General features: G+C 49.3%; 1 long non-coding RNA gene across 1 annotated transcript; it reads left to right on the top strand.

Moving 5' to 3' along the window:
- Positions 1–38943: 38943 nt before the first annotated feature.
- On the top strand, positions 38944–57177 carry LOC120099968 (uncharacterized). Its single transcript, XR_005499545.2, has 3 exons — positions 38944–42187; positions 48427–48646; positions 55070–57177. It is a non-coding gene; the product is annotated as an uncharacterized LOC120099968 (long non-coding RNA).
- Positions 57178–72089: the final 14912 nt, after the last annotated feature.

Here is a 72089-nt window from a genome sequence, read left to right as displayed (position 1 = left end):
AAACCTATAACCTGGTACCACTGAGCAGCTGGGGACCTCAGGGGCCCCTCACTTGCAGCCTCCATTTATTTATCTGTGAAATGGGAGTAGCAAGCTTCTTTCCCTGTCCATTGCTGCTAAAGGCACTTAAGAGGCAAGAGTGTGCTTGAAACAGGGAATCAAGTCTGTCATTGTCCCGTTATTACTTGTTAGTTTCTTAATTAACAGACTTGTCTGAGAGCTGGGGCACAATGATGGTCTCTGCCCCCAGAGGTGGGCACGGAGGAGGTGTGACTCTGCCAGGGGTGTAAAGAGGCCCCTTCTAGAGACCAAAGTGCTGGGTTGGTGGAGGTGGCAGAGTAGAGGGCTCGGTTTGGGCGTGGATACAGAGAGTGCAACTTGGCTGTTACTAGCTTCCTATTCTTGCGTCTCTGAGCCTCAGTTTCCCCAAGTAGTGTGGAAGTGAGTGAGGCTTGTTGTGACATCTGGTGAGTGTTGACACAGTGGCTAGCGAATGAGTCCTGGGTGAGCATTAAACACAGCTGCACCTCCACCTCCCAGCTGACTTCACCGCCTACCCGCAAAGCCAACATGGAGTTGTGGCAGGCCTTGGCAGGAAAGAATGGCACCTAAGAAGTGCTTCAGTGCTCCCGAGAGGAAAGAACCTCTATGATGGCTGAGTCTGCAGAGGAACCAGCTTCCTGCCACCTACGTCCCCACCACCATCCCTTTATCTTTCCGGGTTGCACTGTCCCAGGGGAGCCGGCCAGGGAAATCTGAGCTGCAGGGAGGAGATGTGGGCTGTGTGTCTGCCTGGACCATCACCTGGGGAGTGAGTCCCAGGTGTGACCATTGTTCCTGAGCACAGGTGAGGGTAATGTGGCCTGACAGCCTGAGGAAGGGCCCCTGGAGGACTCATGGGCACTGGAGTAACCAACATTCTGTGGACATCCCTACAGCCCCAGCTTCTTCATGTGCTTCTAGGACCAGTGGTTTGGATTCATCTGGGCAGCCCATTCTTTGAGTGCCTTGGCAAAGATCTCCACTGGGAAGGACAGAGTATGTATTGTCGGGGATGCAAGCCCAGCCTTTGTGTCCCACTGCCACTCCTGACCACAAGAATTCCTTTTGCACACTACTTGACAGCAGGAGGATCTCACCCACCCCCACCCCACCCCCCTGCAACCAAGCCTGCACCTGTGGGGACAGCTTCCTCTGTTCCCCATTTCCCTCCTGTCACTTCCTTGGGGCTGGAGGAAGGTGGAGCCCTAGCCAAACATACCTCACCCACCATTTTTTCCAAAACCTAATTATGATGGGCACCGACCCAGGCCCAGGCCTGCCAAGATGCTCCCCGTGTGAATACCTGCACAGGGCCCTCCTGTGGGAACCAGGAATCACCCGAGCCTGGCATCTGTCCCCAGCCTGCCTTGTGACATTAGGCAGATCAAAGCCCCATTGTAAATAGTCGTGTTCACTCTGTTTGTCTGCTTGAAGCTCGTGTCCCAGGAGGGCCCTTCCCTAGGACAGATTTGGGGAAAGGGATCTGACCGCCAACACAGGACTCCAGCCCCAGCCAAAAAGTGAAATCACCTATCCTGGGTCTGAGGCTGGGCACACCCTGAGACAAAACGAGCTCACGTGGGGCAGCCTGCCCACTCCAGCATCGACCCAGGAACAAGTTTCTACTCAATTCTACTAAACTACTAAGAGGGAACTTAACCTCCCAGAACCATGGAGGCAGAGTGGATGGGGGACAAAGCAGCTGAGAAAATGGAGGGACCACTCCCATACCACAGCACCTACAAGGCCAGAAAGTGAGAATACATCAGATAGATAGTAATGTCTGTGTCATTTGATGGGAAAATTCAGATGGCTTAAGTTCCTTGGTGACAGTGACCTAGAAGGGTCCTAACCATCGTATACTCCACACATCCCTTGGTATTGGCTACCTCAAACACAGTGCTGAGATGGATTAGTAATGTCTATCTGAATGCTTGTCTCACAGAGGGTGCTGATGTCATCTCTGGTGTATTAGTCAGACAAGCCAGGATTTACTAAGTAAGCCCAGTATCTCAATAGCTTAACGCTATGCATGTTTGTTTTCCTCTCACCTGAAGACTACAATGAAGGGATGTGTCTGGTGGCCCAGGGATCCATGTCTGCATCTCATGCTGCTGCTGGAGAGGTCATTGGAACTTCTCATGGTTGCTATGATCTGAACTGTCCCCACTCCCTTGTCCCCCAAATCCACACACTGAGGTCCTGGTCCTCAGTCCCCTACAATGTCACTATGTTTGGAAAGAGAACCATTGATGAAGTGAGGTCAGAGTTAGGTCTTTGTGGCAGGTCAGAGAAATTAGTCTCTAAGAACAGGATCCAGGTGTGTACAGAAGACAACCGTAGGACACAAGGAGAAGATGCTCTACACACGCCAAGAATACCTGCCTCAGGAGGCCCCATCCCTGCAGTGCCTTGATCTTGGATGTCCTGTTTCCAGATGTGAGACTCACAACCTCTGTTAAGCTTCCTGGCTATGTCAGCTGCATATGTCTAGAGTCTTCTGGTTTGAACTTGGGCTGTTGTCTTGGTGATGCTATTTCAAGAAGTTCTAAAAATTTGGGAGATGGGATCTACTTAGAAGAAGGTCACAGGGGCCGGGTCCATGGGAAACCCGATTCATGGCCCCTTCTTACTGTGTTTCCCGTCTACCATTATGCAAACTGCCTCGTCCTTCATGTGCTTTTTTTACTGCCACAATGTTCTGCCCAAGCACACGGACCAAGCAACCACGCATAGAGTCCCCTGAAACTATGAGCCAAAACACATTGCTCTCATCCCCCGTGAGAACGTTCTCTCAGACAATTTGGTCAAAGCAACCCCAAAGTAACCAATGCAAAGAAATGACACCGAGAAATGATGCAGCTTTTGTGACCAAACCTGGCCGTATTGTGTATCAGCCTTTGTAACTAATTTGCTAGATCAATCTAAAAGAGGTTAGAGCTGAGATCCTAGGGAGCCCAGAGTACTGCAAAGTTCTCGTGAGAGTTCAGAGGACCAGAAGCTGACAGGAATGGAGAGAGCTGAGACTCAGGAGGTTTTAGATGGGAACAGGAGTCCCTGGGATTGGACTAGCTGCCCTTCATATAATATGGAGGGATTTTTCCTCACTAAATCGTGAGATGTTGAGTGAGGTTGCATTTTATTTAAACACTAGTTCAGAGGAAGGACTTTCAAAGGCAGTGTGGTGTGTGACTGGCACAGATCTTACATACTATGTTTAGCCAGGTTTACACTGAAAAAAAAATATCAAAAAGAGCTGGAAATGGGGGCGGGTTTAAAAACTCGAGCATTTGTCCAGAAAAATAGAACATTGAAAGTTTTTATACAAGCAGGGTGCGGTTGTTAAAGAGATTAGCATCTTTAAAAAGAAGTCAAGTACTTTGAATCAGGACAATAGCAAAGATGTCTTAAGGGCGTCTCAGGGATTAGCTGGACTCCACCCATCCCGGTTTTTCCTTGAGAAGAGTGCATCTAGGAGGCACCTTGCGCGCACACACACAGCTGCCTAGGAAGTTGTTTCCTATGATTCATTTCACCCTGCTAAGAGCCACAGGTACTCAGAGGCTGCTGCACTTGTGGTCTACCGGGGTCAGCCTGCGACGGAGCTGGTGGCAGACACTGGCTTTGCAGAATGCAAGGGTGAAGGGAGAATGGGGGGTTCGTACGCAAGTTTCAAAGGAAGACTTGGGAGTAGCCGGGGGAGGATCCCTGTGAGCAGCCCCTTCTCCCTGAAAGAGAGTCTATAGAGCTATAGGAGGAAGCCTAAGTATGGCAGAGACCCTAGGAATACAGATCATCTGGCCGGCAAGGGAAGCAGCAGTCAGTGAGTGGAGCTCGTCCAAGAGTGAGGCACAGGGTTTGTAAATAGCAAGATGGTAGCAGAGAGTTTCCAAGTCCACGGGAGCTCACTAAGACATCATATTCCCCGATAGGCCTATCCCACTCAGTGTCTGTTGTGGTGAGCCTGTGAAAGCCAAAGCTAAGTTTCACGTTTTAATCACCTGTGAAACAAAAATTTAATTACGTGATCCATGAAACAAAAATGCCTCTCACTAGTAAGCCCCACCCCCAAGAACAGAGGCCTCCTGAAATGCTGGGGGCTAATGTTTATGGAACATAACAAGTCACATGTTTTCATCCCCCGAAAAAAAATGTGTTTGACCCAACTGCCCTGGATGTGCTTCATCACATGTAGGCTGGGGACACACAGGTAGGAAATACACCAGGATGTGTGCTTGCCCCTGATTGGACTTGATGCAAAATTCTGTGGCCTTATCAGGTCGCCATTTTCTGGGAACCCAGAAAAGGACCTGGCCAGAGTCCTGGCCAATAATTAATTAAAGCTTGCTTCAAATTTGCCTCAAAATTACAGTTCTGGTCTTACTATTGCCTGGTGGGATTAGCACTCCACCTTCCCCTTCCCCTTTGGAATAGGAGTGTCTGCTATTGTGTATTGGTTGGAGATTAACTTGCTTTTTAGAATTTTTTCTGGGGTATACAGCTGAGAGTTGCCTTCAGTCTTAGAGATTTAGAACTTGCTGGGATTTGTTTGTTTGTTAGCAATGTTGCGGGCCAAAGAGATGACTCATCCATGAAGAGTGCTTACTGCTTTGTCTTGAGGACCATTGTTCGATCCCAGCACCAGAGCACTCATAAATGAAAGTAACTCCAGTTTGGGGGGGATCTGACGACCCCTTGTGGCCTCTGTGGGTACCTGTATACACAGAAGCATATATACTCACACTCATGCACACATAAAAATAAATAATTTTCTTAAAGAGTAGAAAGTTCTAGCTAATATAAATAAATGGGTGGGATTAGTGTTGAACACTGTTGGCAGCGTTAAGACTACGGGGGATGTCAATCCTGAGATTTGCTGGAAGAAAACCAGTTCCACCATTTTGGGCCAAATTTAAAGCAAGCTTTACTAAATATTAAATACTGATCAAGAGTGGACTTTGGTCAGGACCACTCCCTGGACTTTCCTAGTTGAGAATAGCCCCAAACCACATGCACTTTAGTTTCCCATGAGGCCTTGTTAATTTTTTTTAAGAACTACATTTCCCAGCATTCCAGGAAGTTACCTGGTCCCTGAGTGGGTCAGGCTTACAGGTTAATTTTGGGTCATTACAGGGACTCTTGGGGATACATTTATTTTGTAAGACAGCCATGGATGAGGAGCAAGGGGTAGAATGTTGAATACAAAACATGTTCCATGAGTTCCTGTGCTGGGGGGCTTAGTGCCCAGTTGAGGTTCTGTAAACTTTAGATGGTGGGGCACCTGGTGAAGTCAGCCCCTGGGGAGGAGTCTGTGGGAGCTATCTCTTGCTATCTCTATCTCTTGCTCTGTTCCTGTCTACCACAACACGAACAGCTCTCTTCCTGCATGAGTTTGCTGCTCTGATGTTCCTTTCAAGTGCACAGGACCAAGCTTCCACGAACTGAGCCCTCTAAGATTATGACCCCAAACAGGCCCTTCCTCTCTTCCTTGTTCCTGCTGGGTATTTGGTCAGGGTGCTGAGAAAAGAGGAGGACTCTGTGCAAAGGTCAAAGGTGAATGCTGGGGACACAAGTGTCCTGCACCTGCTAATGCCGTTGAATGCCAATACAGGATGCTGACTGGAGGATTGGGGACAAAGCCATCTTAGGTCCAGGTTACAGCAAATTCAAAGGCAGTTCCTGCTGTGATCTGCATGACTTCTGTCAAATCTGACTGCAGTACCACAAAGATGCCTGAGGTCTGTCTATTTCACCTGTAAAGCGGCCATGGATCTCAGGAAAGGAAACTGAGCTTGGCTGAGTGGTCCGTTTGCTCCAGCCTTGCACCAAGTCAGTCTTGCTGCCTCCCGCCCTCTCTGCTGCCTAGGCCGGGTTACCGGCCTGGGGCTCAACAGTGAGAGCAGACACTCCAATACCTCTGAGGTGGCCCAACCTGCAGCTATTCCTCTTCCTGGAAAGCCTGCCCCCTCCTTGCGAAGGCCCTCATTTTCTTCCTCAAGGAAGAAAGTAATCTAGGCTGTCATGTGTACCACAGCGCCATGTCCTAGGAACATTCCGTCTCCGTGGGCTTAGCTGTGGAAGCTGATTTTCTGAGGTTTCCTGAGAAAATATTTCTTTGAGGGAGAAGCCCTAAAAGGTGAACGGTTCACCAGGTGAACTGAGGAATCCGATACTCCAAGGAAAATCCATTTCCGCAAGGGGCTGGCGTCCTCAGATCCCACACACCTGGCCTCCCAACAATTCCTGTTTACTTTCTAGAGATTAAAAAAAAACATTTAAAGCTGCTATTTGCATGCAAATCTCAGGAGAACCTGACCTCTGTGATTTGCATGTGGGCAAGGGTTTCTGTCCTGGTTCTTGTGGGCAGGGTCCAGTGGTCTCCCTCATAGCTAGTTTCTCAACTGGACCAAGCTTTGAAGGCTGGATCGTGCCTCTTAAAATGAAGCTGGGTCCACAGTGGCCAGGCAACAAGAGTTAGGCTCAGAAAACAGCGAGGCTGGCAAGTAACTCAGTGGGTCAAGTGCAGGTATGAATGCCTGCCACCCATCCCCAGAACCTGTGTGAAAACCTGGGCATGGTAGTGTGCACTTAGAACCCCAGCACGGAGGAGGCGCTGGGACATGGGCATCTCTAGGACTCACTGGGCAGCCAGCCCAGCCCGATTGATGAGATCCAGACCAGTGTCCAAAAGCCAAGGAGCACCCAGCACTTAGGAGGCAGAAGCAGACAGATAGATCTCTGTGAGTTTGAGCCCAGTGAGGCTCTATCTCAAAAAGCCACACAAACCAACAGACAAAGCAAGGTGGATGGCTCACAAAGTACACTATGAGCTTATGCATGTACACACTACACACACACACACACACACACAGAGAGAGAGAGAGAGAGACAGAGAGACAGAGAGACAGAGAGACAGAGAGACAGAGAGACAGAGAGACAGAGAGACAGAGACAGAGACACAGAGAGAAACAGAGAGACGGAGGGAGGGAGGGAAGAAGGAAGGAAGGAAGGAAGGAAGGAAGGAAGGAAGGAAGGAAGGATAGGTGGCTTGGGATTGCAGAATCAGGAAATTCAAGAGAGCCCATGTTTCCAGATGCAAGCAACCCACAGTCATAGGGCCCCCCTGGTCTCCACAATTTCATCTTCAGATTCAACCCAGTCCTGATGGGAACCCAGAGAGTTGGTTTGTGGATGCTGAGATCCTGTTTGTAAAGTCATGTGGTGACACATAGGTGAGGTGAGGCGGCCAAGTTAGAGACATTGAGGATGTGATTGGTCCTCCAGGGGCCTGTGCTACACAACAGTATGGGAAAGAGAGGAAGGTCTGAGGCAGGGGGTTGGCTGGGGAGGAGGCTGCATCAGAGGTTTCTCTACTCACTATTCCAGCTCTCTTCAGTTTTTACTACCTCCTTTTTCCTTTGGATTTATTTATGTGTGTGCATATGTATGCATGTGTATACATGTATGTGCATTGTATGAAAAAAATAAAAAGGAAAGAAAAGAACATGACTGCTCCTAGGTGTGGTGGACGAGAAGGTTTATTGTAGTTGGAGGGGAGAGCATAACCAAAGGCAGAGACATCTGGGAGAGTCCAGAGTGAACATGACCCTGAGCCATGGGAGGAGGGGGAGGCGAGGGGGGAGCAGGTACCCGAAATGGTGGGATTATATAGGGAAGAGCAGTCCCACTGCCACCCCACGCCTGACTGGAGAATCCAGGGTAAGGGATGGGGAATGCCAGCACGGAGGGCCCTGTAACCTCTGGGGCTGAGGGATGCTGGGAGAACCTGGCCACCAAGTCTACTTTGATGTGTTAAACAGGCACCTCAGCTATTGTCCTAGGGGTTGAGACTTAACAGGTACCATAGTGCACTCTTAGATAGAGGTCAGAGGTCAACTCTGTGGGGCTTATTCTATTCCGCCATCTTTAAATGAATCTGAATCTGACGATTGGACTCCAATCCCCAGGTTTGATGTGTGGGCAAGTACCCCTCCCCCAAGCCTTCTCACCAGCCACACCTCCCATACCTGAGTATTCTGGGGCCCTGAGAGTTTGATACACGTGCTCAGAGCTCAGTGGCTGAGAAAGGCTGGCTTGCACGTCCAGCTCTGCGCACGTCTGTAATCCAAATCAGCTACAGAAATGGCAATTTTTGTCTTGAACCTGGACATCTCGGTGTTGGGATGTAGGATCCTTAATTCCTCACCTCTCCTCATTAAATGCCGGGGATACAGGCTCACACACTGTGCCCGAGCTTTCTCTGAGTACCAGTGATTTGAACTCAGGTCCCCCCATTCATACAGAGCAGACACTGGTGCCCACTGAGCCAGACCTTGGATGCACATTTTTCTCTGGAATATTTTTAATTGTATTTTAGGATTAGCCATCCGAGGGACCATTATATCCTAAGGACCAAAGTTGCCCTGTCCTTTTCTGAAATCACATTTTGTTAATAGTTCAGACTCTGCAGGATCTGTGTCTGCTGTCTGACCCCTCGGTTCACCACAGCCTGCTAACAGGAGCCTGCTTCGTCCTCCTCCCATACACTCTCCTTAAGCACTTAGCATCCTCCCACCCTGAGCACCACAGTAACTTTTTGTGTGTGTAGCCTGGGATGGGGATGGTGCTCAGCCCAAGCCGGCTAAATCAGAGAGGAGGATAGGAATGTGTGTGCCCAAGTTGGCACTCAGATCAAGGTTGCCCAGCCTGGGGAGAGGAGCACGCAGAGAGAGTCGGGTCAAGGCACAGTGAGAGGAGAGTCAGGGATTGGGAGGAGCTGGCCCCAGCTCAGAGGCCTCAGTTGTGCTGAGGATGAAGACACTAAGCAGATCGTGTCTTTGAGGGGAAGACTCAGCATGAGTCAATAGAAGAGAGTCGTAGGAGGATCCAGGGAGCTTCAGGAAGACTGAAAGATTCTTGTGGGTGGGGGATCAGGAGACAGAGTGGGAAGATGGTGATCCCACCCCCACCCTACCCCCAGGCCTGCTGTTGTCCATTCAGTTACCCTGAGCCTCTTGAGTGTGCTCCACCTTGGGGTACAGGCCTCTGGGGTTCTTGGGGTCTTGCCGTAGGACTGATGTCAGAGGGCAAGAGGCAGGAGATTCAACTGTTCCTCCAAAGAACCACCATAGGGCAAGCTTTCTGGCCAGGCAATACGCCGTATGCTGACTTCAGGGAAGGGAAGGTACCGTTTTATCTCTACAAGTCTCTGGAAGGGCCATTTGGTACCACATGGGCTCAGGGAAGCAGTGACGGGCAGTGAGAGGCCCTCCCTCCATCCATCACTGAGTTGGGATATAGCTGCTCCTTGGTGCTGTTTGAGCATCCCTCTCTGTCCCCATCTTTGTGGTAGACTGAGCTGCTGAATAGGCACGGGGCACTTCAAAGCTCCGGAGATGGGCTGTGTCTCTCAAAGAAGGTTCCAGGGAATTCCAATCCCATAATATGTAACAGGCAAAGGACCCAGGGGCTGATGTTAATTTAAAGAATGTCATTTGCTCTCTGCCCTTACATGGGTATCATGGGGGTTCTATTAAAGATTCTTATGCTGGAACCAACCTAACTTCTCTCATTCTAGTAATGTCCTGAAGGATCTAGAACCTGCTCTTGGAAGCAATGATTACGCTGCCCACTCTGGGCAAGCGCCCGGTGCTGAGCAGGCGCATAGGCTGACAGGTGCCCACGCTGAGCAGGCGCCGGCGCTGCGCTAATGCTGAGCAGGCGCACACGCTGAGAGGCGCCCACAACGAGCAGGCGCCCACTCTGAGCAGGCACACACGCTGAGAGGCACCCACGATGAACAGGCAACCATGTATTCCTCAGCCCAGCATCCCTCTACCTGCCATCTAATGCTCCGTGTGCCAAGCTGCTCATTCTCCCGTCCTCCCTCACATCTTTCTCTCAATTGGTATCTGTCCACACTCATGGACACATCGGCTATATGTGGGGAGACCCTTTACTAGAAGCTGTTTATTGGGCATAGAGCTGAGTGACGTCGTTTGGGTTGTGTTTGCTACTGCATTTTGGAGTTGAAGACACGGGGAGATAAAAGGGAAGCCTGGCTATCGGAAATAACCACCAATCCTTCCTTCCTTCCTTCCTTCCTTCCTTCCTTCCTTCCGATTTATTTTACATATGAGAATTTTGCTTACCTGTCTGTATGTTTACCACATGGATGCCTAGCACTTACAGAGGCCAAAAGAGGGCATCAGATGCCCTGGAACTGGAGTTAGGACGGTTGTGAGTCACTGTTTGGGTGCTCAGAATTGAACTCAGGACCTCTGGAAGAACAGCCTGTGCTCTTAACCACTGAGCCATCTCTCCAGCCCCAGTCATGGGTTCTTAATGAGCATGATGCCCTGAGGGCTGGACTGTTGCAAGGAGACCTGAGCCAAGGCTTGTTCCGCTTTGCCTTCCTGCTGTGACTCCTGGCTTTGTAAGAGACCACATGTCTCTCCTGTTCCCTAACGGTAGGGCAGTCTCAGGGACCATTAGATCCTGCTCCAGACAGCCTTCCATGGCTTGCAAGGAGTCTATGCCGTAGCCAGGGTTGGTGAGTACAATTGTGCTGTGCTCCTGGGCCAGGCCCAGGCTGCCAGGACATAGCCCCCCCCGCCCCCGCCCTCCACCCCCACACCCCCAGGCACAGGATGTGTGTGCCCTTCCAAGGAAAGAGAAACCAGATCCTGAGGCCTCTGAGCTCATCTCTCCCCGCCCATCAGCTGCCGCCCCTTTCCCACAGTGGGCAAATACAGGGCTTTATTTACATGGCAACCCCGGGTGGCCAGCGGTGACAGGTAAGTGGCTTATGTAATGGTGGTGTGGCTCTTGGCAGCCTTGTTGTTCCAGGAGAAGGAGTCATGACAGGACTTGAGGCGAGCAACTCACCTCTGAGGTGACATCTGGTTGGATGTGCAAGTCCAGAAGCCTCAGGCAGCCAGGAAGCCAGGCACAATTTCTGCCTGTTGCCTGTCAGCAGGTGACCCCTCAGGAAGGACACATAGTCACTTGGCGTCGTGAGCGGCCGCTGTGAGTAGCCACTGTGTGGACAGCTTGTGAGCAGCTTCAAGTGGCACCAACCGTCTCCCCAGCCCCGCCCACACCTTACAGGCAGTGCTTGTTCCAACCGGCACAGAGAAGTCTGCGCTGCTGCTGTGGGTGTCCAGCACTGAATGCTCTGCTCTGACCCTTTCCAGGTCCCCAGGACCTCTGAGTCTGACGGCTCCAGGTCTGTTCCCTCCCCGGCAGCTGAAAGTGCCCCTCAGCTTCCTGCAGAGTACCTGTGTGCCCAACAAAGCCAGTGTGGAGTTATGATGCCCTCCATGACCCCAGTCTCAGGAGTATAGGGGATTCAGAGCCCAGCTCTGTAGACACCATCCCTCTGCCACAGGCCAGGAAGCACCAAACTCTTGGAGGCCGAAGGGGAGAGCAGGCGGATGCTATGCCATGTTCTGAACAAGGCTTCCACACTTGGGGGGACTTTACTCCATAGGACAGGGCAGGAGGACGAGTCCTTGTCCTACCCACCTTGTAAGGACCATGGCAATTGGGGTTCACCTCTGTTTGGTCCCTTTCCTGATACCCACAGGGTACTGGGAGGGTATGTGCTGTGTGAACCACAAGATAAATAAAATGGAAGGAAGGGAGGGAGGGAGGGAGGGAGGAGGGATGAGAAGAGAGAGGCAAGAGAGGAGGAAGAAAGGAAGGAGGAAGGAAGGTAAGTGGGAGGGGGGAGGAAGGATAGAGAAGGATGTGGGGGGAGGAGTGTGGGAAAGGGGAGGGAGAGTGGTGAGTGCTGTCTGCCCAACCCCTACACTCTGGAGCCAGCCCAGAGACCTGTCCCAGTTCTCCTGACAATGCCTGCAGGTGCTGGACCCATGGCTGCACCTCTCTGGGTGTCTTTTTCACTTTATCATGAATAGTAGAGGTACAACTGTTCCAGCTCACCCAGTACACATCACAAAGATCCATCCAGGCTCACAGAGAAGGGGAAGAGGACTTTGTCCAGGCCTCTGGGACTGGGAGAAGAGCAAAGACAGATTTGTCCTCCCACCCTAGAGGCAGCTGCTCCTGTCCTGGGCCTACAGCCCCCACCTCTCATAGCCCCCCACCCCTGCTGCCTCCCTTTGTCTGCTTCTCTCAGTGTCTGCTGAAGTGGTCCCCCCACTCCCTGCCCCTGCAGCCTCTCCCAGGTAAGCTGGCTTCTGCTGAGTGCTGAGCAGTTCAGGAACCAGCCACAGGCTGTAAGCAGGGTGTTTACTCTTTGGCCTGAGAGAGTCCCATTCAGAACTTGCTCTGCCTTCCCATGGGAAAGCTGCCTCAGGGAGGAGCTGTGCAGCGACCCAGCAGAAGAGGAGGAGGGGAGGGAGGGAGGAAGCCAGCCCTCCCACTGCCCCGGGCTTCCTTGAAATGGTTTGCCAAAGGCTTTATCTCTTTGAAAACAAAAACCTCAAAGAATATTTTTTTTGCATGACCTGATTTTCTGATATGCTCGGAAAATGGTTATGAGACAGGTGGATGGTTATCTCACCCACTTCCCTGTCCACGGCCTTCTGCCTCACTTCTTACCGTGTTTCCTTGCTTGTTCATTCATGCATGCACACACCCTTTCATCCATTCATACTCTGTCCACCACCCATTCATTCATCAGTTCTTCTTTACCTACTTGTTCACCCATACCTCTACTGTTCACTCATCATTCTGTCTACCCCCACCCTCCCACCCACTCACCCACCCGCCTACCTATCCACCCGCCCACCCACCCACTCATTCATCTGCATACTCACTTACCCACCATACATACATACATACATACATACATACATACATACATACATACATACGTACGTACATACATACATAGCCATTTGTTTATCATTGCACCCACCCTCTCATCTGTCAATCATCTAACCTTTACTGAAGCAGTGATGGGAAAGGTCCTGGGCTTGCTGTCCTGAGGCCTAGCCCTGCTCTCAGTAAAGCCACTGTGCTAAGCAAAGTCTGGGCATGACGCCTGCCCATGGTGGACTTCAGATCTTGCTACTTCCTACTTCTGTCCTTCGACAAACCTTGCCCCTCTTTGAACCTTAGTGTCTTCATGTGGAAAACGGGCCAATCACAGTACCTGCCTTCCCATGCAGGGTACAATGAGAAAATGTACACGGGAGTTCCTGGAGTCATGTGAGGAAGTGCCAAGATGGCTGAGTAATAGCCTTCGGCGTTGGCTTTCTGCACTGTGGAGCAAAGGAAGTTGGCTAACTGTGCTGGGGTCTGTGCTGGTGGGGGCATGGACACTGAGACAGTGGGAAGCCAGGATGACACGGCCTGGGAAAGGGTCTCTTACTGGCCGTGGCGGGACAGGGATTCAGTGTTTCTGACAGAGAATGGCTGGCACGGCCTTGCAGACGGCCTTCTCTGGCTGTGGAGTAAAGTCATGAGACTGAAGGACGTGACCATGACACTGAACCTCACTGATACTTTTCCTCCTAAATGCTAAAACTCTGAAGGCCCCAGAACCGTTAGATCTGACGAGATCCCCTGGTCTTTCAGTAACACAACTTTCAGGCCTCACTTTCCCATCCTCTAACCCGGAAAGACATTACTAATCAATTACCATTCTCTTCCCTTAGGGTTTAAAGCCATTCGGCTGCATACACCAACCTCTAGCTTTGTGTGTGTGTGTGTGTGTGTGTGTGTGTGTGTGTGTGTGTGTGTGTGTGTGTGTTACACACATATACCATGCTTGTAGGCGCGCACGCGCACGCACACACACGGGGTCACAGGTCAATTTAGATGTCTTCTTTCTCCTCTTCACTCATTTACTTTGAGGCACAGTCTCTCTGAACTTGGAGTTTATCAGGAGGCTAGACTGCCTGGCCATAAAACTCTAGGGATCTTCCTGCCTTGACTCCCCTAGCCCTGGAGTTAGTGATGGCTGCTGCTGCAGCACCCAGCATTATTTTTCTCAAGACAGGGTTTCTCTTTGTGTAGCCCTGGCTGTCCTGGAACTCATTCACCTGCCTCTGCCTCCCAAGTGCTGGGATTAAAGGTATGCACCACCAATGACCCAGGTGACACCTAGTATTCTACATAGGCACTGGGGATTTAAACTCAAGTCCTCATTGGCTGCTTGGAACACATTTTGCATACTGAGCTGTCCTCTCAGCCCCCAACTTCAAGTGCTTGAAGCTCCATGTGGTTAGTGGGTGCTGGCTGGACAGGTCAGCTCAATCATCCTGTGTGGTGTAGACCAGGGTGCCCGGCCAGCTTCTGGAAATTATTGACACTGAACGGAGCTCACTCAGCACTGAGGCCCGACACACCAAATGTTACCAAGAGTGGGACTTGTGGGAGACCAGATTTGATCCTAAGGTGGACTAGGGGAGCCTGCTGTGACCTCTTCCTTGATGTCACCCTTCTGGTCTGTCCTTCTTGAGTTCATTTTCTTTTTGTCCTTGAAAAGGAAAACAAAAGCCAAAGAGGCCAGACGTGAGTGGTGGCCGTGCCCCACCTCCCTTTCTGCAGCAGCTTTGAGCTATTTTTAGTTTCTAGGTGACTGTCATTGCTGCCGGAGGCTGACATTCCATACCCTGGGAACCCTGACCGGCAGCCTTTCTGCTGTGAGCTGAACCCACTTTGTTCATGCCCCAGAAGGAAAGAACAACATTCATTAATGACCGGCACCTTTTGGAATATCGGAAATGGGTCCTCCATGACCTTAATGACCCTTAACTCTTGGCTGTGCAAGACTGCTGCATGAATGGTTGTCTCTGGAAGGTTCAAAAGCTGCCAGCCTCATGACTGGAGAGATTAAGGCTAAATGAGAAAAAAACTGGCAGTGTTTCCAAATGGGTAGAGGCCTGAGGCCCACCTCCAGGCACCTTCCCAGGGGGTTGTGCAGGTAGGAGTATGACTGAACATGGCATGGAACACCAGTATCCCATGAGAAGGAAGGGGCCCCAGCCAGTTGCTGGCTCTAGAGGTAGGGGCAGAACTGGACAGTCCCCTTGGCACAGGTGACCTGCAACTCCTTTGGTGTGTGTGGGGGGAGGGGGGTGTAGAGGAGGATGGCTACGGCTGCCTGGCCTTTGGGAAGAAGGGCCTGCTCTGTCTCAGGCCCTAGAACCTTTGACTAGAAAAGCAAAGGTCACGGGAACAATCCCTCCCTTTCACGCTGGGTGACCTGGCAGGAGCACACTGGAGCTGACAGAGGGTGCAGCCCCTCCCCAGCCGCCCAAGACAAACACAGCACTAGGAAGTTCCCACGCTCTTGTGCTGGAGGCTGGGCAGTGGGGAGGGCAGGGCCTTAGAAGCTACAGGTGAGTATGGAGACCCTGCTTGTGGTCCACCTGCAGCACCCACCTGCAGAGTCTACCTGCAACACCCACCTGCAGGGTCCGCCTGCAGAGTCCACCTGTAACACCCACCTGCAGGATCCACCGCAGGGCCCGCTTTTGGCAGATGCTGCTTGTGGAGTCTGTACAGTGAGCCCACCTAGTTCATCCCACCACCTTCCCTGCAGAACAGGAACCTGAAACCCAGAAAGGTTAAGTGACTTGCCCCCAGTCACACAGCTGTGGGAAGAAGTTAGGTGTAGAGTTGAAGTTCAGTGGTTCTTTAGAGTGGGGTGCTCTGTGCAGACATAGTCAGGTTGATGTCCAGTGAGACTTTCAAGGATCCCAAACAGTGATGACCTAGGGTTCCCCTCTGTAGAGTGGGTGTGTGAGTGCCTGACTGGCCTCTGGGTAATGTCTGGCTATGGAGCAAATGGGCCGAAGAAACACATATTTTCAGCTCCATGAACTTTGCTTGGTGTTACTTTTGGCGTTCTTTGGTCTGGGGTGATTTAGAGTTGGGGTGGAGGTCTTGGTTTACTTAAAGTCAGAGTAACCAAAAGCAAGCTAGCTCTCCTCTCCATGAGAGAGTGTCCATCCCTTCAAAGAGGCAGATGGATGGACACAGTGTCCCAAGCCCTCCAGTGGGACCACTTGCCTTGAGTTTGCTGACAAGTGTGCCCTAGCTGGGAGCACCTGGTTGCCTGGATCATTCCTTCCCTCCAGCATACACCTACTGGGCACCAGCTGTATACAGGCTTGGGTTCCTAAGGCTGCAGGTGACATTTTTTCATTCTTGGCACCTTGGTGCTCCTGGCTGCTGCATTGTTCTTCGACTGTTGATGCCTGTCTCCATGGACAGGACCCTGAGGCCCTGGGAGGGGGTCGAGGGATGTGGTCTGAGGACACTAGGAATTCTGATCCTAAGAGACTACTCAGTAATACTCACAACTTCATAGAGGCCCCATCATTGTCAGGCTCCCCAAGGGCATCATGGCCATTGCAAGGTTTCCTTGATGCCTGTGTTCCTTTCCATCAGCCTCTGTCCAGACCACTGCTGAGGCCAGGTCAAGGGTGGCTCAGCCCAGGTTAGAGCTGGGACAAAAGTCAGTCATTGCAGACCAAATGAAGTACTGAGCCTGGAGACAAGGGGGAGAAGCCCAGGGAGGCCCCAACTTTATGACTCTTATCTCTTTCTGGGACTCTTAATAAAACCAGGTTGACTTTTGTATCCTACATGCCCCCCCCCAACCACACAGGCACACGAACACAGGCATGCACACACACACGTGCATGTACACACACATGCGTGTGCACATGTATGCACAGGCTCTAGGTTTCAAGACAATAAGCATTTGAGAAAGACCTGTCCACTCAGTGTGGTGTCTGACCAAGTCCTGACTCAGACAATGTCCCAGGCTTTCTACTTGTGGCTGGGAAGGCTACCGTCAGACTGAGACTGAGGGCTAACTTCTTGTGCTCTGAGCATGGGATAGTCTAGCCTACCTGATACTATCAATCATCAACTTAATGGGATCTAGAATCACAGGCCTCTGGGCATGCCTGTGGGACATTGTCTTGATTAGGTTGAGGTGGGACATCTTCCTACCACGGAGTGGCACCATTTTCTGTGCTGGGATCTGGTATTGAGCACAAGCATCCATCACTCTCCTCTTCTTGACTGTGGATGCAATGCCTCAAGCTTCCTCTGCTTTGAATTCTCTGCAGTGATGGACTGTAGTCCCTCACTATGGGCCAAAATAAGCCCTTTCTCTCTTCATTTGCTTTTATCAGGGCATTTTATCATAGCAACGGGAAAAGTAGCAACAGAAAAATTGCCCACCAATTGACCCTTCTGACTCATTTATCAACTTACTTAAAATCATCCACCTGCCCCTCACACTGTTCACAACACAAGGCTTCTTCATTAACCTAAATTTGCCTATCCATCCATCTGACTCGCTCTGGATCAGCTGCCCATGCCTGAATCATCCATCCATCCATCCATCCACCCATCCATCCTTCCATCCATCCACCTACCCATCTATCCATCTATCCTTCCTTCCTTCCTTCCTTCCTTCCTTCCTTCCTTCCTTCCTTCTTCCTTCCTTCCATCCATCCTTCCATCCATCCAGCCATCCAGCCAGCCCAGACTTATCTATCAACTCACCCTCCATGTATGCACACACACACACTGATTCATGCAACTGATCCATTAACCGCATATATCATCTACCATAAATCCAAGCAGATTCTTCCATTCCTGCATCCATTCACACAGTCACACAGCCATCCCACTATTCACCAGTTATTCATGTATGCTTGTTCCAACACTCATCATCCATGGGTGATCTCCTAACCATCTCCCCATCCACCTATCCGCCAACCTCCTACTCATCCATCTATTTATCATCCACGCACTCTCGACTGTCCATCATCCATCCATCCATCCCAAATGTCATCCATTCAGCCACACATTCACACATTATCCACAAGTTATCTACATATGCCTCTTCCATTATCTATCCATCCACCCGCCAATCCTCCATTCATCTATTATCTATCCACCCATCCGTCCATTCATCTATCCCTCCTTGCCTGTTATGATTTGAATATGAAATGTCCCCACATAGGCTCATGTCCCAACACTAATTTCTTAGCTGGTGACTTCGTAGGCTGCAGAATCTTTAGGAGGTGGGGCAAGATGAAGGGAATGAGACATTGTGTGGCAAGTCCAGATTAAAGCACAGACTCTGCTCCTAGAAATGATTTCTGCGTCTTGATCTTCGAGATGGGAGCCAGTGCCTCCGGGGAGCCTCCTGCACCATATCTTCTCTGCCATGATAATCTGCAACCCTTAAACTGCACGGAGCCATATTGGATTTGGGCCTAGCCGCTTTTTGACTGCATGGTTCAAAGTGACTCTGGGCTGTTTGGCCACAGAGACTCACCCCGAAGATGACTGCCATAAATCTTAAGATTGTTGGATAAAGCCTCTCCCATGAATTTACGGCACAGGAGTATAACATTCAAGGGATGCCTCAGCTCGAGCAGATACCAGTTATCTCCTCAGTCAACACCCAGTGTCTCCACCACCTGACCTCATCGCCTGACTTCTTTGCCTCCAGCTATCACTGCCTATACCCTCATCTCCCCCTCCTTCATACTTCACAAAGGTCACTCCCCCTACCTGAAAGCCTTAAAAGCTGCAATGTTCATCCCAATAAACGAGACCTTGACAACAGAACTTTTGCTTGGTCTCCTTCTTCTCTTCACCCCCATTTTGGCCCACAGGTAGAAAGCCTCTTCGGGACCCTGAATAACTGGGTCCCCGCTGGCAGGGCCAAGTGGCGCCCGAACACAGGGACCCCGAAGCAAGGCCGACTACAGGACGATGGAGATAAGAGAGCTGCAGCGGGAATCAAGGACTCTTCAGGCCGCATCGCTCGTGTGTCCCTGGAGAGGGAGGTAAGGACCGGTCGAATAATTGTCGTCTAATTGCCATGGGGAAGGTATGGATTTAGGAGGCTTGTTTCATAGGAGAGATCAAGCGCTCACTCAGGGAGAGAGGATTAAGAGTTAAGAAAAAGGATTTAATCAAGTTTTTTTGTTTTATTGATGAAAGGTGTCCCTGGTTAATTTTAAGCAGTGTGGGGCTAGCTTAAGTAAAACTTGTAATAAAAAAGGGACAAGGTAATGGTAAAGTGTTTTTGCATATGCGTTCTTTTAGAGTTATATTTTAGTCTTTGGACCCTGACTAGAGATAGTTTACACCCTAGACATGAGAGAGAATGGGTTTGGGAAAAACAGTCCTCCCGGACTCTCCGCAGATGCTTTGGAGAAAGAGAAAAACCTTTTCAGAGCTCTCTTAGGAATAGAGGGAAAGCAGGAGACGTCCTGCCTCTCTGCTGGCTCCTATTGGAGAAATGCTTATTTCTAGATCTGGGTTCCATAGGTAGGATATGTGGGTCCCTATCGTGGGACACCATTTAGTTTTTTCCCTCTATGTCTATTGTGTGTCCTTGGTGCACCAAGCTATCCATGTCTGTCAGTTTATGTCTGTGGTCTTTGTTTCTCGTTGTTTAAATGTTTTATGTTTCGTGTTCAAAAGAAAAAATGATAAAAACTTTATCTGCCAGTCGTTCACACCTTGACTTGGTTTTAACTCGTTTCAAGAAGGGAACAATGCATAAAAAACAGTTTCAATTGGCTTTTGGAGCCTACATCTGTAGCTAGAAGCCTAAGTCTGCTGGACAAGCTCCCCAGGGGCTGGCTAAATGTTTATACTAGCTGATCCTAAAGACACCAGGAGCTTCACAGCTTAAAAGGTGTAACATTGGTAACAGAAAGTTGGCTTAAAACTGTAATTTGGATATGATCCAACCTAGGGAAACAGGTCCAAATTGAGGTAATATTTTTATGGAATTCTTATTCTAGAAACCAGGCTTCTAAAAGATTTTAGGGCAGTGTCTCTTTGTTGAGGTATTGGAGACCGCACCATCGTGCGTTCATACGTAGGAATTGGCAGTCATAGCCAAAGGTGTGGTTTGCCCTAAAGTTACTGTATTTTGATGCTAATTCCACTGCCCCAAGAACAGCTGCCTAGTCACATACTCAGAATTCAGGTGACTTTCCAAAGTTGTGGCTGTGCTCTGGTGTTACAAAGAGATCTTAAAGATTGTGATTAAAGATTGTCAGTGTTACATTGACTAACTCAAACTTATTTATAATTAAGAAAAAAATCAAACAGGTAGAGATTGTTACAGGATTTAAAAAGGATTGATGAGGTTTTAGAACTTGTGAGAGCATTACAGCTTGTTTGCTTATCCAACTGCCATTTCAAGATAGATTTAGAGGATTGTTTTTATACAATTTGTTTACGTCCTGGCGATTGTGAGTTTTCATTTCGTGAGCTTGCTTATAATTTTAGAGAGCCCATAAAGTGATATCATTAAAATTTTTACTAAAGAATGGCTAATAGCCTTATATTATGTAATTTTGTCGCTTCTTCAATGTAAGAAGTTAGAACTTTAAATCTTTAAGTGTATATAGAAATTTTTACTACAAACTTTTGCTCTCTAAATGAGCTTTATATGTTAATTGCCAAAGTACCTCACCTTACCAGAGGACTTAACTTTGTTATCCTCATTGGAGATAAAGCTTTTGTCATTAGTACAAAATTGTAGGCTAGAGTCATGGAAGTATTTTAAAAAGAAACCTGGTGAAACATACCTTATTCCAAACAGCAATCAAATTGGTTATTACAAAATACTGATATTTGGCCTATTACATATACAAATTTCAGGCAAAATTGATAATTTTACTCCTTGCATGCTTTTGTATTTACTGTAAATTTGTGCATGCAACCCATAGAAAATGCACTTAGTGTATTTATAGGTGGTTCATCTAATGAAAAGGCTACATGTATGATTGGATCACTTGTTTATTCTCTTGAGTTTCCCCCGCTTCAACACAGATTATTAAATTACATTACGTGCTGTAGCCACTGTTTTTAAATGTTAAAAATCAAGCTTTCAATTCATACGCTGATAGCCAATGTGTGGCTTGTGGTTTTACAATTGATTAAAAAGTTTTCGTTCTTTTGTTTTTTTTTTTAGATACTACTAGCCCTCAAATTTTACAATTACTTAATGCTATATTAGAGGCAGGTTTTCTACTTAAAATCAAAGTGATTTCAGTGTGAATTGTCTGACAACTCACTGTCCTTTCAGTGCTCTGGCTCAGACAACTAAACAAAACCATAGACCCAGCTCTTTGAAAATGGTAATGGAGTTGATAACACACCCTCTTGAAAAGAGGAAGACTCCATTTGCTTACTTTCAACTCCCAGCCTCACCTTGCCGGCTCAGGGATTTCTAGTACAGTATTTATAGGATTTGGCATCTCTAATTAATGCTTATGTTTAGGTAAATAAAGCTGGTGAGGGGCTGGAGAGATGGCTTAGTGGTTAAGAGCACTAAGTACTGTTCCTTTATAGGCCATTTAAGAACTCAAATTAGATTGCCTAGACCACTTAGCAAGGGAGGACAATGATACCAGACAGATTATAGGCCTTACATAGGAACAGTTAGTAAAAAAATCTCATTCTTTATATATCCAAAACAGTAATGCTGGAGACAATAATTTGGTATAAAAGTAAATTTATAAATACAAGTGCTCAGTGTCCTCAATTTAATCCTTAAGGACTTATCTTAATAAATAATATTTTAACAATATTTTAATAAATAAAAAGGGGAGTTATCCCTGTATGCTAAAATATGCTCCTTTTATTTCAATTTTAAAATTTGGATGCCAAGGAACACTCTGAGTTTATGGCACCCTACAACTAGGCATACTTCTGCCAAGGTGAAATAGAAAGATCCACATATTGGCATGATCCTGTTCAGATATTTTATATGGGGAAGAGGGAATCTTTGTGTTTTTTCTACAGGATGCTACAGGAGTGTGCCAGCTGCCCGAGTGGCTGGTGAGCCATGCTGATCCTGGGAGCATGAAGATTCAGCTCTCCTGGTTCGGGTCCCTGGAGTCATTCCTGTGTCCTTGGAGGAATATGGAGGATTCCCACTCATCTTTTGTCATCACAGAAATTCTGGCGTTGCTGCAGTCATTGTGTCCCGTCCCACCACGGCCTGCGCTCCGACCCTCTGTGCACTGTTGCTTGGTGGAAGCTGCTGTGGACTGGGGAACTCTGCCCTGGTTTTGCAGATCTCAGACATGGTTCCATTGCCTGCTGGTTGTTCCAGAGAAGAATGACCGATCCTGAACTGTCCTGGGAAAGACCTTGGCATTTTCGCTGCTATTGTAGCAGCCATTACTGCTGCAGCCATTGTGTCTGGAGCTACCCTCCCCCAATCTATTGTTAAGCAAGCACAGTGGGTGAACTTTCTGGAGTAGTTGCTAACAATTGGGAATTCTAAATTTTATTACAGGAGAGGCTTGACTAGGTCCTTGGTGGTATGGCCATAGCAGCTGAGGAGAACCAGATGAGGTGCCCACTACTTATTGGGAGAGGCACAATCTCTTATATTAATGCCATCTGGCTCCTGCTCCATCGCCCCTGGGCTCAAGTAAGAGGAATGAGAAGATGATCCAATGTAGCTTTCCTCAGTGACGGGCAACTTCCTCTGACCCTTGACCAATCTAGACATGGAGCCTTGAGGGCGACAAGGTGGTCCTATGACAGAGAGGCTGGGGTTTGAGAGGTCGATCCTAAGACAGAGGTGGCTACACCCCGTTTAAACGTGCGGGCCGGTCAAATGCTCCTCTGCCCAGTCTCTCCCCCAATAACACACACGTATAGCCCAGAACGGTGTGTTACAGCATAAGTTCATTCCTAGCCATTGGGGTGCAGTCCTAACTGCAAGAGTGGCTTGCCATGGCCGAGCTGGGCACTCTGTGAGGCATGTCTGATCTCTCTCAGACCACTACTTCCACCTAATGGTTTTTTTTTTTTTAAAGAAAAATGGGGGAGATGCACGGAGCCATATTGGATTTGGGCCTAGCCGCTTTTTGACTGCATGGTTCAAAGTGACTCTGGGCTGTTTGGCCACAGAGACTCACCCCGAAGATGACTGCCATAAATCTTAAGATTGTTGGATAAAGCCTCTCCCATGAATTTACGGCACAGGAGTATAACATTCAAGGGATGCCTCAGCTCGAGCAGATACCAGTTATCTCCTCAGTCAACACCCAGTGTCTCCACCACCTGACCTCATCGCCTGACTTCTTTGCCTCCAGCTATCACTGCCTATACCCTCATCTCCCCCTCCTTCATACTTCACAAAGGTCACTCCCCCTACCTGAAAGCCTTAAAAGCTGCAATGTTCATCCCAATAAACGAGACCTTGACAACAGAACTTTTGCTTGGTCTCCTTCTTCTCTTCACCCCCATTTTGGCCCACAGGTAGAAAGCCTCTTCGGGACCCTGAATAACTGGGTCCCCGCTGGCAGGGCCATTAAACCATAGCCAAAGCAATCTCCTTCCCTGAGTTGCTTTTTGTCATGTATTTTGCCCATACAATGAGAAAAGTGGCTAACATAGTAGCAATCCATCCCCTTATCTATCTACCCTTACCCTGCCCATCCATATTTCTGTCCCATTTTCTATGAACTATTCTCACATGAATCTTCTGTCATCAATATATTCAAACTCAACCATCCACTCTGTTATCCATCCATTTACCCATCCACCAATAAACCCAATTATTCATCATCCATCTATCCATTCATCTAGCCATCCCATTCATTAACCATCAATCACTGCATGTAGCGTTGGTGGCTGACTGTCCATCGACTCAAGTCTCCCACACCTGAAGTTGTCACTCTGCTCACCCAGTGCTGTGCCTTCCCACCAGGCTCCTTCTAATTCTAGTGTCAGACCTGAAATCACAGAGCGATCACAAATCTTGCCCATTATCCATTCTGAGTGAGGTGATAACACCAAACACATTAAAACAAATCCTGTCACCCTGAGCTTTAGAATTCTTGCAGTGACATGGCTCTGTGTACAGTGGTTGGTAATTAGAAGACAGAAATTTTGCAGCCCTCTCCCTGGCCTTATCAGAGCCCTGGCTTTGGGTAAGTTAACTGACTACACTGGGTGGCCTCAAGTGCTGGTCACCACACAGCAAAGTGCCCATACCAAATAACACGTGCCACCGTGGGGATCCATTCTCACTTCTGATACTGCACGGTGGGTGAAATTGTGCCTGAAAGAGAGAGTTTATTTTGCCTCTGATGACTGAATGCCAGATAAATAACTAACAAACACTTTAGTTAAATCTCAGTTCATCTGCTCTGGCCTTGTTTGTCCACTTCACCTGGATCTCCATCTGTTTCCAAACACTGTGTTTTTTTGTTTGTTTGTTTGTTTGTTTGTTCTCCTTAGAGCTGCACTGATTATACACTGCAGGAATGCCATCAAGAAGGACTCTGTAATGTTAACTTTGTCAACCTGGAATCACCATGAAGAAAATCTCTATGGGGAATTGTCTACATTGGGTTAATCTATGGGGGATTGTCTTAATTAAGTTAATTAATGTGGGATGACCCTGCCCACTGTGGGCAGCACCATTCCCTTGGCAGTGGATCCTCAATGGTATAAAAGTGGAGTAATGAAGTTGAGCACAAACAAACATGTGAGCACGAGTGTGTTCATCGCTCTCTGCTCCTGACTGTCAATGGGATGGACCAGCTGTTTGAAGGTCCTGCCTCAACTTCCCCATAACATTTGGCAGCCCCACCTCCACCCCATTTTTTTTTTCAGGGTATTTTATCTCAGCAACAGAAATGAAACCAGGAAAGACTATTTTCTTTGTGGAAGAAGCAGCTGATGGTTCACATGATTTTCCCCACTCAAAGCAAAGTGAGAGGTATCAGTCCTTCCTTGGTCTGGTTTCTCCTCTATAATGGAGCAGACCAGACTCCGAGGGTGAAGAACCCTTGTTCTCTGGCTGAGATGAGACAGACATTCATGATTCACTGGGCAAATTGCCTGACTCATTCAAATACATGACATGACAGAATGTGGCATGAATGGAATATGGCTGTTTCTGCCTCACCCGTTGGGGCTGTAACTGTGGGAGAGGCGGAGTCTGAAGTGCTGGTATAAGCCAGTCCTCAGCACATGACATACAAAATTAACCAGCCCACTTTAGAGGACCAGACCAAGGATCAGAATGGGTGTGGGACACTAACTCCCACTGGTCTGTCTGATGCCTACATCCAGCTCTTGGCTTTGCAGCTAGCAGTGTTGCCGTTGCCCTGGCCCTGGGCACTCCTGCCCCCTGCTTCTGAGCAAGTTATTTCTTGGGTCTGTCACTGGTGTCTCAGGCGGTCTTGGGGATGTTTCTGAATATCCTTGTTCCTCAGTTTCCCTACTAGTAAAATGTGGATAAGAATACTCCTTACAACTTTCTATGACTCAGCATACCATGAGCCTGACTTCCTTTGGGAGTCAGAAAGCCCTCAGGTGAGCAGTTGGCAAAGTCCCTTCTCCTAGTCTGCTGGGTCTTGTGGATTTCTTCAGTGTGCACCACGGGAGTGGAGTGGGGTGTCGGGGGTGGGTGTGTGCTCACCTCTCCTGGTCATCTCAGCGGCAGCTGCTGTGGTGGGTGTTTGTCAGCTGAGCTTTACTGGGGTCTGACCAGCATGGACAAAGCTAGGCTGAGACTGGCCTCTCTCATACCATTGCCAGTAGCCTGAATGAGGGAGCCTGAGACAGGAGGCACAGAACACACCCTGAGCTGCATCTTGTTTCTAAAATGTGATGTCAGCTTGCTCATGCCTTGCTTCAGCCACTCCTGCACCTCAAAGCACCCCCACACCAGGTATCTTGGAGTCCCTCTGACATGTCACACTCTGAACAGGTTTCTGAATCTTGTAACAGAAAGTGGGCTCCTGCCTCACCACCGTCTTAGGTTTAAAATTTTCTCCTGCCTTTCATCCTGTGTGGCCACCTGGAACAGGGCTGCCCTCTTCCTGGGAGGACTCTAGGGAAATGAGGGATACCGCTGTGTGCTGTATGCCTGGCTGTCTGGGTCACTACTCTGAATAGGATGTTGTCATGTTGTTAAGTTGACATCTGGGGAGTATAGGCCTCTGCCTTCAGTGCAGGAGTGCAGCCATTTTGAAAGCCCTTGCATTCTGATCCCTTCAACCCAGCTGAAGCTTTCCATGATACTGCAGTTCCAGATGTGTGAGCTGCAAAGCCAAGAGCTGGATATGGGCATCAGACAGACCAGTGGGAGTTAGTGTCCCACACCCACTCTGATGCCCAACCCATGCTTATGCCCAAACCATACTCAGAAGGCTGGGTGCTTCAGGCAGGTGGCTTGTGGTCTCTGAGCCTTGCTTCCTCTCTATACAAAGAAGAAGGCAACTTTTCCCCAGGGTTGCCCTAGGCTTCAGTGGTGCTTAGAAAGGGTGGAGAATATAAGGGAGCCAGGCTCTCTCTGGTTTTAAGCACTCCTCTGCCTGACCCATACCTCACTCCAGCTGCCTCTTAGTGGGGGACCAGGTGCCATTTCAGTGGCAGGCATGCGATATTTTAAGTGACACCTGAGGCTGAGATAAGGCCCTGGGCTACACATTCCATAGGAAGTAATTTCCCCAGCCCACATAAGACCCGATGCTAAGATCTCAGCATTGGAATGCAGGAAGGTGATAGCAGGGGAGACAGTCTCACTCCTGTTACACGAGCGATAGCTTCAGACATGTGCTGATGACTTCTGTGGTGGCTAATGCCAGGACCTTAGCTATCCTTGAAGAAGGGCCACACTGCACCTAGTGGGCATCTGTGTAACTTTCTGAGGACAGGGGTATGGGACTGTATGGACCACGTGTAACTTTCATGATAGGCAGCTAACCAGCTTCTTCACTGAACTCCACGCCCACTCCCACCCTCCCAGCTCCCTGTAGCCCTAGGTGACTGGTTTACTGATATCCTGCCATGGTGCTTCTCCACCCCATATCCACTCATTGAGGTTTTTGGGTTCTCCCAACCCCCAACCCTCAGCAAATTGCCATTGTGAATCCAGATACCCAACCCAGAGTTTCTCTATGAACCTTTCCACTCCAGTCCAGCACCCAGACTTAAGACCAGTCCCTTCAGTTCAGTGCCTTTCAAATTCATCCCACCACTGCGTCATAGTGAGATCACCATCACCCTTTCTTGGAAGTCTCCGTGTTTTGCTGGCTTTGAACTTCACTGCTATGGTCCATTCACTACACAGCCCTCACCACCCTGGAATCCAGCCCAACCCCCACCCTCTCTAGACACAGACTGCCTTGGCTCTCAGCTCATCAGCCTCATCGTGTTAGTTCTAGCATCTCTAACAAGCCCTTTATTTTTTGGCTCCACGTCCTCCGCACCTTCAGCTCCCCCTACCTGGAACTTTGTTCATTTACCGATGTCAACCTCTTATCTAGGTCTTCCCCTGGGTCTCCTCGTCAAAGACCTTCCTCACCACTGGGCTATCTCTCCCTCTTGTCACACTTTCATTATTGGCTTATTTATTTAACTGCTCACAATCTGCTTTTTCCATAGGAAGGAGCTGAACAAGGAGTTCTGGTATTGCTGTGTCCTTTGGGTTAGTAGGTCCTACAACAATATGGAGTGGATACTGGATGGATGGATGGATGGATGGATGGGTTAATGGGTGATGGATTAATGTGTGAATGAATTGATGTGTGAGATGGGTAGATGGGTGGATACATGGGAAATGACTAGGTAGGTGACAGATGGATGTGATAATTCTGGGTTGGAGGGAACAAGGGATTCTTTAGCCAGACCTTAGACATTACCTCTCAGTGCCCACAGCTGCTGGTGGCCACCATGACCTGAAGCTACCTGCCTTTACTCAGGATCCTGCTCATCTGCCTGTCTGGGCCCACACAAGGAACTGTGATCCTCAGCTCTTGACTTTTTCTATTATGTCCCACTGTATTGGAGCCACAAGTCAGCCCCATCCTTGCCTGTCTATGCACACGGAGGGTAGGTGGGGCCCACCACTCACCCAGTCACGACCACATTCTGCCTGCAGAGCCTGGTGAGCAACAGCCCTCGGCAGGGACCCAGCTTCTCCCGTGTGCATTCTTCTCTACTGAGGAATCTCCAGGGATTGAGGTTCCCACAGAGTAACTTGCCCCAGGCTTGCTACTTGTTGGCCTTGGCTCTGCTCCAGGAGACCCCACTCTTTAGATCCCTTTGGAGGGAGCCACAAGGGTCAGCCAGGCAGGATGTGGGTGTTTTAGGGTCAATGGACAGGTGTTCTGAGTCTGCCTCACCCGTGGTCAGCCAAGACTGTGTCAAGGGTGACCAAGTCTAATTAAAGGGAACATTAATCAGGGCCCTCTAAGCATGACTATTTCCTTGAGTCCCCTTAGATACCCACGAATTCCACAGAGGAAGGAGCAGAGATTGGGGGGCTACAGGCTGGGAAAGCCAGGCCTCCACCTCCAATTGCCACTCTGTGCGTATCTACTTCATCTCAACAGTAAGTTAAAGATTCTGGGAAACTACTCCATCCCCCAATTTCTCAAGTATTTAGTGGGAACACTACCCCTCTCACTCCACATCTTGGGGAGGAAGGGAGAAAAGCAAGCTTCCAAAATGGCGGGAAGAAATGAGGTGGTGGCATGAGTGTGAGCAGGGCTGGGGCAGCTTTGCAATGAGCAGGCACTGCCTTAGATCCAAAGAGAGAGGATCGAATGGACACGGTCCCTTTATCAGGTTGTAAATGCTTCCTTCCTCGCTGGACCACAGAAACTGCATGCAGCCCTCTTCTACCCTGTGTGTGCATGCATGTGTTTGTACAAGCATGTGTGCATGCATGTGTTTACATGTGTGTGCACAGGCATCTATGTGGTGTGTGTGCACGTGTATGTGCAAATAGCTGGTGCTCTAGCTGCATTCTGTGACAACCCTGCAAGTCTGCCTCTGTGAGTGGTTTGTATTCCAGATGCTACCAATAATCAGTGGTCGCCTGATCAAGGATTCACATGTGCAGAGCTGGGCATCCGTGACACATATGTTCCACATGAGTTGGTCCATGCTCTGAAATTGAGATTAAAGTGATGCTTGAGAGGGGAAATCATGAAAGTGTCTGGATGTAACCAGTAGAGTTTCTTATCTCAAGGGACTGGAGTAGCTTGTGATGTGCCTTGAGATTTAAAAAAGAAACCACATGGTACCGTCTCATGGCTCAGGTCACCTGATAGCTTGGAACTTGTGAGATCTCAAGCTAGGCCTAGGAGTCTGGCTCCTCCGGCCCTTTGTTCTCTCTTGGCTCCAAGTCTGCAAAACTTCTCCAGCATGCAAGGTAGTCAACCACTGAATTTCAAGAGACCCACGCTGGGCCAGAAGTCAAGTGTTGAGGGGGTTCATGCAGGTGTCAAAGCAGGCAGGAAAGGAAAGTTTGCACAAAGAAAGTGCAAACTTCATTAAGTGAGACTTAGTCTGCCAGGCTAAATCAAACTTCTGGAGAGTCCGACGCATGGTGGTTTATTGCCAACATATTTAAACACAATAGAATTTGGGGGAAAGTTTCTAGGCAACCATCATTCCCATCCTGTTGTACAAGAAATCCATCATTTCGATCTGTCTTTCCCAGAGCGTGTGGGAATGGGTCTGACACCACACAGGTGCATATGTGTGTGTGTGTGTGTGTGTGTGTGTGTGTGTGTGTGTAGATATACCCCCTTTTACAGAATCTGTGATGACATCAGTCCCTCCTGAATGGTATTTCTTCCTTAAATTGCATTTTACTCTCATCATGGTCAATTACTCTGTAACGGCATCCACCACGGCTGGGGATTTGCATGCTAGAGGGTGTGTGGATCAGAGGTGAGTTCTGGGGGCTGTCTCAGCAGAATTCTGCTGATCATTGTGTACTGAAATTTGATTTTGCTTCCTATTTCCATGGGGTCACAGGTGGTTGGACGGAGAAGGGTGGGATGAAACTCTGGTTCTGCTTTCCCATGACTGATAATCATGAGGAAACAGGCTGACCATGTTGTTGTTGTTGTTGGTGGTGGTGGTGGTGGTGGTGGTGATTCCGGTAATAATGGTGATGATGGTAGTCATGGTGCATGGTGATGATATTGATAAAGGTGATAGGATGACGGTGACGACGATGAAGATGACAGTGAAGATGATGACAGTGTTGATGGTCACGGTGGTGATAATGGTAGTCGCAGCTGCAGCTCCTTGTCAGTCCTGTGACCCTAAGGTAAGGATTGACATTCTACAGGACATCGTCCCATAAGTAACACAGACTTTAGCCAGTGCACCCAGGAGGCTAAATGAGATCCTTGAGTAAAGGTTTGGGCAGAGCCCAGCCATGACGACCTAGGCAACCCTGAGAAGGTTCTTTAAATCCCACTACCCCGTTCTGATTTAAAGCAGGCTTCTATTCATGCGGAGGCATGTTTATATACTCACACACATCTGAGGTCACCTCAGGTGCCTTTCAGAGTTCAAGCACAGCAGAGAGAGGCCTGAACGCCGAAAGGGTTCCTGGGACACATACCATAGGCCTGTTGCACCTTGCTAGGCTGCTGCTCACCAGGCCCACGATTCACCCTGAAGATTAGAGAGGTGATGTGGACAGCTGCAGAGGGACCCGCACCTGGGTTCCATACTTTACATCTAAGAACATTTGAGAACATCAGCCAAGTCTCTGTGGATAACAGGTACAACACTTTGAGGACCGACAGGGAACATCCCCAAAGGGGCTGTGAACACAGGCGAGTCAGAGAAAACAGCAATCCTGTGAGAGAGCAGTAAGAAGTGGGACCAGTACAGCTCTGATGGCGCTGCCAGCTGCCCTCAAGGTTTGTCTGGTAACGAGTCTGTTGACTTGTAAGGTGGCTTAAACCTCTCTTGGCCTCAATTCCCTTCTAGAGGTAACAGGAGACAGAACTAATATTGGCACTACAGGGGCATGCTCAGACCAAGTTGTTTCCACCATTATCACCACCACTATTACCATCACCATCACCATGATCATCACTATCATCATCACCATCACCACCATCACTATCACCACCATCACCATCACCACCACCACCATCATCACCATCACTATCATCATCACCACTACTACCACCACCACCACCATCACCACCACCACCATCATCACCATCATCATCACCATCATCACTGTCATCAACATCACTATCATTAGCATCGTAACTGTCACCATCACCATCATCAACATAGCTGTCACTACTATCACTATCACCACACTCCATTACCATCACCACCATCCTCCTCCTCCACTGGTTAACAGTCTGGCACACGCTTTGGGTATGGAAGACAGAAGAGAGAATCGTTAGTAACAAATTTGGGTTTCTATGTTCTGCCCTCCCAGTAGGACTCGTTTGGGCTGTCAGGGGTCACAGAGGCAGACATCAGCACAAAGACATGAACTTGGCTAATGAATGTGGCCTTGAGGCTCAGGAGAAGGGCAGGGCTGTGGGATTGTCCAGTAGACACAGATGGGATGGAGCGCCATCCCTCCCGTTTGCTCTGCAGAGCTATGGAAGGCAAGCCTGCTGAGATCTCAGACCAGCATCTCTCTCTCTGGCTAGGTGACCTCCCCTCTCTCAGCCTCTGCTCCCATCTCTAAAATGGAGACACACTGAGGCATCAGGCTCTGCCCTTAGCAAGCCTCTTGGGCCTCCCCTGAGCAGCCAGTAGGTGGAGCTGATGGGCAAGTATGAAGGAAAGGGGGGGGCCCTGTAGTAGGAAGAATTCTGGGAGCAGACTAGTGGGGCCTTGGAGTTCTGGCGATCTCCCTGAGGGCAGAGAAGCCACATTATCTCTCTGGGTATGGGTACTAAAGCAGCTGTCCACAAGCATTAACAGCGTAGTGTGAGCCCTGTAAGGAGCCACACCCCTCCTGTGGCAGCCAGACGATGAATAGGTTCTGGATGCCCCATGTCTCTGCCTCCATCTTGGATTGGTCCTCAGTCTTGTTATCCTCTCTTCCCGCTAATTCTGCCCAGGTGACCAGCTCATGGGAACGTGGTCTCCTATCCTAAAATCCCAGCAACTAGAGGAAGTTTCTGGAGGGGGAAGTGGGACATTGTCTCTGCCATGCCCAGGGTTCTCAGTCCTGGGGGCAAAGCCAAGATCCTAATGAGGCTCGCAAAGCCCGCCCTGAAGAGCAGAGGCTGGTGCAGGGCCGCAGCGCCACCTCTGGTTGCAGGCAGTGCCAGATGCAGAGCTTTTGCGAGCTCTCTCCTTTCTTCCTTTGGAGCTGACCGTTGACCACCACAATGTTTAGGAGCTGTTGACTTGACCACCACAATGTTCTGAGGAGCTGGGGGTGTAGAGCTGCCTGAGCCCTGCCCTGTACCCTCTTTTAGCAGCAGGCAAAGTCATTAAAAGTGCTCACCAAGCCCTCGTGGAATCGGTGATGCAGGGAATAAGGGAGGAACGGGGAAGGCAGAGGACTGTTGAGGCCACAGTGGAACTCGTGGAGACTTCTGCCTCCATTGCTTTCCAGAAGGTGAACAAGAAGCTGAGGCTTGAGGACCCCCTCCTAGTCTTGCCCCGTTGCCCCAGGTTCTGTTCCACCCAGCTCCCACACGGACATGCATGCCCATGTGAGGTCTGAGGGCCTCAGCTCTTTACCACCTGTGATGAGAACAGTTGTAGCTCCCTTAAGTTGGTTCCCTTGCTGGTTAAGGTTGCTGTTTTAAAGTCAGAAGGTGCAGTGTGAGTGAGTGAATGGATGAATGAATGAATGAATGGCCCCTCATATCTAGGGCTCTAAGGTCTGAGGGTTTATTGCTCATAAATGGAACCTCCGTGATGAGCTCTCGAAGCTCACCTGACACACCCGTCTGTGACCTCTGCCTGGCTTAGCCCCAGAGGAAGGGATGCAGAAAGGAACTTTCTACCAAGAACTGCCTTAAATCACAAATCCCTGCCCACCGGGAAGTCCTTCCCACCCATGTTTTCTTCCTCTTGAGGCCCCATCACCCACTCCGTACAAAAGAGAGGGCCTTGCAGAGAGCCGGTGACCAAACAGGTTCTCTCCCCTTCACTCTTGACTGTCTCCTCACCTATACTTCTATAATTCCATGGGTGCTGTATCTGCAGCTGGTCAGCTCACAACAGGTGGAGTACAGGCAGTCACCAACAGCTGAGCTGCGAGCTGTGTGTTCCCTGGCTGTGGCACTGTGTCAGGGTGGCATGCTTAGCTCAGACTACCTCTGCCTTTACCTGCTACCATCTGGAGATTAAGGCAGGTCACCCTGGGCAGACAGCTTCCCTGAATCTTTGTTTCCCTCACAACCCCATGGCACTGCTGTGAACAGAGCTCCTGCTGGGCTTGTATGTGAAGCCCTTGGGCACAGCCACCAGTCAGTGTGAAAGCCAGTGGACACACAGTGACAGCGATAGGTGACAGCTGTCTCGGATGAAGGAAAGGGAGAAGATGGGACGAGCCCCACACAGGCTACCGGGGAAGTGTCCTGGAGGACTGCACTCGGTCTGGGAGGGAAGCTCTGGAGTGCAGCTTCTGTGACCAGGCCAGGTGACACGCCTCAGGCAAGCCTGGAGAAGAGAAGCTGGAGAGCTGTGGAGAAAGTGTCAGATCCGGGCAGAAGCTGCACACTACCCATGACTGTGGAACCTGCAAACACCTTGATAAGGACTAGCCATTGTCAAGGGCACATAACCCGGGCTACCTCTGACCCCCACAGTCCCAGCCTCATGAGATTGATGGGCTCTGTAGAGGGCTGGCACTTGGAGCTGGAAGCCAGGCCAGGCTGGGCCACTGCATTCCCAGCTCCTGTCAAAGTTTCTTCTCTACATCCGTGTCCTCACTGATAACTTCCTGTGTGGCTCATACACAGCCTTGCCTCACCCTCAGGACAATACTGAGCTCTCCCACTACCTTGGCTCCTTACCCTTTCTGCCTTTAAATGATAGTTTTTCACTTGGCATCTACTGTATGTGGGCATGAACCAGGTGCTAGGAATGTTCCACATCAGGGCCCTCCCAGAACTTTCTCAGCTGGTCACAAGCCCAGAGGACAAGCCAAGCAGTCTCTAGTTCTGTGTCTTTGGTAGTGTTCCCTGGAGATCTGTGCAGATTTGGGACTCTGAGGAAGAAGTGGGCTAGGGGAAAGAATGCTGCAGTCCACTAGTGATGTCTGCCATGTGCACAGGAAGGGAAGAATGGTTCCTGCTCTCTGAGGAATCATCATCACCTAGCCAGGCCTATAACATGCTTTTGGCACTGCTGGATGCTATGCAGGGATGCATGGCCGTCCTGACCATGAGAAAGTAGAATCTAAGGCCTCAGTTAATCAGAACACCAGGTTTACAGCCTGGTTTTCTATGATGTCACACTATAAAACTCTGTCCCCTCTTTGCTTTGGCTGCTGGGAAGCTCAGAATGAAGCTTCATACATGCTCTTGGACAGCACAGTAGCCCAGGACACGAGTCCTTCTGTCATCTGCCCCTGTGGGCTCTTTATCCTCAGGCTCTGCATCCCGTGGAGCAAGCCGGACGCAAGTTATCAACTATAAATAAAACCAAGGCTTCCGTCCTGGCTTGCACTTGAGTTTCCTGGTGCATTTTTTTAAGTCCCTAGTCAACAGAGTTGGGGGGGGGACCTCCTAACGGAAGATTACATCACCATCAGCTGGCCTGAGGAACAGGCCCCAGCCCTGCAGGCGCGGGTGGACCCTGAATGCCCCCATTGTGAGGGGTAACTTCATCACACGAGTTCCACCGTGGTGGAGTCTCAAACGGGGTTCTGTGGTTTCTGCCCCTCTCAGGGGCACACACACAGGCAGCTGCGGTTGCTCTGCTTCCTTTCGAGCTGCAGTCCTGGCCACTGGCCAGTGCAAGTGACCACCCCTTCCACCCTGAGTCACCATCATTCTCAACTCTGATTCAAGTTCCTTTAAAGGGACAGCAGGGCCAGGAGTGGGAAGCAGTTCAGGGGAAGAGGCTCCGGGAGGGGGACAGAGACAAGAGGAAGCCTGCGGTACGCTGGCAGACGCCTGGATGAACGGGGTTTCCTGCCTCCCCCAAGCAAGTGGAGCCTGTGACTTCCCCAAAGTCTATAAAGCACAAAGAGGCTTTCCTCTCTGCCCTGCCAATCCTGGGGGCTCGGAAAGCAGGCTCGGGCTTGATGGGCCTCCCCGACGTGTGTCCTGCTTGATCCAAGTCCTTGTCACGTGCTTGCTGAGCTTTTAGCCATCTGCAACTCTCCTGCTGCCTGCCCTCTGTTCCGCATGAAGTCCTGTTTCCTCCTTGGAGGCTCACTGTTGTCTCCTCCCTGCCCAGCTTGGCTGGCACTGTAACCCCAACAGCACCCCAAGACCCTGCTTCCAATGCCTCCTGCAGTGCTGGTGGGGGATCCTATCTGGTCATAGCTCTTATCAATTCATTGCAGTTAGTGCCACCCTGCCAAGTGTCCTAGACAGACATGGGGAATAGGCACTTCTTCCCTGTCCAGATGGAGCTGGAGGGGTCACAGGAGCTGTGTAATGAACAGGTCATATTTGCAGGAACCACTGCTGGGGCCCTGGCTCCCGGGGCCAGGGGCAACGAGTCCAGCCTGTAGAAACTAAAGAATGTCCTTTTCATTTTTTTCTTTCCTTGTCTGTGACTCACACTTTCGTTTTGAAGTTCCTTCTGCTGTCTTTCCCCTGAGGTTATACAGTGGTCAAGGCAGAGCAGCAGGGCGTGGCCAGCGGCCGGAAGCCCAGCTGAAGTTTCATTCACAAAAAAACCCAAGGCCACAGGGCCTGGGGAGAAGGCTCATTGGGTTAAGTGCTTGCCATGCAAGGTGAGGGCTTTTGTTCAGACGCCCAGCAGTGTGCAATGGCAGGCCTCTAACCCCAGCCCTTGAGGGATAGAGATAGGCGGATCCCTGGAACTTGCTGGCCAGCTGGTCTAGCCATTTGGTAAGCTAGAGGCAAAGGTAGAAGGGTGGAGGCAGGAGGATCCCTGGAACTTGTTGGCTAGCAGTCTGGCAACCAAGTCAGTGAGAAATCCTGTCTGGAAAAATAGGGTGGCACACAAAAGACACCTAACAGTAACCTCTGACCTCACACACTGATGTGCATGCATGTATATTAGACAGAGAGAGACACAAAGGGAAAACACCCCCCTCCGATGAACAGATACACATCCATACACACACATACAGTGCATGTGTGTACATCAGACAGAGAGACACACAGAGGAACCCCCCAACACACACATATGCACAGATACTCAATCCATACACACACATACAACATATACACATACACAGAAAATGTAGACTGGTCCTGTGTCCTACTGAGGTTCCGTAGGCCCCGGCCCTGTTCCTGGTAGCTGGATGTTTGAAATTAACAAGAGTGATGGAAGGATTCTGGGGAAAAGGGAACCAACCTCATGCTTCTAGAAGGCCAGAGGCAATTTTAGTCTCCTCCTTCCACTTCTGCCTCACAAGTTGTCTCCTGGCTTGCCCTCCATAGAGGCTGGAACTGGGCTTGGACTGCTGTGGTTCCCATGCAGAGCTGGGAGACTGGGGTTGAGGTGGAATGGCCATCCTGTGCCTGGGCTAAGTAATCACCTTCTCTCCGGAGTCTGGAGGGGTAGGAAGATAAAGGGAAGAGTAAATGGAGGGGTCCTCAGTTCACGTTCTCCTCCCAGGAGTGACTTCTTGCTGTTTCAGGGTCCATGGGCGTCACTACCATGACGAGTGTTCATTCACCAAGGCTTCATGCTGACTCTTGGGTCGTCAGTGAGCATCTTAAGGCTCTGCCCCAGAGCTTCTGGTTCTAGCATCTGGGCCATTCACCAAATTACAGGAAAACAGAAAAGCCATCTCAGTCAAGAGAGGCCTAAGCTGGTGGTGAGGAAAGCTCTATGGAGGTATGAGTGTCTAAGAGGGCTTGGTGCTGGTGGAAGAGGGGGGTTGTGGTGTGGTGCGAGGAGATATTGGCCAAGGAAGAAGTGGGGAGGGGAGGCCAGGTCCAGGCACATGTAAGGCTCAAATGCATGTGAAATCCTGGAGCTCTGAAGACCTGAGGTCATCTAGGAGATGGCACTGGGACTGTTGGGAGCTAGTGGGGAAAGGTGGGCTAGAGCTGACCCATGCAGGGCTCGAATGAGCATAGGTGCCTGGGTGTTTGCCTGTACTGAGTAGATGGTGGTATGGACTTCTCTTGTTTCAGGACTGGAACAAATTCCTGAAGCTCCCTGGACTAGGAATCAGGTAGACCTGCCTGCCAGGGGCCCAGCAGAAAGATGGGCTACCCTTCCAAAGCCCTGGTGCCTTGGAGCTCTGGAGCCCCTGCCCCTATCAGAAGGGTAGCCAAGACTGGCAGGGCTCTGGGGTTTTCTTACAAACATGGCTAGAAGGGAATAGAAAACAGTGTATGCTAGCTAATCTGAGAGATGGAGGGAAGATGTGTATGTGTGGAGGCTGGAATGTGTGCTCTTAGCCCTGAGCTTGCAATACCCAGCCCTTCCTTGGGAAGAAGTAGCCCTGGACTCCCCCAGGACATCTCAGTAAAACCCTAAATCCAGTCCTTCCTCTGACCCAGGCTCTGGAGTTCAGGGGAACAGGAGCCATCAGGGGTCTTCTTTGGGGCTGGGCTGAGTCCTTGGCCATTTTCATTCCTAATACTGTTTGCAGGTTTTTGTTGGCCACCATGGTCTTTGGGCTTCTAGGACCTTTTGCTGTTTACCAGAAGGATGGGAATAGCAGTTTAGAGGGGAAAAAAATCCAGGCTAGAGAGATGGTTCAGCAATTAAGAACACCGTTGCTGCTCCGGAGGACCCATGTTCAGATCCCATTTCCTACCACAAGGCAGTTTTTACAATCTCCCATAATTCCAGCCCCAGGGGATCTGAGACCCTCTGATGGCCTCTGTGGCCATTGCAGTCACGCAGCGTGCAGGCACATGCCCTGTCCCCACTCCCCACCCCATGGGAGAATGCAACATGGGATTTGCTCTTGGATTTGACTGGAAGGATTCGGAAGAAGGTGCCAGTGTCATCGTGGAGACTCCTGTCTTTGGCACCACCAGAGTGGATACACGGGGACAGTCTCATGAGCACCACAGACTTTGGCCTTTTCTGCCACAACTGTCGTGAATTCTGCATTGTCATTTTCAATAGAGAGCTTCATTTCTACCTCATTCTATCCCTGTGAGTGGGCAGTCTTCCTGCCTCTGCAGTTGGGGAGCAAGTCTTATTCAGGCATTAGGTGCCTGGAGGGTTGCTTAATCCCTAGTGACCTCTCAACTTCCTCCCAGACCAGCCATAGCTGCTACAGGGACTCAGCTAACCCCAGGAAGCCTGGCCCTCTGATTTGCAGCAAAGGTGGCATGTCACGAGAATTTTGACGTAAAAGGAAGAATGGCACCGATTATGGCTGCACATGGCCAAGCTGCTGCACCTCTGGACTTGCCCCCTTATCATGGGATCTCAAAGCATAGGACCAAGCAAGAATTCCTTAGTCCCTGAAGCAGAGAACTACAGAATGCTCCAGAGCCCTCCCTGGAGGAGCCCAAGACAGAAGCAACACCACACATTGTCCTACCACTGCTTCAGTTAGAGCTCTCCCCACGACGGCTGTGGGAGGATGGTGGCCACTGAGACTCCCCTGCCTCTGCTACAGATGAGGATGGAGACAAGCAGGACAAGGACAACACAATGGTGACGGGGGGGACTGATAGACTCAGGTCTTCTGGGTGCAGTGTCTGTCTGCCCTGGAGACTATGAGCTTTGGAATGTCACAGGCTGTTCTTGTCTGAGTCACTCGGTTGGCTGGAAGGAACAGGGCCTGATGGCCAGAGAGGAGGCAAGGGAGTATGTTTGACTCCAGAGAAAAGAAGGCCCAGGGCTTGTTAAGTTACTAAAATGGGTGGATGGATGGATGGATGGGTGTATGGATAGATGGATGGATGGGTGGGTGGGTGGATGGATGGATGGATGGATGGGTGGGTGGGTGGATGGATGGATGGATGGATGGATGGGGGACATTCTAAGGGGTTAGATGAAGGCATGGATAGATAGATGGAAGAGTGGATGAGTGAATAGGTACAGGGATGGGTGGGTTAATGGATGGTGGTTGTATCAATGGTAGATAGAAGAATGGCTAGTCGTATGGATAGATGAATGGGTGGGTAGATGGTAAATGAATGGGTGGATAGGTAGATGGGTGAATGGGTAAATATAGTGATGAGTCAGAAAATGGACAATGTGTGGGTGGATGGGTGGGTAATGGAGGCCTGCATAGATCAATGGGCAAATGGCTGCTCAGATAGATTGGTAGGTGATGGCTGACAGATGGATGGGTGGAAGGATAGATGGACCTGAGGGTGGGTAGATGGATGATGGGATGGTAGGGAGTAGAATTAGCCCTTAGGCCAATGCTGGCAAGGATGAGGGCTGTGTGAGATGATTCTGGAAGGGAAGCCAGGGACCCCAAGGACAGAGTTTTGTTGTGCATAGCTAGTGAACTCCGCCAGAGGAGCCAAGCTATAGCATGGGCTTGGATTTTGGTTTAGCCTTGTCAGCCTCGTGACCAGGCCTCCTCTCTCCCTCCCTGCTCCAGCCTGTCAAGAACATGAGTGCTTGCAGGATGAGATAAGTTTCTATGGAGATTGGATAGAGGCTCTTAGAATTCACTTTTCCCTCAGTCCTAGAACCCAGAACCACATGATGTCCTCCCCACACTCCACAAATGTCAGGTTACAAAGTAAGTTAGGATGGAGGTTGCTGGGTGTCCCATGAGCTCCACAGGTGAGTGATACGGACCAGCAGCTGCAGGCATGGAAGAGCTTCACTCAGCCCCTGTCCTGAGGAGGAAGGATTAAGGGGGCTGCCAGCGGCTGCTCAGAGAGCCCCTGGCAGGCTCCAGACTGAGTCACAGTGAGTCACAGCTGTCACTTCCTACCACACATTCCTTCATTCATAGTGTCCATCCGCTGTGGCCACATCCCTTGGCCAGTTGTAAGCATGGGGGGTACTCGACCTGACAGAGTGAGATGGTACGCCATCCCAGGACGGGAGCCTTCTCCTGCCTGGCAGATCTGTGACTACTGCTGAGCCACACTTGCCTGATGCACGTGGAAGGTCCCTTCCTCCAGGAGGCCTCGGTTGAGACTTGGGAAAGCTCATTGGGGCAAAAAGGAAAATGACTCACCTTTCCCCCCAGCCCCCACCCCTAGCTCTGTCCTCAGAATGTCCCTGGCTTTGTTATGGCGGAACAGCCCATCTTAACAGAGGGCATTCCGGCTCACTCCCTGTCCGGGCAACCTTAGTATTCAGTATGGCTACATCTCACATGTAGGCCTCCATGCCCCTGGAGGCAGCTACTCCATGGGCTGCACGACACTTCTGATCCTTTATCCCTCCCAGCAGTGCCCGTGGATGACCCTCATCTCACTAACAAAGCTTCCCTTAGGAATGGTGGCAGATGCGACCGGAAGACAGTTCTAGTGAGGTCAGCAGCTAGCCAAGCCTGAGCATAGGTGATGTCGAGACTCCACCTCCTCGTCCCGCTCTCCCCTCGCTCACCCCGCCTTGCTTCTCCTCTTGTTCTCTGGCCCCAGCTACCACAGCCTCTATGCTGATGTTCACACTGTGGGGGCTGTTTCCTACCCACAGTTTTGCATGTGTTGCAGTCAGAATCACAGTTTCCTCCGTGGCTCTCTCAGGTGCACTCCTCAGGGGTAGCCTGCTGGTACTCTTCCTGCCCTGAGATGTCCCAGAGAAGCCTGGGTGACGTGCTGATGTCAATCTTGTGGATTGCTGTGTTTTGTCAGCCACTCTGCTGCGGCTGTGGGGATGCTGCTCTCTGCTCAGGATGTCAACAGACACATGCTGAACCAAAGGTAGAACGTCCCCCAGGGCTTAAAGTATCACCTACATCGTACGTACGTATACGGTTTCCCTAGGGGCGAGACCTGGCTTTTCGTGAAGCCAAGATTCAGGCAGTGACCAAGGTCCCTGCCGAGGGACTGGAAACAGGAGATGGAGAACAGTATAGACTCAGACATCCCATGTAGGCCAATATCTGTGGGCTCAGGGTGGGGCTTCGGGGAGCTGCAGGGTACCAAGGTATGCGGGGAGGATCTCACAGGCCTTTGCTCCACCCTGAAGACCCCTGTGAAGCTGGTGGGAGCAGGAAGTGATGCTGTCAGTGTCCTCTTTGAAAGAAATCCTTTGTGGGAAGACAATTGGGGACGGAGCAGAACTCGGAGGTACAACATGGACCTGAGGTCCAAGGCAGACTCCAGTCATTGAGCTTGGTCACCAGGTCCTCTTAGGTCCTCAGGCCTGCATCTGGGACAACTCTGGGAGGAGGTGCTCAACAGGTGTCGTGTTGGGAACAATATGAGCTGCTTGGGGGGTCTACAGGAGCCAGACAGGACCCTGGCAGAGGCTCTTAATGCAAAGCCGATCTTGGCTGCAGAAGACAATCTGGGGGTTCCACTGTGCATACAATTACTACACAAGCAAGATAGGGGCCCTCTAGAAGGAACATCTAGGGCAGCAAGAGTTGGTGGCTGGTCCACCTATAGCACCTGTTGTCTGCTGGTGCCTTCGGAAGTAAGAGATCAGTGCTTAGGAGTCCTTTCTTCGATGTGTCTGATTTCACAGTGGGTGACTGAGGCCAGCTGGCCATGGCTTTTTACTAGAAGAGAATGTATCGATTTTGGATTCCTTCCCATGAGTCAAGAGGAAGCAAGCTGACAGGATTTGGACTGTAGAGAACATTCCTTACCACCTTACCAACTCTAGCCTGCTTTGGATCCTCTTGGAAAACCACAGGGAGCCTGGGAGGAGCCTGGGGCTAGACAAGGACAGCAGGGACCCACGGCCTCATCCCAGCTATGCTGGAAGCTCTGTGTGTTATTGTGTGTGTTTGGGGCCAGGGGAGGACAGCAGGTGTCTCCCAGATCTGGTCGGTCATTCGTCCCCAACTGCCTGCTCAGTCACCCTGCAGTTCTTAAGTGAATTCCCTAACTCCATGTACCCAACAATACCAGTAAATCCAGGACCATCTCTGGCTCGAAAATCTTGGTATGATGGAGTCCTAGTCACAACTATGCTGGTATCTGTTGATCCCATGCCTTGGGTTACAATGGCTGCATACTAACTCACCAACTGCAAACCCCTGGGGTGGAGGCAGAAGCTCAGAGAGGTTTAGTGACTCATTTGAGGGCACACATCCAGGAAGGCACAGGCAGAGCCCATGCATGGGTAGAGACTGGAGCTCCAAGCTGGCCGAGGGTCCTACCTGATAAGGAAGAAGGTGAGTAGAGGGCCACAGAGCCCCATTCCCACTCTAGGCCACAGTTCAAATGCCCAGAGAGGGTCTCTCCTAACCTGCTGCCCTTCTGTCTTCTGTTACTCTCCAGGCTAAATCTTTATGTTCCCAGCCTCTGTGCCACTGTTGGGGTCTCCTTGCCTATGGGGCTGTCTCCTGTTCTGAACATGTACAGCAGGAGATACAAAAGTCTGAAATCCTGTGGCTTTCTTAAGGACAAAGGCACCAGAGACTAGAAGCTACATCACGAAGCCACCAGATTGACCAGATGGTGTGGTCCTGGCCTGCAGAGCTTTCCCTTGTCCCAGTCTGTCACATCCCCTAACCCTCCTGAGGATCCAGGGAGGTGCTACTCCTACAGACCTGGAGACTCAAAAAGCCACCCTTGGAGAAGTCATTGCTCAGCAGTATGGGGATCTAGCATGGTTTTGGATCGAGCTGTAGCAGTCTACATTACCCCGAGCAGAGAAAGCAGGATCTCAGAGACTTCTGGCTTTGGTGAAGGGAGTCTTAGAGTTAGGGATTATAACTGCCTCCTGTGAGCAGACAACCCCTTGTCACTGGAGGACCTTCCCCTCCCATTTATCAGAAGGAAACGCAAAACTTGTCATCTGCTGGGGCGGGGGGGGGGGGTCAAGATTCTCCCAGCATGGGATCCGGAGCCCGTTGGAAAAGTCAGGGCAGTTTGCATGTTCAGCCTGGCCCGAGTGGGGAGACTGGCTCCCACTTAGCAGCCGCCTCCTTTCTTCTCTGTGTAGGGTGAATTACTGAGTGAGTAGTTCAAAGCCAACTGTCAATGGTGAGAGGTGGGAGGAAGGAAAAGGGCAATTAGGAGCTTCACATAATTTCCACGGTGTGGTTTAAGTTCTCCATAAACAGGCAGGAGAGACAGCCTGGCTTCTACCTGACTGGAATGCCTCTCTGGTCAGCAGGTTCCCGATGCAACCAGGCCAAACAGAGAAGCCCTGGGACAGACACCAGCTTGGGACCTCAGAGCTGCCTGCCAGGGGCTGGGGAGGCTCCATTCCCCAGAGTTGCTTCTAGAGGCATGAGCAGCATTACACAAAGGAAACATTAACACCATAATTACAATTCTGCTTATTTAATTAAGTCATTAAATTGGCCTAGCCTGGGCAAGACACAAAACAACCTATAGTTTCATTCTAATCGCCCCTCCCAGGATGGAATTAGAGCCTCTGAGAAGGGAGTGGAGCCAGAAGCCAGGAGCTGTGCCAGGCCTAGGGTCTGGATGGGGTGACAGGCTGGGCTGTGGGAATGGAGCCTCCGGGAGGGTGGCTTGGGATTGACTGTGTCCCTGAACCTGGCATGTCACAGATATTTGAGCAATAGCTAGGGGGTCGAGTAGGAGATATGGAAGGGGACAGAGCTAGACAGTGACCTGAGACACCCAGAGGACCCTCAACAGCTTCTCCTTGAGACTAGCTTATAGTGAACAATGGAATTCATCCTGGCATAAGCTCTGCCTTCTCTCCTTCCTGTCTTTGTCCCAGTCACTGATGTCTCACACTCAAACCAGCAGATCCCATTTGTCCCCAGACCCCAGTGAGGCTGCTCACACTGTGCCTCCCACAGAGGTGGACTTCCCAAAGGATGAGGATGCCTGGAGCTCTCTCTGTGTCTGAAGCCTGAAGGCTGGACTCAGGCAAGCCTCTGCTGAGGGACTCTGGAGGGTGCTGGCTCCAGCAGCTTCTAGATCCGGCTGCATGCCCTGAGCTGACAGCTGCCTGCAGGCTCTGTGCACAAGGTCTCGTTAGACAGGAAGTGCCTCGTTCCAGCTGGCGTGTCCTCATAGAACAGCCAGGGCTTTGTGAGGGTGGACAGCTGGGGCAGGGGCAGCTATGAGAGGAAGGCCAGTGGCATCTGCTAGTGGGTGGAGAAGCGAGGGTGCTCCCCAAACGTGGAACTCCTCAAGGGACTGGTAAGGTGTGAGGTGTGACCGGGGAAGGTCCATGAAGGATAGGAGAGTGTATGGGGGAAAGGAAAGAGGCCGGACCTCCAGTGTCTCAGCTCTCCAATACAGCAAAAGAACACTTTCACATAAGACAGCCATGAAAGCTACTGCCCATGATGAGGAGGCAGGAGTGTGACAACTTACTCATCTGTCACCCATCCACCCATCCATCATCTATCTATCCATCCATATCCACCCATCCATCATCCATCCACCCATCCATCATCCATCCACTTCCATCCATCCATCCATCCATCCATCCATCCATCCATCCATCCATCCATCCATCATCTATCTATCCATCCATATCCACCCATCCATCATCTATCTATCCATCCATATCCACCCATCCATCATCCATCCATCCATCCATCATCCATCCATTTCCATCCATCCATCCATCCATCATCCACCCATCCATCATCCATCCACCCATCATTCGTATCCATCCATGTATCCACCACTCACTATCTATCCATCTTTAATCCACCCATTATTCAAATACCCACCTTCTAGTCACACATAATACATACATACATACATACATACATACATACATACATACACACACCATCTATTCAGCCATCCATCCATCCAACACATTTATGCAAAGTCGCCTCCTTTACTAGGCTTCAGATAATCAAAATTCACCAAACTGCCTGTTTTAGTTAGGGTTTTACTGCTGTGAACAGACACCATGACCAAGGCAAGTTTTGTTATAAAGGACAACATTTAATTGGGGCTGGCTTACAGGTTCAGAGATCCAGTCCATTATCATCAAGGTGGGAGCATGGCAATATCTAGGCAAGCATGGTGCAGGAGGAACTGGGAATTCTACCTCTTCATCTGAGGGCTGCTAGCAGAATACTGACTTCCAGGCAGCTAGGATGAGGGTCTTAAAGCCCACGCCCACAGTGACGCACCCACTCCAACAAGGCAGCACCTCCAAATAGTGCCACTCCCTGGGCCAAGCATATACAAACCATCATGCTGCCCTTGCCCCACCATGGCACGCTCAGTGTGTACATTTGAAGGAGAGTGGCTGACAGAAGATAAATCTCCATGCTGCTTCAATGGAGTCTGGGAACTAGGAAGGTATTGGCCAAGTGTTGGGTGCCCAAGTCTCTGGATTTCATTTTGGAAGCAATGATGAAGTAGATAAATCTCAAACTGTTGTAATATTGGATATGATGATGTCACCAGTCACTCAGCACAGATATTACTCAATGATGGCCACCAGGATTATGATGTCGTCATTGTTGTTACTATTATTAACTGTCTGGGATGAACATAGGCAATTCGGAGATGCCTTCTCAGCATGGGGTAGATAAGGTTAGGCCTTGGAGGATGAGTAGGAATTCACCAGGTGCTGACCATGAGTTTTCCTACTAACAGCCACCACTCATGCTGAACTCATTTCCCCCTCTCTCTACAGCAGACGTCTCAGCCCATGCTTCCTTTGTTTCTATGGAGACCAGCTCTACCCTTGTCTCTTCCAGGAAGTTTCTCATCAACTCCATCACACTCCTTTCTCTTGCCCTAGCATACAGATCAGACCTCACCTGGGACCCTCATGACCCCACCATGATCTTTGTAATGTCAGCTACTTTTCAGGGTGGTGCATAATCTTGAATCTCTCAGTAGTGTATGGACCTATCTAAGAGCAAAAACAGCCTCCTAGGATGTGGTCTGATCTGCCCATCTGGGTGGCATAGTTCCTACCTGGACCAACTCACGGTGTGGAGAAAAGAGGCAAGAGAGGACAAGGCTGGGGGTTGGGTGAGTGTGTGGGTGAATGGAAGGCTGAGTGGGTGAATGGGTAGACATCTGTTGCATGGACGGATGGGTCAGTAGAGGGGTATGTGTTGGATGAATGAACGAATGAATGAATGGGTGAATGGGAAGATGGAGGATGTTAATTGGTTGGACAAGTAAATGATGGAAGGGAGGTCGGTGGAGTGGGCGGATGGGTGGGTGTTGGTTGGATAGATGGAAAGATGGGCAGATGTTGGTTGGATGGAAGGACAGACAGATGGATAGATGCACACGGAGGTGGAGGACTGATAGACATAGGTGTACGTGAATGTCTAGTTAGATGGACCAGGTAGAATGTAGATGGTTAGAGGATGGATAGCGAAGGGGACTGTTGGATGGATGGACAAAGGATGCTGAACACATGGCTAGATGGACACATGGCTGATGAGTGGACAGATGGATGAGAGAATGACCAGCAGGTAATTAACCAGAACATTAAATAAGAGAATCAGAATCAGGAGCTGGGGGACTGTACAGACCCACTCAAAGTCACTGATCAATGATTCCAGTGTGTCTCTGTCAGAAATTGTATGAGGTCCTGGGGCTGCCGCCAGGAGCCAGACACAGTCTATGCGCCCTTGGGGCTTGGAATGGAGTTGAAAAGCTAAAATATGTACATAAACACAACGATGTATTCAAAGCAACCACTGCTTGAAGGTCTGATGGAACGGCCAGTCTGGGATGCTTCAGTTAGAGGAGTTGGGGAGTGACTGGGGAGTGGGGGTGCTTTAGTTAAGAGTAAAACCTGACTGAGAGGCAACCAGCTATGTCAAAGTCTGGGGAGCACACAAAAGCAATGGACATGGAGGTCCTGAGGCAGGAACAAGTTGGACTTACTCATTTTAAAAGGCCTATTGCACCTTAGACAGAATTACAGTAGGGAGTCGAAGGCTGAGATGACAGATATGGAACTGGGGCTCAGGGCTTCGTAGACAGACATGAGTCAGTCTCACTGTGAGGACTGACTCGTGGCTTGGCTGTGGTGGGGGCAGGGGAAAAGGATGATTTCCCAGGAAGATAGGCTCAACAGCCATTCACAGGGATAGAGGAGACTTGCTTGGAAGGCAGGAGAACTCAGATCCTGGAGAGAAACCACATAGTCTCAGGATCCAAGCGCAGGGACGGAACCCCAGTCCTTTAGTCACCCAGATTGTCTTGGTTAGTCTCCTCACTTTCTAGATCTCGGCACCTTCACCTGAAGAGTGGAGTTTTGGGTTGGAGTGGCCCAGTGTACCTCTCTTTGGTTGCATGTGTACCTGCGCATCAGACCTCCGTAACCAACTGCCTGTCAGAAAGGCGGGGCTGGTTGTGCTGTTGTTATGGTGATAGTGTTGTTGATTGTTCTGGATCTGAGGTTTATTTATTTATTTATTTTTTTGGTTCTTTTTTTCGGAGCTGGGGACCGAACCCAGGGTCTTGCGCTTCCTAGGTAAGCGCTCTACCACTGAGCTAAATCCCCAGCCCCCTGAGGTTTATTTTTTAATGGTGAGAGAGAGCAGTGGGAGTGTGTGAGCTGTGTCAGTGTTGATGATGATACAGTTAATGTGGTGAGATGGGATATTAGTGGTGGATCCCACAGGGGAAGTCTTGGCGGTCCTGGGTATAATGATAGTGCCGTTTGGATGGTGTCAGTAATGAGCTGATGGTGATGATGTTGTTAGTGATGATGGTACTACTGGTGGGAGTAATGATGGTGATGGTGGTCATGGTGGTGATGATGGTGGTGATGGTGATAGTGGTGATGATTGTGATGATTGTGGTGATGGTGATGGTGGTGATGCTGCTGATGGTGATCTGCTGCTGATGGTGGTGATGCTGCTGATGGTGATGGTGATGATGATGATGTGATGGTGGTGATGACGGTATTGATGGTGGTGGTGATGGTGGCGTTGGTGGTGGCAGTGGCAGCAGTGGCAGATATGTACAGTGACACCTCACACCTGATATGAGGATGAAGAAGTGAAAGGCAAGCTGAGTTTGGGCTCTGAGTCATGGTCCCTTTCTGCTCTACCTGGTAACCTGCTCTCTCTGGTCTGCATCTCCCAAAGCTGCAGGATCTGGGTGTTCTCTCCCTTCCGGGAATGCCGAAGATTATGGGTACTGAGACCTGGGGTGGCTGGAATTGATCTTGGACTTGAAGGTCTTTGATTTTCATGGCTACTGTGGCATCTGTGATTTTTGGTGGCACTGGCTCTGACCTTCCCCCACATCCTCTTTGAAGAACCGTGTGCCTCTTTTCAGTCCTTGTAGTGTGGTTTGGAGGGACTGACAGTGTGAGGACTCTTCTCTGCCTACCGTCACAGTGGGGTAGGCATGTGACACGAGCTGGGCAAAAGAGTTCCCCCTGTGATGTTTCCTACCCAGCCAGCAGGGGGTGCTGTCACTTGGCTCAAGAGACAAGGGTGCCAACTGTCACCTTTCTTATCTTTCTTATCAGAAGGGTCCCCGTCTGCCACTGATGACGCCAAGGGAAGCAGAGACACAAATGATGAAGGAAGATGAGAAGACAGAAAGTAGTGTAGAAAAAGACGGCCAAGGAAGAGTTGCAGAGAGAAGCCAGGGGCTGTGTTAGAGCACCTGGATCCAGCTGTGCCTGAAGACGACATGATCCATCCACCCTGAAGCTGAGTCACACAAGCCACATGACAGCCTCTGTGGTGAGCTGGGTCCATGTGCTTTGCTTGAGTTCCCAATGCCTGGCCTCCTCCAGCTCCTAAGACCCCTAGAACCTTTGCAAGACTTGTGACAGGGCTGACTTCCCAGTTTGGGGACAAAAGACTCCTGTCTAGCCAGACCTAAATCTGGCTCCCTTGCATCCTCTTTGCTAGGAACAGATTAGGACTGACCCAGCTCCAGCCCGACGCTGCCCCGCCCACACCGTGGGGTGCCACTACCAGGACAGCTTTTGTTCATTTTACAGAATCTCGTTCCAACTAGTTACAGCAATATAGGGTGGCAGGGGCAGGAGAAGGGTGTCACCTGATGGTCATCCTCATATCAGAGAGAACCCCGAGAGACCTCTCCTGCCAGAGAAACGACAACTTGGGGCTTTGCTGGCCACCAATGCATTCTAGAACCTTACTGGATGAGAGTGGTGCCTACTTCCATGTCGCCCACAGCTCTATGTGCCCCGAGCTGTATCTGTAGGTCCTTTCCTACTTCCTGTCACTCGATGCAACCCAGGAGAACTGTGCCAGGAGTACCTCAGAGTTGTGACACATTTGAATTTGAGGTAAAGTTGGGGCCATGGCACACTCAGCACCCACTTGCTGTGGTTTGGTGTGGTGCTGGGCATTGCTGCATTACTCAGGGTATTCTGTTGCCATGACTACAAGGCCATGGTTATATCTACTTTAGGGTAGCAATGGGTGGTCATGTTATGACCAGAGGAAGAAACACTGTATTTGTTTCTGACATTGTTCACAGGTGACTTTCTACAACGTGTGTGTGTGTGTGTGTGTGTGTGTGTGTGTGTAGGGGGTGGGGGGGGTGGAATGGATATCACCAAGGCAAGGACTACAGATACTATATGAGATCTGCATTCTCATGCTCTCCAACATCATGACCCTCCTGGGTGACTGGTGACAAGGCCCATGTTGGTGACAACACTGATTTTTTTTTTATGTCTAAAGAATTCAGGGGGATGGAGGGATGGTTCAGCTGCTAAAAGTACTTGCTGCTTTTGTAGACGACCTGAGTTTGAGTCTCAGCATTGACCTTCAGTGCTTCACAACCACCTGTAATTCCTGATCCAGAGGATCTGATGCTCCCTCTGGACACCTACATGTACACACACACACACACACACACACACACACACACACACACACACACACACATACACAAATATAACAATCTTTGGAAAAGAAGAAGAAATCGAGAGGGGAGGAAGCCGCAGAAAGGCAGGTGGCTTCGTTAAGGTGACCAGCCGTGTGGCTTGCCAGGGACTTTCCTAGTTGGTTTTGTCATTGAAAGTCCCATGGTGGGAACTATTGCTTGGGAAAACCAGGACAGTGGGTCACCCACTGCCCTACCTTCCGGGCTTGTCCCCCAAGGGCTATGTTACCTCTGGCACGTCCTGTGCCTGCTTCTAGGACATCAGATTCCAGGCCGCCTCCCACACTGGCTTCTGGGAAAGCGTTTGCTGAGCAGCGGCCAGTCTGATGCCCTCAGGCTTGGCCTGTGGCTTCCATGGGCTGGCAGCACACTCTGGCCCCAGGTCCCCCATGTCCTGGAAAGCAAAGGAGCCAGAACCCATTCCCATGAGCCTGCTCTTCTATGCCCACCTGGGGAGGCTGGGGAGAAGTACTGGGAGATAGTGGAGGCTCCACCTTCCCACCTTCAGGTCCCTTGCTGCAAAAGAGGAAAACGAGGCACAGAAAGGGAGTGCCATACTCAACATGTGACTCTGAGGGCCTGGGATTTCTGTCTCCCTGATCCATACAGCCCTCTCCCCATGCTGCACATGCGGACAATAGAAGACTACCTCAGGGAAAACCCCGGCCACTGTGCTGCTGGGCTCTTAGGTCCTTGTCAGCCCGACCTGTGGCTACAGAGCCTTTGGCTCCTTTGAAAGACCAGGTCATCTGAGGCCTCAGCCAATTTACCCAGCTTATGCAGAGCAGACCTAGCTGGTCCAGGGAACAGGTATAGACAGTTCAAGACTCTACATGGGGCTAGATAGACTTCCCATGGTCACTTTCTGTCCTCCTTTTTGCATGAGCACAATGCAAAAGGCCAGAAGCTGCCGTCCTGGAGGAAGAGGCTTGTCTTGATGCAAAGGACCCAGACAGCAGGCACCAGCATGACCTCCACAGCAAGTGACTGAATGCGTCTCTGTGCCATGGTGGTCTGAGTTTTATCAAGATCATCTGTAGCTTGCCCTCTTTTGAGAAGGGTTTTTTTTCCCTTTAAAGTTTTTATTTACTTATTCTTAATCTTTACTTTTCTAATTTTTTCATATGTTTATAGATGTGTATGTTTGTACGCATGCTCCTGTGTACATGGGCATGCATGTGGGAGCCTGAGGATGATTTTGGGATGTACCAGGCCCTGGCATCCTTCCTCCACCATCCTTCCATCCCATTCATGAAAGCAGACTCTTCTGACAGGCATTTACATCTGCTTGGGGATCTGAACTCAGACCCTCACACTTCACGGCTAAGCAATCTTGCTAACCTTCCCTTTCATTTACAACAGCTTTGTTGGAGTGAAGTTAGCACGCCCAAGTCACAGACTTCCCTGGCCTGTGCTGTCCTCTGGGTCAATGGGGCTGTGCCTAGAGGATGACCGGAAGGGTCCAGAAACACACTTTGAAGGAGACAACTGGGATTCTGCTCCAGGCTGCTAGGTCACACACAGCAGATTTACCTGAGACCCAGGCCTCCTGACATACACCTCTTGATGACAGGGAGCATTTCTGTCTGACAGGTAAAGCACATGGGACCAGACATTCACAGCACAGAAACCCACAAGCAGTGGCTGCTCCAACACCATCTTTTAATTGTTTAGTTATTTGCAAACCCGGAGAAGTCTTGATGTAGAGAGAATATGTGTTTTAAGAGTCTATACGCCAGCCCTCAGGTCCTTGGGATGGGTGCCTAAGGGATCTTGGGCTCTTCTTGGGGCCAGAATTCCCACGCCTGTGTGAGGAGGAACTCCAGGCTGATCACTGGCTGTGCTTTTTAGCGGCTCTGTTTTGTCCACCACACCCTGTGCCATAGAGTAAACCTGAGGCTCTAGGAGCCAAGTGTCCTGTCCCAGGTTTACCCCAGGACTTCAGGTGCCATGTGTAGTGTTACACTGTTGTGGCTGCTTGTTCAGCCTGTGGGGAGTGCTGGGTACCACATGGTAGCCAGGCAAGGCTGCCCGGCAGGGACTGTACCAGGCCCTGGCATCTTTTGAGACTTCTGCTTTGGTTTGCCTCCTGGAAAGTCCCTAAGTCCCCTCCAGTGTGTGGAGGTTACCTCAGTATCCAACAGTGGTCCCAGGTCATCCAGGGAACCCCAAGCCAGACCAGAGCTCATGGCTCCTGCTTTGCCTCTCTCCCTCACTCTCCAGCCAACCTTCTCATACGTAGGGTATACTCAACTTAAGGATGACTCCCTAAGGATCTGTCCATCTCTGAATCTCAGAACCTATGGATGGGACCTTAAGTGGAAAATTATTTTTTGACAGATGCGGTTGGGTAAAGGACCTTGAGGTAAGGATACTGAATTCACCAGGTAGGTTCCAGTGCCTCCAGCAGCTAACTTTATGGGAGAAGCAGAGGGGCTCATGTACAGTAGAAGGATATCAGGTGATGCAGGATCCAGGGTGACACAGCCCCTAGTACAGGTCTGTCTGGTGTCCCCAAGAGCTTGAAGAGGCAGAAGGACTGCTGTGGAGTCTCACAGCACAGCACACCATGGCTTTGTCTTTCTGTCTAAAACCCCCCAAACGGCCAAGTCTTTTATCCGAGGCCACCCAGTCTGTGATCATCTGAAGCCACAGGAACGCAAGAGCAAAGTACTTCAATCCTGTGAGAGACAGCAAGGTCGTGCGCTACCACACACTAGGGCTCAGTCAATTGCCGTGCTGTTTCTTCCAGGGTATCTGTGAGTTGGGTCAGAGTGAATGGGGTGCTCCCTGGCGTCCCATCTGCGTGCAGCAGCCCCTGCCAGGCTCATGAAGGTCTCTTTACTATGCACCTTGTGCCACAAGCCTTGGAGACTGAGACCTTTGTGCCACATGTACATGGCACAGAGAGGCAGACCAGCCCAGGTCCTGGCCATTCCCCAGCATCCGTTCACAGCAGTGCTGTCCTGAAGCCCATCCTGACCCCCTAAGCTGTAACTCACAGGTGTCTTGTCTATTGTTTGTGAGTGGGGCTCACACCCGGGAACATCTGGCAACCTCCAGCACCCCAGGGCCCTGGCCACTGAGGAAGGTATGACATTGCTTGCCCCAGGCAAGTTCCCCAGAAATCCATGGCATCTGCCATCTCTTGTCCTGTGTCACAGCAGAGGCAGAGGAAGCAAAGACACTGAGCTGTGGAAGCACGGCAGGCCAGTAGCCACATGTCCTGCTTCCCTGAGCCCATCACCCAGGATTTCAGCACAAGGCTGCCAGGCCATTTCAGCATCCTCACACACCAGAGGGGCTGGACTGAGAGATGCCCTGAGGTCTTGGGAGGGCTCAGGAAGTGCCAACGCACATCTCCAAGACCCCAGGAACGCGGCCCGCTGCCAGGCAGGGGCCTCTCGCCAGCCAGCCTTGCTCCATTCCTCAGCAGAGTCTGTGATCTGGTTCCAGCCCAGGAAGGTACAAACAGCAATTTTGGGCTTCCTGAGGGGCCTCTTTGGCCAGATATTTTCAGCTAAAGCTCCCTGGGCCGGTGGCCAACAATGCAGTCCAGGTGAAGGGTCCCAGTGCCCTCCGCCACCCAGGAAGGAGCAGAAGCTGGGCAAATAGTTTGTTAACCCCTGATATTTATCAACATGCATTTGGAACATCCCTGGGTCTTCCCCCACCCCACAGCCCTGATCAACAGGCAGGATAGAACCTTGTGCCAGAGCTAAGTGTCCAGAATTCTCCTAAGGGCTGGCTGGGCTGGGGACTATAGAAGGCTTTGTGCTAAAGAGGAGCAGGAGGGAGTCCCAGAAGAGTAGGTATTGGGACTGAATGGTGACTCTTTCTACATGTGACAGTTCTGACACCAGAGCCTTGGGAGAGACTATATTTGGATATAGAGTCAGAGAAGTGGTGACCAGGATGACATGGGAGGCCAACAGGACAGGCTTCAACCTGTCTGACTGGAGTCGTTCTAAGAAGTTATATCAGGACATGGACACACAGAAAATGGACACGTGAGCACAACAGAAGAGGATACCATGTCTGAGCCAAGGACAGAGGCCTTACTCAGACTTGTGACTTCTTGTTTTGGACTTCAGACTTCCAGGATACAGTGTTTCAGGGTGTCAGCTCTCGAAGCTTCCAGGCTGTGGGGCTACATTGGGAATTCCTCTCCTTCTCATGTTCATAAGAAGGGTACATGAATGGATGAGGTTGGAAGAAATGAAGGTAGCAGGGCCAGAAAGGGGTATCTGTCCCAGAGCAATAGGAGTAAGGACAGGTCCATCCAGGGAGCAGCTCAGGGGTCAGGCTCACATGACCAGACACACTGTTTATATTTACCTGTTTACTGTACAGTGCTGATATGAAACTTGGGTCTTACACATACGAGGTGTTCTACCACTGAACTGAAGCATTCCTCCAAGGCCTTGGGTTTCCTTGAGGTAGGATTGCCAGATGCAGCCTGGGCTAGCCTTGAACTTGGAATCTTCTTGTCTTGTAGGCATGCACTACCACACCTAGACATCCATTTTAGTGTTGATTTAGTTTGTAATGAAAATATGGCTTTCAGGGAATCAAGTACACGGCTGAGTGAATGTTTAATCTGATTTTATTGAGATGTTGTGCTGTAGAATGATTCTCGCACCTGCAGAGCTCACTGCTCTGTGTCTTGGCCAGGTGTGAGTGTAGGAGAGCCCTGAGCCTATCGAGGTCACGCTGTCCCTATCCCCCTCCCAGCCCCGCTTACATCTTTGTCTTGGGCCTCTCTGGTCTACTTTCTTTCATACCAGATTGAACACTTCCTGTAATTTGGTAAAATGCTCTTTAGACCAGCCTCTTTCACACACTGCAGCTTTCGAATGCTGAAGGAGAAGTGCTTGCAGCTCCCCCTCTGTCTATGGGCAGACAGTGCCCCCCACCCCAGGGACCGTGTGTGCTCATCCTCCTGATGCTAAGCATTCGGGTAGTTTGAGGACATGCTTACCACTCACAAAGCTACAGTGAACATTTGCGTCTGAATCTGTTGTAATGGTTTTCATTTCTCTGAGAGCCCAGGGGTAGAAGAGTTGGGTCCTATGACAGGTGTCTGTCTAACTTTATGCTTAGAAAATCTTGACTTTTTATAGGGCTATAAATGGTTAGTTTTGTCTCATCAGGTAGCCTTGCAAGCCAAGCGAGGTCATGTAATGTTGGTCTTTCTATTTGGAAATCCAGCTGATGCAAGCCACTTTTTTTTTTCTTTAAAGATTTGGTGTTTTCCAACCACTGAACTGCCATGACACTATCATCAAACTCAACCAGGATGCATGTGGAGACCAGTCTTTGAATCCTGAGTCTGTTTCCCTGACCTATGATCTTCCTCACACAAATAAGAACACCTCCTCATGCTAACTGCCTGAGGTGGGAGACCGGCTAGCAATCAGCCAAGTCCTCCAACTTTACCCCTGGCACACGCTGCCATTTTTTCATGTGTATGCATGTCTACATGTGCCTGATGTTGGGAATCATCCTCCATCGTTCTTCCACCTTGTTCCCTGAAGCAGGGTCTCTCAATCAATCCCAGAGCTCACTGATATGAGCAATCTCACCAGCCAGCTTGCTTTGGGGATTCCCCTGCTTCTGCCTTTTGAGGCTGGAACTACAGGTGGACTGTAACTTGTGCCTGGTATTTAAACGGACTCTTCTTTGAACAGCAGCAAAAAGCTGGGAAAACTTTAGATACTCAGTTATTAATATCCAAGCTCCCATCCTCACACTGGTGGGACACGAGCTTTCATCATGGTGGTATGTCCTCAGCCCTGTTCTTGTTTGCTAATTTTAAAAATGTTTTAGGTCTTCACGCTCCAGATAAATCTGAGAATTAGCTCTTCAGTTTTTCCTGGGGTTCGGTTGTATCTACAAACTTGAAAATAATAGACATCTCAATAACGAGTCTTCATTACATCTGGAACTCATCTCTGGGATGTTTCCTAGTTTTCAGGATGGATTCTTGACTGTCTTTTCTTAAGATTAGTCCTGTGGTTTGTGTGTGTGTGTGTGTGTGTGTGTGTGTGTGTGTGTGTGTGTGTGTGTTTCGTGTTGTTTTCTAAATGCAATACCTGATATTAAAGCTATTTCAATTCTTTTTGCCACTGCTCAAATAAGATTCTGTTTGCTTCTGGGCTCTCCACTATTCTGGGCCCCCGCCCCCTCCCTGCTTGTCTTATTGCAATGGCCAGGATCTCCAGTTTAGTGCTGACTGGAAGTGGTTAAAGCACATAGGCACTTCCCCTTTTGCTTGGTCTCAAGGAGAAAAGTTTGACTGTGTCAGGTCTACATTCTCCTGAGTGAAGTGTGATGCAGCTAGGCAGAAGGAGCTGTGGGCCTCACACTTTGCCGTGGAACAAGACCCTTGGGTGAACCTTGACAGGTGTGCACCAAGGAACATGGCTGTATCACTCAGGTTTCCTCAGATACAGATAAGACTGCACTCTGAGCTGTGGGGCTATGGAGGCTGAGGAGTTCCCTCACCTGATGATTCCAGACCAGGATGCCAAGAGGGGCAGGGTATCCAAAGGCCATGACAAAACAGAGATAGAAGAGATGGCGACCTGCTTTGTCAGAACCAGACGTGTAAATACCAAGCACTTTGATGACAACCTCTCAGATGCTGTACAAGTTGCATCTGAGCTGCTGCCTGGACAGCTCAAGCAACCGTGAATGGTCAACTCTCACACCAGAAACTCAGAGGAGGACACACGTGTGCTCCTAGGCCTCTCCTACGTGCAATGGGCACTGTGACCACGTGATCACCTATTTAAATACAGTTGTCTTGCCTGTTCCTGGGTCATCTCAGCAGAGCCACATGAGGTGTTGTTACTGCCTGGCATCCATCTTCCAACCAGAATGTCTACAAAATATTAGGACTGTGAAGACAGCTTATTTTTGGTTGGTACCACATCCTGTGAGCACGTCCCACCCTGCAGTCACATCAACTGCCGAGAGACGGCTGGGTTGTCTCCCTTGCAGGGCACCAGGCCAGGCCAGTTAGGAGCCACACAGGATTGAGAGTTGACAAATATCTCTCTCCAAGTCACAGGGCTTGACTCAAATCCTAGCTGTGCCAGCAGGCAAATGACTCAACTTCTTGGAGCCACGATTTCCTCTTCCATGAAGTAGGCACAGAAGGCAGAAGTTATTCAGAGGCATGAGGCATGGACATCACAGAGCACCCAGCTGTGAGCATCCGTGCCAGCGGCAGAACTGTCACAGTGGGTAGGGGGCAGCTCTGAGGGTGGGTGCTGGGGTTAATGCTGGACTGGGTTTACAGAGATGTTAGAAGATACCCTAACAACTTTTTAATTATTTAATCTTATTTTATATGTGTGTGTACTCGTGTGTGTGTACTCGTGTGTGTGTGTGTGTGTGTGTGTGTGTGTGTGTGTGTGTGTGTGTGTGCATTTATGCTGTGTGATGATATGTATTTGGAGGTAAAGAGAGGGAGTCAGGTTTTATCTTCCACTATATGGGTGCCAGAAATCAAACTCAGGTGATAAGGTTTAGTAACAAATGCTTTTACTGGCTGGGCCATATTGCCTACTCTGGTGTATGATACTTAGAGACCAAGGACCTTCCCAGCATTTTCAGGATAGGTATGGCTGTGGAACACACAAGAAGATTACCTCCAAAGGTGTGCAAAGTCTCTCTGGCCACATCTTATGGGTGAGGTACAGCCAAAACTCCAGGGACCCTGCTTACTCAACACTTCTTGACAGCCTCAAGACTCTAGCCCAGAGAAGGGCCCATGTGGGTATCTGGGCCCCTTTTCCCCACAGCCCAGTGTGCCCATCAACCCCATTCTGCCCATGTCAGGGTATCAAGAAGCTCAAAGCACCAACACTGCTCTCTAGAATCTGAGGATACAGGTCTGCTGAGTTTGTGAGGGCCGCCTGCTGTGTCCATTCTCAACCCTGTTGGGTCCTGTAGGTACCAATCACTGTACAGGGTGTATGCTGCATGAGTCTAGCTCTGTCGTTCTTCCCACAATCTAGAACTCCGGCACCTCAACTCCTGCATGCAGACCCCCTTCTCTCTCCCATATTTATCAGTGTGGATCTGTGCCAGGTGTTCAAGGGCCCTGAGATGTCAGACACTCAAAGGGTACCTGACAATTCAAGAGACTTCCATGGACTTGTGTTTCCCATGCACATCGGGCCTGTTTAGAGTAAGGGTGTGAGTAGAGGCCTGCAGACCCTAGACTTTTGAGGGCCTTGCTGAGGGCTCCCAAGGTTGTACAGAGTGGTGTTGGACAGGCAGAGTACCAGGTGAGCCAGTTCTGGTCTTCTTAGGCCTGGGTTCGAATCACCCCAACATAATCCTCTGTTTCATCTCCTGTGAAGTGAGGCTGACGTCAGGAGCCGCCTCCCAGTGTCCTTGTGGGTTCTGACTCTGAGGTCATACAGTGGGGTGGCCAACGGTCAGACCATGGCCACTAGGACTGCCCAGAGGCCACTCGGGCCTTTGAGAGGCACCGAAGGCCTTGAGTCTGCATACCAGTTGCCACCCACACAGGACGACACCCCTTCCAACCCTGCAGAGAGCTAAGGTCATTTGGAATTGGGAGAGGCCAGTGACATGGGGAAGTCCTGAGCGGGTGTCAGGTGTGGAGACATAAATAGAACCTGGGGAAGGCTACAGAAGAGGCCCCTTATCACACTCAAGTGGGCCCTGAAGGTCCTGAGCTGGCTGGGAAGAAGGGTACATAAGTTCTCCCCAAACATCTTCCCCCGAGGGACGTGGAGACTGGAGGAGTCTCGAAGATCCCAGTAGCCTGGTCAGGACCACTGAACTTCCTGGCTCCTCTGGCCAGGCCAAGAGATTTGGGCATGAAGAGCCCAACAACAGATACCATTGACCCATGGTGGGGTTGTCAGGGTCACAAGTTCAGTCTTGAGTTGTTCATCCCTGGACTAGGGACTGGGCACAAGACAAGTCTTGCATGAAACCTTTGAACAGCCATCGAAAAGATGTCTCTGTTTAATGTAGAGTTGGAGCTAGGGTCCTCCAAGGAAGATTTGCTTATGGAGACGCAGCTGAAGGCCTAGAGCCAGGGTCAGTGCTTGAAAACTGCCTGTGGCTCACATCAAATATGACCCCTGGGGCTCCAATACATCCTGTCTATGGTGATGCTGCATAGGGCATGGGGTTGATACTCGCTTCCTCTCTTCTTGCTGCAAAATCCAGCAATGAGAGACTTATTGTTGAAAGATTCACACACACACACACACACACACACACACACACACACACACACACAGAGGCACACACACAGAGTAGGGAGGGAGGAGGGGGAGGGGAGGAGGGGGAGGGGGAAGGGAGGGGAAGGGAAGGAGGGAGGGAGCGAGGGAGAGAGAGAGAGAGAGAGAGAGAGAGAGAGAGAGAGAGAGAGAGAGAGAGAGAGACTCCTGTCCTGGAGCTGTTTGTTCCCTTGGGCTTCCTGATGAACAGTATCCAGGCAGGTGTATGTCCTCCAGCATCAGAAGAGAGGGCATGAGATGTCCACCTTCCGGGTAGGATGTGAAGGACATGGAGTGATGGATGCTTAGTCAGTCCTTTCTGCCATGAGGCCTTTGCACATGTCTTTTGCTCTAGCCAGTAGGTCTCACTTCTTCACATTCCACATAGAATTCCATGTTCCTTCCTGGGGGCCTTCCCTATCAACCTGGTGAGTTAATCTCTCTTCTAGTTTTATTCTGTTGCTGTGACAAATCCTGTGACCAAAAGCAACTCAGGAGAGAAAGGGCTTATTTGCTGTACAGTTTCAGGTATAGTCCATCATTGTGACAGAAGCTTGAGACAGTGGTCCCACCACATCCAGTTAGAAACAGTGATAAACAAATGCACCCAGGCTTCCTTCTCGCTCTTATCTAGCATTCTTCAGTTCAATACAAACAGGAAGCCCAGGACCTCCCTGCTTAGGGAATGGTGCTACCCTCAATGAGCTGGGTCTTCCAACATCAATCAATAATCAAGACAACAAGTTACCACAGGGTAACTTGATTTATGCAATCTTCCAGTTAGGCTCCTGTGGTGGTTTGAATATGCTTGGCCCTTGGTAAGTGGTACTATTAGGAGGTATGGCCTTATTGGAGGAAGTGTAGCCTTGTTAGAGGAAGTGTGTCACTGTGGAGGAGGAGCTCTGAAGTCTCATATATATGCTCAAGTCTGGCCAGTCTGATCCAGAGCTTCCTCCTGACTGCCTGCGAATCAAGATGTAGCACTCTCACCTCCTCCAGCACCATGTCTGCCTGCACACTGCCAAGCTTCCCACTGTGATGATAATGGACTGAACCTCTGAAATGGTAAACCAGTACCAATGAAATGTTTGCCTTTATTAGAGTTGTCTTGGTCATGGCATCTCTTTACAGCAATAAAACCCTAAGAAGCTCCCTTCCCAGGTGATTCTAAGATGTGGCATGTTAATGGGTAAAATTAACCATCATACCTTTTAGCTGACAAGACACTGCACAACCTTGCTGATTCCCAGTCTGTTTTCCCACAAGTCAGCCATGTTTTTTTTCCTTGCTACCCCATTCCAGTGCTCAGCTCAATGCCTGATGCTCGGTGAGCTTCATACCAGGTACAATAAACAAGAGGAATAAAAGCCAGGCACCCCTTTTGCCTCTATGCCTTTCAGCCAGGATAGGCCAGATGGGAAGACTCTGGACCAAGACCCTGCCAGGTCTACTCCAGGTAGGAGCCTCAAGAGATAGACAGGGAAAAGCCAGTTGTCTCAAGGGCCTCTGAGCCCAAGCACCACAGGGATCCCAGGGTGGGTTTGTGTATTTGAAATCATGGGCTCGAGGCTAAGCTGTCACAAGTGCTAAATGGAGAACACCTGAGTGGTGGGCATGCAATAGCAGCTGTGAGTCAGCTAGTGCGTTTTGTTTCCCATCACCCTTCTATGTGTTTAATCCTCAGTATCTTCAGGACACCATTGACCTTGTGTTTTGAAACAAGTCATTCATTACCCGGAGTTCACAGTGATCCTCTGTCTCTACCTCTCCAGCCCTGACATTACAAGCACGTGCTACCACACCTTTTCATGAAGGTCCTCATGCTTACAGAGTAAGCACTTTAATAATGAGCTACACAGGGGCTGGGGATTTAGCTCAGTGGTAGAGCACTTACCTAGGAAGCGCAAGGCCCTGGGTTCGGTCCCCAGCTCCGAAAAAAAAGAACCAAAAAAAATAATAATAATGAGCTACACAGACTCTCAGTCTTTTTGATTTGCTATGAAGCTAAAGTATTTTATAGATTATATAAAAGAAAGATACAGATTCCAAACCCCAGTCTGAATGGAAAATTACAATATCCAGGAATCACATAGGCTGAAGGAACTACATTAGTCAGGATCAAGATTGGCTGTGAGTCAAGAGTACCTCCCCAAGAGCAGTGGTCCAGACAAGATAACAATTCAATTTCACAAAAGAAAAATCAAGAAATTGGATGGGAGGTTTCTGTGCCATACAAAAGCTTCCAAAGACAGAGGTTCCTTACTGTTTCTGAAGGATGCATAGTTCTTGGTAGGATGAAGATCTGTCCAGAGGTGAACTGAAACTCTAGCCATTACATCTGAGTGATATGAGAGATGAAGAAATCCCTTGGTTTTCAAGGAGGATTTCTAGAAGTTGTAATACATTCTTCTCTTCTTCCACCCCTCATTGTGCCTCTCTCTCCCTTTCTCTACTTTTCTTCTTTCTCTGCTTCCCTGTAACATGGCCACACCTAGCTGCAAGAGAGTCAAGTACAGATGCCATTACATAAGTGAGCCATGGATCTTTTCCACTCTACAGTATCTTTGTGTGTCCACAGTGGAAAGCCAGTGGAGGTGGTTCTAAAAAGTCATTGTTCCCCAGTTACACTGATAGTTGTGATTTCCCCAGATATTTGGTCAACTTCTCAGGTTCCATCTTGTTCAAGCCTTCAGCTGGCCATCTTGTACTGGCTGGATCATCTCCTTAGCATAAGCTTCTAGAAGAACAAAGGTCAAGTCTAAGAGTGACTTGACATTGGACACGAATTGGTATCTGTAGTTTCTTCCCCTGCACTATCCTGCTGTGACTAGAGAGTTCTGGGGAAATACCTAGGATTAGGAACATCTTCCCTGATCCCTCCAGTACAATGGAATATCTCATGATTTTTTTCTCAACCCAAAGTTCTTGCCTGTATCTTCCTGTGGGCTTCCCCTAGGGTCTGCACCAGTTTTGTGAGACTGTTTCCAGTACACAGCTGCACTTCGCAGTCCTTCCACAGGGGCCCAAGTATAGGACTGCTCACCTGTACCTAGAACCCTGAATGGGGAGCTGGGACCAAGAGAATGTGGGTGACTATCTGGCCCTCCATCACAGGGATAGAAATTCAGCCACTGGGTTGGGTTGCTGCTTATAAGTCCTCTCAGAACAGTGACAGCATCAGGAGTCAGCCCCACAGCATCCAACTCACATGGCAAAGAATCCACCAGGATGCCTGCTTAGTGTGAATTTCAGGTAAGTAGATATATTCGTTATTTTTCTGTTGCTGTGTTGCTGTGATTAAAAACATCAAGACCAAGACAACTTATTAAAAGAAGACATTCAATTGTGTTTATGATTCTAAATGGACAGAGTCTATGATGGCAGATTGTAGATGTGGCTATAGGAACACCCGAGAGCCCACATTTCAAATTGCAAGCAGGAGGCAGAGAGAGGGTTAACTTGAGATGATGGGAGGCTTTTGAAAACAGCCCATTTCTCAGTAAAGTTCTCCCACAGGCATCACCTTCTAATCCTTCTTAAATAGTTCTACTAACTGGGGACTAAATATTCAAACATGAGTGTAGGGGGGGGCATGTTCATTCAAATCACCATATTCCACTTCCTGGTCCACATTGGCTCATAGCATAATGCAAAATGCATTTAGTCCAACTTCAAAAGTCCCCATAGTCTGTCACAAACTCAATACTTTCTAGAAGACATTCTAGAATGTTTCTTCTGAGGCTCAAGACGCTAACTTAACTATAATCTCCTGCAAAATCAAAAGTAAACCACATACTTCCAATATACAATGACATAGCATATACATTACCATTCCAAAAGGGAGAAAGATGGGGGAAAGGCATGGTGAGAAAATACCGGGTCAAAGCGAGGCCAAAACACAACAGAACACACTCCAAATCCTGTCGCTCCATGTCTCAGGTCAAAGAGCTTTGACGGCTTTTCCCATCCAGCTTTTCTGCCTGCAAGGGAGGTCTCTCTCCTTTAGCTGGTTCCACTCCTTGTATGCAGCTCTCCTTGGCAGCTGCCTCCTTGCTCTGACACCTCCAGCATATTGGGGTCCCCAGCACAACTCAGGCTTCACTTTTGTAACAGGGTGAGACAGTGCAGAGCTTTGTTCACCTTGTATTCTTGCTGAGGCCATTTCGGGTTTAGCCAGAATTTGGTCTCCTTCATGGAGGATCCCAGCAGGAAATTATCAAACTCTATTGTAGGAACCAAAGCTCAGGACGTCCTAGGAACTTATCTTAGCTTCAGTCAGAACTGTCTGTTTGTGCCGAACCCCCTCCAGCTTATCTTAGCTTCTGTTAGAACTGCCCGTTTGTCGGAACCTGCCAAGAAGGGACCCTACCCAGCCAACCTCACCACCCCAATAGTTATGAAAGTTATCATTCCTTGGATCCATCACTCCCAACTAAGGAAGGTGGCCAAGATGGCTGCTGTTACTTTGGGGCCCTGTAAAGATAAGACTGGCGGAGATCATTAACCCAGAACACATTATTCATCCTTTTCTTCTCCCTGTCTGGGGACAGGAGCACATAACCTTCATTGTCCCCCTGTCTGGACTTGGAAATTAAAAACAACAGACGCAAGGAAGTGAAAGTCGGTCTGACTATGGATGAGCAACCCCCTCCCCCTTCCATAGGGACCTTTGTTTTTATACTTGCTTTTGGAACTTGTTTAAATGGTAGGAGGGATGGCTGTGGGGACTATCTTTTGAGGGAGAAATACAGAAATCCAGTTCTATTCATGTGGTGTGAACATGCCCTCACACAGTTAGGGGCCAGGTAATGGGGGGCAGGGACTTCCTATTGTGCTAGATGAGGGTTATGGTAAAGCCAGGGCTTCCGAGAAGCATGCCAACAACTATATAAACACAGAAAGAGGGGGTCCCTTCCAAACACTGCAGGATGGGGAACTGTAATTCCATAACCATATAAGACTGAAAGGTTAGAGAACACCCAGGGATCACTATTCTCCATGGGACTCTAAAAGAACCTGGGAAAAATGACTCTCTTATTCTACCAAAAGAGGCCCAGAGAATAATTTCACCATTCAGAGGAGACCACATTCCCAGGTCCCCAGACCTATGGGTCACAACAGAGACCTTCTACACTTCCCAAGGGGAAAGACCCAAACCTGACCAATATTTTCTCCCATGAGATTGGCCCCAACCAACACCCAAAGCATCATTGCCCTAGGCCCCTCTGGCATCAGGGCTGGGAATCCTATATTCTCTTCCCTTGACAAGGTTCACTGTCTGCTTAATCACTTCTAACTGAGAATTGGTAGGGACTGCTGACTGTGCCTAAATCCTCAAACCCCTTGCTATAGAGATCACCAGTCCACCAGCAAGTAAAGACAATTGTAACTGGGAACAGCCCAAGCTAGCACTGGAGACCTACAGGGAGCTGGCAGCTCCCTGGTGTTCAGGACCTTTGACCTAGATGCTCGCTTTACTTTAATGCTTGCCCTTCTACCCTCCAGGTCAATCGTTCTCATGATTAGCAGCAAGAGTGTGTCAGACCACTTGGTGGCATATATAGATGGTTTAAGGAAATGCGCCTCCTCCAAGGCTTTCCAAAGTAAGTCCCTCTTTTGCATCCCAGTGCACACCCTGCCCCAGGTGTACTCATAACAGGAAAGAAGAGAGAGCACACTTTAACATGGACCCCAGGCCGCAAGAGGAAGAGCAAGTCTCACCTATCCTTATTTGGATCCTGGTTGGAGCTGGTATTGCTGGGCCAGGGGCCATAGAAACATCAGTCTTTAGTTGGTGATAAAAAAAAAAAAAAAAAAAAAAAAAAACTTAGAGAATTGAGTAAAGAATGTACCAGGGTTTAGGGATATTACAAGAGCTCAAATCTAGTCTAGAAAAACAAGTAGACTCCTTAGCAGAGGTCATTCTGCAAAATCAAAGAGGCGTATATCTTCTCTTGATGAAACAAGGAGGATTGTGTGTGGTTTTAGGAGAAACCTGCTGTTTCTACGTCAACCAGTGAGGGGCAATCAGGGAAGATATTGCCATGGTCAGGGAAAACTTCAACAAAAGAGAAGAAAGGAGGCATAGATCAGATAATTGTTATCAGTCTCTGTTTATCTTGTTCCCATGTATGACACCTTACTGTCAGCCTTGGCCAGATCACTGATTCTTATCTTTAACATGGGGCACAGGGGAGACTCTGCACCCTCAACTGCATGGCCAACTACACCAGAGAATAAACTCAGTTAAGCTACTCATCCCCAGGAGTAACTACACTGCCTAGAGCAGGACAATTCAACAATTTGACTCATGCCCATAGAACCAGTGAGGAATGTGACAGGGTGAGTCAGTACAAAGGTTCCTCCATCTTGTATTCTTGCTGTGCCCATTTCAGATTTAACTAGAATCTGATCTCCTTGATGGAGAATCCCATGGACAGTTATCCAGCTTTATTTAGGAATCCAAGGTCAGGATTTCCCAGTTAACTTAGGTTCTGTTAGAACTGCCTGTTTGTGCAGAGCTCCCTCCAGTTAACTGCTTGTCTCAGCTTCTGTCATACTGCTTGCTTCAAACTGTTTACTTCTGCAAAGCCTGCTGCAGCTGCCCAGTGAAATTCCAGATGTGGTTTCTCCCTTTAAAAACCCTGTGCTCTGGACACTCAAGAGGCTATACCCAGGACCCAGGTCCCTGAACACTTGGGTGTGGCTCCACTTGGCTGGAATAAAGACTCAATTGGCTATAAACTGTGTCTGAGTGGTCATCTCTGGTGGACTCACCATAACACTTTCACAGCTTTCTTGAGGTCTCAATGCAGGGACATGTTTTTCCCTGCCATACATGTGACCTTAGTAGCTCTTCTTAACCATGGAGGAAGATTCCACAAGCTTTTTACTCCTGTAGGCTTGATGACTCTGTAAGGGGGCTAACTTAAAAGCTGTTTTGTGTAACTTAAGAGCCATTTTGTGTGACTTGGAATAGTGCCACACATGTGAGATAGAAGTTTGTCCCTAGACAGTTCTGTTAAGAGCTGGGCCTCCAAAGCAAGCCCTGGCAGCACACTGGGCAAATCAGATCAAGCGTAGCCCAGGCCTTGACATGCTAATGAGCTACCCTCACAGTGATGTGGATGTGCTAGTGAACCAGCCCCAAACTATGAGCCCTAAGAACACAAAGCTACTACTGCCCAATGAAATAATACAGCAATTGGAACATTGAAAATAGTCTCTAGGATCCAACTGCTGTGCTCTCGAGATGGCTTCTCTAGCCACTGTTTGACACCCCTCAGTAAGAGAACTTGAGACTCTGCGTGGCCCTGGCCTCCATGACTATTGAAAGTCTTGCATGCCTGTCAGCACTAGCTATTGGTTTACACTCTCAAGAATCCCTGAGGATTCATCCTTAGGATGATCTCTTCATCGTCTCAGGCTGCCACAGTTGAAGTACTTCACGGTAGATGTAGGTAGAGCCTCCATGTTTCTGAAGCACCCTCACTGGACGAGATTCCCCAGTGGAATCCTCCAGCAGCACTTCTGCCCAAACATCTGTTCCCCGGTTGATGGGATGTCTGTTAACATTATATAAGAATGATGCTATAAGGGATGGTCATCCAAATAAAGATACTGTCTTATTTAGGGTTTCTATCACTATGGCAAAACACCATGACCAAAAATTAAGTTCGGGAGGAAAGGGTTTACTCTGATTACACTTCCACATTGCTGTTCATCACCAAAGCAATCCAGGACAGGAACTCGAGGATGGCACCATCTATAATGGGCTGGATCACTAAGTAAGGTTTCTTTCTTTCTTTTTTCCTTTTCCTTTTGTTTTTGTTTTTCACAATAGGGCTTCTCTATGTTAACCTGGCTGTCCTGGAATTTATTCTACAGACCAGGCAGGCTTCAGACTCAGAGATTCCCATCTCTGCCTCTCAATCGCTGGGACTAAAGGTGAGTGCCAACGACACCCTTGATCACTAATTAAGGAAATGCCATACACGCCTTCCTACAGCCAGATCCTGTGAAGGCATTTTCTTAATTGAGGCTTCTTCCTCTCTGGTGACTCTGGCTTGTGTCAAGTTGACATAAAACCGCCCAGTCCACCAAGCATATTCAAAAGGCAAATTTTGTGTGGACATCCTAATTGCTGAGCGCCTTACAGGTCATAGACCCGTGTTCACCACAGACGCTGAAGTCAGAACCATATGTACAACAGTCAACTGCCCATTTGGGATGGAAACTGGTCCCCTGGATGGTGTTTATGGAAGCTTTCATTTGTTCCTTCTTTGGGAGCAGAAAATTCCTTAGCTTCTCCCCTGCCTCCTACAAGTTGGAAGCTTAGCTCTCTCTCTCTCTCTCTCTCTCTCTCTCTCTCTCTCTCTCTCTCTCTCTCTCTCTCTCCTCTCTCTCTCTCTCTCTCTCTCTCTCTCTCTCTCTGTGTGTGTGTGTGTGTGTGTGTGTGTGTGTGTGTGTGTGTGTGTGCATTTCTTGCTCTGAGCATCTCCCCATTCCAAGGCAGATGAGGCCCCTCCTTACTCTCCTGTCATCTCAGAAGCCCTGGTGCTCCTTTTCTCTCCTAACTGGACAGTCTGTGTATCTTTCCGCCCTATTTGCTCTTTCTTATTGAAGACCTACAGTGACAATTTTGGAATATTGATTTCTTTTAAAAACACAGAAATATTATTAGAGTACATTTTCATGTTAATCCAGGTGTAGGATATGGGGCTGCTTCAGACTGTCCGCAGCAGCTGATTTTAATTTGCCTTGTGCAGGGGTGTGAGTTTGCCAGCTGCAGAGAGTTTCTGCGACTGTGTGATGTTTGGAAGTCTAGGGACTTTCAGGGGGTATATAAATGCTAGGGTCCTGAGAGGTGTGCTAGGTTGTTCGTTGCTGTTGGTCACCATTTGTTAAGTAGTTGTGAGCAAAGAAGAAACAACAAGAAGCAAATAGATATTCTAACAGCGAAGATCAAACTTGCTCAAAGGGACTCAACACCCCAAATCAGCAGGAAATAGCCTAATGATAATGTCAGTCCTGTTCCAGATAATTTCAGTCCCTTTCCTTTCTATCCTTTTTTTTTTCTCTCCTATCTATGTCAGGGGGTTGAAAGGGTTGAAAAGGGGCAGAGACGGGTGGAAGAAAAAAGAATCCACAAAATAGCTATATAGACCCTCATAAGAATGATCACTAATAACCACACACCAGAGTCAATAGTAGGCTGTCTTAAAATCTCCTCTGCCAAAGAAATTAGTCCATTACTTTTTGATTTAGCCTCAGGCAAGCTCTTGGGATGAGGCTGAAAGCAGCCACAGTCTTTCTCTCAATATCATAAGAATGGTCTCCAGCCCAGTTGCTACTCCAGTTCCCCTCTGGCACCTCTTGAGCAAGCCTCCACGGTCCTCATCAGTCTCAGAGCCACTGTCTTTCAAATTCCAACTAGGATGGCTGTTAAACTCTGCTAACAACTTCCTTAGTCCTAAGTCTCAAATCCCTCCACATTCCTTCAAACAACAGCATGGTCAGATCTGTCACAGCAACAGCCCCTGGTATCAGCGTATGCATGAGTTACTCTTCTACTGCTGTGATAAGATACCATGACCAAGACAACTTATAAAAGGAAGACCGTAATTGGGCTTGTGGTCCCAAAGGGATAAGAGTTCATGATGGTGGAGCAAAGACATGATGGCAGGAATAGCTGAAAATTCACACCTTGAGCCACAAGCAGGAGGCAGAGAAAGTCAACTCGAAAATGGCAGGGGTTTCTTGAAGCCATACCCCCAGTGATACACCTCCTCCAACAGGGTCACACCCCCTAATCCTTTCCAAATAGTTCCTCCAAGCAATCAAGCATATGAGCCCATAAAGCCCATTCTCATTCAGCCCTATACTGACTACACTGTCCTGTGTCTTCAGGAGAAGTGTAAAAGGAGCATGCCCCTGCCTCTTTAAGGAGGTGTCACAGAACCTGTGCTGTGTGCTTGTTTGTCTTCCATGGGTGGCATGACATTCCTAACTATACCCTGTGTTTTATTTGGGTGCCCTCAACATCTCTTCATCCACAGACAAGACTCTGATGAACTTGAGCTCTCATCATACTGAGCAGGCTGCCTCTGCAGTCTTCTTCTACCAGACCCTGTATAAATGACAGTGGTTCAAACAACAGCTGAGAACAAGGATACAAGGATCCACAAAATCTGGGTGGATAGAAAGGAAGAATAAACACCATAGCCTGAGACTGGGGCTATCCAGAAGACGATTAGAGGGTGAACAGAATCTGTTGTCCAGAGCGTAGCATGGGAGAGGCCAATGCTAGGCTGAGAACCCAAGTGGAGCTGGTCTACAAGTATTCACCATTGCAAGGGCAGGGGAGTGAGCCTCCCTCACCAGCTGGGGAGACAAAGATGAGGCCAACAGGGAGGGGTGATATTGTCCTGACTGCACTCAGACGTCAGGCTAAAACATGTAGTTTACCTCTCAGACTGGAACTCCAGGCAGAGTCCATATAGCCAATACAGTTGATCCGAACCCCAACACTGGGGTCTGGGGTTTTATCAGACCCCAAATTTCACCTGATGGTGGATCCCAGGGCCACTAGGACTTCTTTACATGAAGTCTACTGATAATAAGAACTGAGCCAGAAACAGTAGACCCAAGCCAGATCTGGTGACATAGACTCACTGTCTTAGTTAGGGCTTTACTGCTATTAACAGACATCATGACCAGGGCAACTATTATAAGGACAGCATTTAATTGGGGCTGGCTTACAGGTTCAGAAGCAAGAACATGGCAGCATCCAGGCAGGCAGAGTGCAGGCAGAGCTGAGAGTTCTGCATCTTCATCTGAAGGCTGCTAGTAGAATACTGATTTCCAGGCAGCTAGGATGAGGGTCTTAAAGCCCACACCCACAGTGACACATCTACTCCAATAAGGCCACACCTCCAAATAGTGCCACTTCCTGGGCTAAACATATACAAACCATCACACCCACTATCCAACTACTTAGAAAGTTGAGACAGAAAGCTTACAAGTTCAAGGTCAGGGCTGGGAAGAGTGCTCCAGTAGGTAAAGTATTTGCTGTGCAAGCACGAAGACCTGAGCTCAGATCCCCAGCACCCACTGGGTAGTAGCCAGGTGGTATGTGTCTATAATACCAGGACTGGGGAGGCAGACACAGGAGTATCCCAAGAGCTCACTGGCTAGCAAACCTAACCTAATTTGCAAGCCTAAGATTCAATGAAAGACCCTGACTCGACAAGTAAGGTGGAGAGCAATAGAGCAATGGACCAGCATTAACCCCTGGTCTCCATCAGCTAACCAGTGCCCTTCTATGCACATATACACCAGAGAGAGAGAGAGAGAGAGAGAGAGAGAGAGAGAGAGAGAGAGAGAGAGAGAGAGAGAGAGAGAGAAAACAGAGAGTCAGGCATAGTGGTGGCACATGTCTGTAATTCCAGCACTAAGGAAGTAGATGCCAGGGGGATTGCCACGAAGTTGAGGCTTGTCTTTACTCCATAGTGAGAACTTGCCTAAAAATACTTATTCTGCAAAGCTGGTTAGAATCTAATGATCATAAACAATGTAAAATACTATGATTAGCTATGTGTGTGGTGACAGATGTTATAATCCTAGCACTTGGGAGGCTGAAGCAAGAAGATCATGACTTTGAGGCTAGCCTGGGCGACATAGTGAGATCTGATTCACAACAATAGGAAAACACTGTTGTTTTAATAAAATATGTAACTCAAAAGGTAGGAAATCAACATTGGATAAAAATATAAAATCAGGAAATTGGAAAGATGGCTTAGAGGTTAAGAACACTGGCTGCTCCATAGGACTTGGGTTAAGTTCCTAGCACCTGCATGGAGGCTCACAATTCCTGTAACTCCAATTCCAGGTAATCTGATGCCATTTTATAACCTCTGTAGACACTGGATGCAAATGGATCCACACTTGCACAAAACACTCGCAGACATAAAATAAGAACTTTAAAATCTAATATGCACACATATAAATCAGATGAAGATGCTGAGGGTTTGGCATCTGACTGTACTCTTTAGCATTTGCATGGAGACACTGATTCTATCCATACATTAAATATGCACATAAAAAACCCATAAATTAACCTTTGGAGGAAGAAAGCGCCTGTAGAACTTTTAAGGGAGTAAAAGTAAAACAAGTAAAGCCACATTCATCTAACACAATAGGAAACAAATAAAAAACAAAGGAAAGAAGTAAAAAAAAAGAAAAAGAAAAAGAAAAAGAAGAAGAAGCCCAAAGTGATGAGCATGAACACCATCCACTACAATAAATGTAAACAAACTAAAAACAATTTAAAATACAGAACTTCTAAGAACTAACCAAAAAGAAACCAAACTGCCAACTGTGGTGACATGTGTCAGAAATCCCAGCACTTAGGTGAGGCAGGACGTCCCTAAGTTCAAAGCCAGCTAGGGCTAAATAATGAGACCCTAATTTAAGAAAGAAAAACAACCTGGGTTTGGTTGTGCACTCCTGTAGCTCCAGTACTTGGGAGTGGAGGCAGGAGGATAAGGAGTTTAAAGGCAGCCTTTTTAAGTGAGACTTTTACTCAAACAACCAAAATATCAATTGTGTATGTGAAATAAACTAATCAAGAAAAGCTTATCTCTGCTCTGTTCTCAAGAGACACAAGCACAACACAAAGGCATGGGAGGATGAAAGTTAAGGTGTGAAAAATACACCACAAGTCACAAACCATCAAAACCAATTTATTTTAGCTCTGTTGATGTCTGGACACCAGATTGTCTGTCCTGCACCCTCCATCTTTACCACATGAAACTTTCCCTCCTATCCACATTGCCTTCTCCATCTTGTCCACACTGCACCTTTCATCTTGTCCACTCTGCATTCTCCATCTTGTTCACAATGGACCACCCAACCCCCCCATTTGTCCACACTGCACCCTCTATCTGGTCCACACAGCACCTTCCATATTGTCCACTTTGCCTCCTCCATT

The sequence above is a fragment of the Rattus norvegicus genome, chromosome 1 (assembly GCF_036323735.1).
Source record: "Rattus norvegicus strain BN/NHsdMcwi chromosome 1, GRCr8, whole genome shotgun sequence".
Lineage (NCBI taxonomy): Eukaryota > Metazoa > Chordata > Mammalia > Rodentia > Muridae > Rattus > Rattus norvegicus.
Note: the sequence above shows the minus strand (reverse complement) of the source record. Positions and strands in the feature narration are given on the sequence as shown.